The sequence below is a fragment of the Rissa tridactyla genome, chromosome 17 (genome assembly GCF_028500815.1).
Source record: "Rissa tridactyla isolate bRisTri1 chromosome 17, bRisTri1.patW.cur.20221130, whole genome shotgun sequence".
NCBI lineage: Eukaryota > Metazoa > Chordata > Aves > Charadriiformes > Laridae > Rissa > Rissa tridactyla.
Window position 1 is genome coordinate 8,433,234 of NC_071482.1, and position 63,083 is coordinate 8,496,316.

Here is a 63,083-nt window from a genome sequence, read left to right on the forward strand (position 1 = left end):
GAGCTCTCATTGTTGCTGGCCAAGTGTGCCGTGAGGAGCAGAGCTCTGCTTGTGGGCTCCCAAGGAGTCATCCCTGCTCCACAGCAGCGGGGATTTGGGAAAGGGGTTACAGCGTCTGACATTCACTAGTTACCTCATCTGTAATCCACTTGTAACGCAGAGGAGCTGCTCAGCATATTCCTGCAGGAAAACCTCAAGGAAGCTCCTGGTTGTCCTAAAGCTGCAGTGACATGAGCAGAGCCAGCTCACTCCTCAGCCTTGTCGGGGGGGAAAGGCCACGCAGCTCTTCACTCGTACTTCCTCAAACGCCTGCAGTGGGATAGGGAGAAGAGGGAGAAAAAAGAATAAAAATCTCATGGGTTGAGGTACAGACAGTTTGATAGACCAGTAACGGGAAAGAAAATGACAATCATTGTAAAAGAATATAGGAAACCAGGAGTGATGCAGTACAATTGCTTACCACCCGATGCCCATCCCGAGCAGCGAACACGGATTCCTGCCGCCCGGCCAACCCCCATTTCTATACTGAGCATGACGTCTGTGGTATGGAATATTCCTAGGCCCAGCTTGTCCTGCCTGTGCTCCCTCTCACTTTCTACGGGAAACTGAACAAGTCCTTGACTTAACATACACACTACATAGCAACAACTCAACCAAAATGTCTCATCATCCTTAGTCTCATACTAAATCCAAACCACAGCAGCTTCTAGGAAGAAAATGAACTCTCTCCCAGCTGAAACCAGGACAACTCCCAGGTAGAGCTTGTCTTGAGGTGCTTCTGGAAAAGTCCCTGTGAAATGTCCACTGCCTCTGATGGAGCAGCAGAGAATCTCTGATCTTGAGCATGTCCTCCTGCGCTACCCAGGAGAGAGATCCCATAGGTTTTGGGCTATGGGAGCTTTAGGAGATCCCTGCAGGAACTGCAGCGGCATTGCCCTGCACCCAGAGACTTACCGTGTCAAGGGCTGTGAAGGTTTCTCTCTCTGTGAGCTCTCAGAGTCCTCCCACTCCCAGCTGCCTTTAACCTCTCTCTGCCTGCTCGTCTCCTCTCACGCTTGGTAGAGGAGCTCCTTGCCATGACTTTCCTCCATCCCGGAAGCCTGGACCAGTTTAGTGGCAGAGGACCAGCTCAAGGCATTTTATTGACCTCTGTGGTGGTTTTGGTGCTGAGCCCATGAAGCTCAGACACAGGGGAAGCTGATGAAACCTCTCCAGAAGTCAGAGTCAGATGTAATTATGAAAGTTTCCTGGAGTGTTAATGGGTCCCACTGAGGGCCATTACTGCCAAAGGCTCCTGGGTGCTCGTTTGAGGGAAAACTGGAGGCAGTGAGGGCAGGTAGGCAAAGGCAATGGATAGGTGTCTCTGATGCTGGCTAATCCTGAATGTGTGAGAGGAAGGCAAAGGGCCAAGCCCTGGCCTCCAGCCCCTGGGAAGGGAGATCCTGCCCCACAACCACAGCTCAGGGCTCTTCCTGGGGCATTGTGATGGGAGGACATGAAACGCCAAGGGCAGAAACACAGAATGACGGCTCCCAGGTGGGGAAGAGGAGGTGCTAAGGCCCTAGTGCTGTAAGGATAAGGTGTCTTCTGGTAGCCTTGGTGGCACAGACAGCAGCCACAGCCAAGAGGAGAAAGACATAAGCACTGTTGGGGGCTTTCAGCCTTGCCAATATCCCTTGATCGTCTCCACCACAGGCTGTGCTATGGTGTCCCACATCTGCTCCTCTTCCCCTGCAGGCTGCAGACATTCCCCCTGCTTCCCTGTCTTGCTTTCCCGTCAGCATCTCACTGCTTTTACTGACCTCTTTCCATCGTCCTTGGCTGTTCCTGAAACACAACACCTTGGGCTGATCCCGACTCCCTCTGGGTGATCTGTTGCAGCACAGCACTGCCCTTGCAGTGGCATTTCTTTCTCCTGGTGTCCAGTCTCAACTTCCCAAGCTGACCTTTGTTGCATTATTTCTTTCTCCTGCTGTTTCCTTCCAAAGAAAAGCTCCATCGTCTCTGAAACAACCCTTCAACCAGTTTCAGGCTATTCCAATACTGCCCAGAGCCTCCCTGCCACTGGGCCAGAGAAGCCCAGGTCCCTCAGCCTCTCCACAAAGCGCACATGCACTGGGCCCTCAAGCCCAATGTGGCAGACCTCCTCTGGACACTCTCCTGGTCCTCTCCACTTCTCCAAAATGGGGAGCCGCACACTGGGACACAGCTGTGTGTGTTGGGCCACAGCAGTGCTGAGTGAAAGGGGAAGGTGACTCAAGTTGCCTGGGGGGAACACGCTCTTCCTCCTGCAGCCCCATAGACAGCCAGCCTTGTCCACAGTGAGCGTGCACCACTGGCTCATGAGGTGTCCCTCAGGCTGCCCAGCCCCGTCTCCGCAGGGTCCCTGCTCAGCACATCAGGTCCCAGCTTGTCCTGCTGCATTGGGGTTATTCTTCCCCGGGATGCAGGACTGGACACTTCTCCTTGGAATACCTCAAGACATTTCTATTGGCCAATTCCCAGCATTTCTCCAGCTGCCCCTGGCCTCAATCTCCATTTGGTCATCTGTTGGATCGAGTGCACCCTGAGTAAGTTTGCAGATGACACCAAGTCGATTGGGAATGTCAACCTGCTTGAGGATAGGAATGCATTGCAGAGGGATCTGGAGAGTCTGGATCGATGGACCAAGGCCAGTGGTCTGAGGTTCAACAAGGCCAAGTGCCGGGTCCTGCACTTGGGTCACACCAACCCCATGCAGCATTACAAGCCTGGGGAGGAGTGGCTGGAGAGCTGCCCTGCAGGAAAGGACCTGGGGGTGTTGGTCGGCTGCCAGCTGAATATGAGCCAGCAGTGTGCCCAGGTGGCCAAGGCGGCCAACAGCATCCTGGCCTGTATCGGGAACAGTGTGGTGAGCAGGAGTAGGGAAGTGATCGTCCCCCTGTACTCGGCACTGGTGAGGCCCCACCTTGAGTACTGCATCATGTTTTGGGCCCCTCACCACAGAAAATATAATGAGGCGGTGGAGTGGGTCCAGGGAAGGGCAACGGAGCTGGTGAGGGATCTGGAGAATAAACTTTATGTGGAGTGGCTGAGAGAGCTGGGATTGTTAAACCTGGAGAAAAGTAGGCTGAGGGGAGACCTTCTCACTCTCTAAAACTCCCGGAAAGGAGGTTGTAAGGATGTGCGGTCGGTCTCTTCTCCCAAGTAAGAGGCAATAGGACAAAAGGAAACGGCCTCACGTTGTGCCGGGGAGGTTTAGGCAGGATATTAGGAAAAATTTTTACACTGAAGGGGTTACCTAGCATTGGAACAGACTGCCCAGGAAGTGGTTGAGGCACCATCCATGGCGGTATTTAAAAGATGGGAAGATACAGTGCTTCGAGCTATGGTTTAGTGATGGCTTTTCTCAGAGGTAGGTTGATGGTTGGAGTAGGTGATCTGAAAGGTCCCTTCCAACGAAGACAATGCTATGATTCTATTCAACTTCCATTCCCTTTTCCAGTCTTTTTGCACTCTCAAGTTCTTCTCTTGGATCATCCTCATCTCCTCCCATACAAACAGCCAACTCTTTTTCACCGTTTCCTTGTTGGCCCTTCCCTTGGTGTTTCTGAGATGGATACAGTGGCACTTTCCACCTTCCTCATGACGTCCATTATGCTAGTAAACCCTTTTTCTTACCTCTGCTGTCCTACAGCTACTCAAGTTGTCTTGCTAGAGGAACCACGACTCAGCATGAGCCATCTGCACATGCAATTTAAATGCTGGCGTGCTGGAGCTTCAGTGCACAGGGACCTTGAGACACCTGGGGACGTGGCCAACAGAAACCTCCTCAAGTTTTTCAAGGAGAAGGGACAAAGTGGGAGAGGACCAGGTGAGGAGTGAGTCTGAGGAGAGGGGCCTGGGCATTTTGAGGGATGCCATATGAGCCTCTGGTAAAGGCTCAGCACCATTAAGGCCAGCTGCATATGGGGTGGTGTTAGAAGGACCGTGGCCACCCAGACATGGGGATTTATCGTCCCCCTCGACTCGGCACTGGTGTGGCCACATCTGCTCTCCTAGTATCCCAGAATGGTTTGGGTTTGAAGGGACTTTTAAAGATCATCTAGTCCTATGCCTGTTTTTAGGGACATCTGTGACTCGATCAGGATGCTCAAAGCCCTGCCCTACCTGACCCTGAACACTGCCAAGGATGGGGAATCCACAACTTCTCTGGGCAACCTTTTCCAGTGTCTCACCACCCTCACTGTGAAAAATTTCTTCCCTATGTCCAATCTAAATCTACCCTCTTTCAGCGTAAAGCCATTGCCCCTTGTCCTGTCATTACTGGCCCTGGTAAAATCTCTCTCTCTCTCTCTTATAAACCTCCCTCATAGATGAAGAGGCCACAAGAAGGTCTCCTTGCAGCTTTTTTGTTTCCAGGCTCAACAACGTCAACTCTCTCAGCTGTTCTTCCTAGGAGACGTCTTCCAGCCCTCCAATGATTTTTGGTGATCCATGTCTTGACCCGCTCTAACAGCTTTATCCATGAGGCATGTGGTGAGGGTTTCAGCTTTGGCGTTCGTGTTCATGGAAGGATTACAGATGAGAGCTGCAGGTGAGGGATTAGGGTTAGGGTCCAGGCAAAGGCTTAGGGGGAGCTGCGTCCTGCCGAGTCCGAGGGGCAAGAGTGTGGAAGGCACTCAGCGTGTCTGGGCCCTTGTGGTGAGCAGAGGGAAAGCTCATGTGGTGATGACCAAAAGCATCCCCATTTCAATGAGCTGGGGATTAGCACTGGGCCCCTTGGCTTGACCGGGCACATCCAGGGGGCTACAGCACACAGGAGGTCTCTGCCTCTTTTCTTTGTCACCCTGCAATCACTGCCTCTGGCTTTCGGCTCTAATCAGCCCCCAGGGAGGCACGCTTCCATTGCCTGAAGCAGCTTCATCACCCACAGCCCTCAGCAGACCCTGCTGAACCTCCAAGGCTCTTTATTCCTGCCAGGGCCCTCCACACTCCGTGACCTTCCCCTGGGAGCTTGTTAACGTGAAGGAACTGTAATGAGTTTATTCTTGCATCTCAATTGGCCATAGGGTTGCAAGGGGACTTTGAGGGGAGACTGTCTCCAAGGAGGAGTTTTGCTAGAGTTTGCTGGAGAAGAAAAGTTTTGTTTAACAAGCACATAATGTAACATGGGCAGGGACATCGCTAGAGACATGAGTTGGTGACAAGGTTCTGGGATGGAAATTTGTCCAAGAATAAGGCAAAGTTTTCTTAATCTGCCACACCGTCTCTTTAGCCAACTCACTAATTGTACGTATATTTATAATTTCCTATCAGTGTCTCCAACATATATCTTTTATGGTGGTCGTTTGAGGAAGGTGGACCTTATTGGAGGCTTGGACTTGGCATATACTTGAGGAATGCATTGGGTTTCTTTAATTAATTTGTATCATTTTTTTCCTTCTGGTTGTTCAACTTTAATAAGAATCCCTTGTCTATTTACAGCCAAGTCTGCGGGGGAATCAGGCAGGCATTGGTGTAAAGGAGCTGTTAACGTTCAGCTGCAGACTCAGCGCACAAGTCTGATGTAGGCAAAGAATGCAAGTCCCAGGCAGCCCCAAGAGAAACGGTGGGGAGGAGGAGGTGGGGGGGAAAGTTGTCCATATAGTGGGGGACCTCGAGGAGACGGCAGTTGGTTCTTCTCCGGTCTTCCTTAGGAGACCCTCTGGTTCAGTATCAGTTGGAGAAAGCTGCAAGCATTTCCTCTGGAAGAATAAAAAGACTAATAAAAAGCCCTTTCAAAATGAAAAATTTCCTTTTTATTAAGTTCTTCTTGAAACCTTCCACTTTAAGTAGACTCCTGAGACCTCTCCAATGAGCTGTACCAGGCTAGAAGCCCTGAAGAAAATCATGGAAGAGCTGTGGCTCATTAGGGCTTTCTGCACTTTAACGAGCCCCATGGGGCATTTGCTGCTGAGCCCAGGAATGCCAGATACTGAGAGGAGCTGGAACAACCTGTGCAGGAATTCAAGTCAGAAGCAAACGCCAAAGTGTCTTGGAGCATTAATTGTCCCCACTGAGGGCCATTACAGACCAAGCCTCCCCATGGATTTGCTGGAGCAGGAAAGTGGAGGCTGTGATTACAGGGAGGCAAAGGCACTGTGCAGGTGGAGCTGGTGCTGAGTAAAGCCTTGATGTATTTTATCCCGCCAAGCGGCCAGCCCTGGGAAGGGGGATCCTGTCCCTCACACTGGCTCAGGGCTCCTCCTGGGACAGTGAGGTGTGGGGTGTGCAATGCCGAGTGAAGGACAACGGCACCACACCTCCCGGCCTCCCTGGGGGGTGCGAGGAAGCAGTGAGGCCCCGCTTCCATGAGATTAAGGTGTCTCCTTTCAGGCCTTGGTAGCAAAGACAACCGCCACAGCCAAGGGGACAAAGACCTGCAGGCTGTGGACACCCAACCTGTTTCCTCCCCTTGCTCCCACTGGGGCATCTCCTCGCCTTTACTGACAGCTCTTCTTCCTCCCTGCCTGTTCCTTGGAATACCCAGCGTTGCGCTGATCCAGGCTCCCTCTGGGTGACCTCAGCGTAAGAAAGGGACTCTTGACCAAGGCCTGTAGTGACAGGACAAGGGACAACAGTTTTAAATTGGAAAAGAGTAGATTTAGCATAGGCCTGAGGAAGAAATTTTTTATGAAAAGTGTTGTGAGACGATGGAACAGGTTTTCCAGAGATGTTGTGGGTGCCCCAGGACATCGAGGATATCAGGCTATCAAAGCGTGCATGAGGATATGAGGATATGAAGATATCAAAGTGTAGATTTTCCAAGGATATCAAAGTATAGGTTTTGCGAGGATTTCAAAAGTCGATTTCATGAGGCTTTGGAAGATTGGATTTCAGAGTAGATTTCGCAAGGATTTCAGAGCTCATCTGCTGACAAATGCAGACGAAGGAAAAGAGTGAGTCATTCACTACTATTGGATTTCTCGAGGTGACCAAGATCGTTTGGTACCAGGAATTTACTACTTTTTGCAAAAAGAGAAACATCTTCATTATATAGGTTAACCTCTGTATCTCTTTGTGTGTGCGCGATTCGATTTAAAAAGGTCTCTTGTAAGCCTTGTGTTTGTGTGTGTCTGTGTGTGTGATTTGATTCTGGAAGCTCATTAGAATGATGATGCTTTTGATCATCGGCAGCTGAGTTTTCCCCTGGTCATCACGAGGGCAGAAACACGCGAAGTGGCTACGCACCCTTCCCCTCTGACCCACCACTGCCCAGCTCACTGAGATTTTGCTGGACCCTAACCCTAATCCCTCACCTGCAGCTCTCAACTGTAGCCCTTCCCTGAACACTAATGCCAAAGCTGAAACCCGCACCACATGCCTCACGCCTAAACCCAAAGACAGCTCCCTAATCCTGTCCCTCAACCTCCTTTCGTCTTCAACCCCTCCCCTAAGTCTTACTCGTGTTTCCCAGGATGTAGGAGGAGGGCAGGGATTGTGAAGTTCTGGAGGGAAAGGCCAGGGAGATGATGAGATGTTCGGGGCAGGCAAGAGGAGGATGAAGGCAAAGGTGCCCTTGCTGGCGAGTAGATTGTGGTGTCATTAATGCTGGAGGAAGCTGCGTGTGAGGAGCAGCGTGGTGAAGTGCTCGAGATGCCTGAGAGTTTCATCAAAGAGAGAAGGGAGCATGGGATAGGTGAAGGGAGAAGCGTGTGGGAGGGACAGCACTTGGCGAGGTTCCTGCTCTTGAAATGCCTTAACTCTGGCCTAACCCTAAGCCTCTAGCCCTAACCCAACCTCCTAACCCACAAAGCTGAGCAGGACTCAGATCAATTACAAGAAGCCCTAAGAAGAATCATCCTGAGCCTCACCATGACCCCTAGCACTAAAATGGGAGCTCTTACCCCCAGCCCTACCCTGATCATGAAGCAGAAACTCTGACCAGAGTTTTTGGTTCGCATGGAAGAGAACTGGTAACAGAAACCCCTAACCCAAAAGCCCTAGCGGCCTCCCTCGAAAACCCTAACCTTCCCTTGTCCTCCAAGCCTCACTCTAAGCTGTTTTTCGCCCAGAGGCAGAGTGAATGCAGAGGTTGTGAGGTCCTGGAACGGTCGCATGACTTTGGAAGACGAAATGTGAGATGACGTGTATCAGATCAGCTTGTGGGTGACAAGGTGGGGGATGGTGGGGAAGCTACTCTTATGTCAGCTGTGCCTCAGAACCTCACAGGTGAGTAAGAGGCAGGTGTCTGTGAAGGTGCCTGAAGTCAATTCTGTCTGAGAACCTCACAGGCCAGAAACAGGAAAATGGCTTCGCTGCTGATCGTGGTCAGTCAAGTCACAACCTGTCTCTGCCAGTGAAAGGGAAGAAAGGTCCCATGGCTGGGTCAAGCACTGGGATAAGCCTGGTCTCAGCCATGGTCACCAGGCAGGCCAGCCAGGACAGCAGGGCATGGACACAAAAGGACTTTCTTTGGGTATTTTGGCATTCTAACAATGCTGGAAATGTGCATGGAGACCCCTCCAGTGGTAGTGGTGGGAAGGGATTCCCCTGTCATGGGGAATCTTTGGCCAGATTATCTCCAGCACCTCCAGTTTGTCTTCATGGAGTCAGAGCTTGGGCTTTCTCCTCCTCTTGTTCTCTTGGACTTTGCTGGGAAACCCTCTCAGTATTGCTGCAGTCTCCACAGAGTGCCCTTCTTGGAGAGTGAACAGCCGAGCCTGAACTGGGGGCCATCTAGAGCCCTAATGCCCACCTGGGAGAAGGAGTTAACATTAAGGGGGACAAATGATTCACCATGAACCATAATAAGGTCACCTGCCTAGTGGATGAAGGGAAGGTGGTGGATGTAGTTTTGCTGGATTGTAGTAAAGCTTTTGATAGTGTCCCTCAAAGTCTCCTTCTGGACAAGTTGCCCAACTTGGAGATGAGCAGGTAGAGGATTGCGGTGGGTGAAGAACTGGCTGAACGGTTGGGCTCGACCCATGCGTAGAGTTGCAGAGTAAGAAATCAAGGGCTGCGTGAGCCTCACAGGAGGGCAGGAGATGCTCTCATCTGGAAGGGCCATTTGTGCTATTGGCGATAGAGCCACGCAAGGCTGCCTTGGTCAGACACTCTCATCCATTGTTCGTGTCACGTTAAACTGTGCAAACGTAGACATCTGCAGTGCAGTGACAGGACACAGGCGCTCTAACCTTCCCATGAACCTCCAACCTGAGCTTTCTCCCTGCACCCCCTTTGGAGGTGAACCTGAGCACAGAGCATGAGCCATTGGAGTTTGACCACTCAAGACCGTCTCCACCTTGGAGCTAATACGGGGCACAGCCAAGGTGGAGGCCCAGGGAGGAGGTGTTGCGGAGCAGCCTTTTCTGTTGCTGCGAACTAAAGCTAATCACAGACTGAATTTACTTATTTCCTGCTCCCTCCTTGATTTTTTTCTTTTTTTTTTTTTCCCTTTCACAAGCTTAGCAGTTTTCTTTTGAGCTGCCCAGTCTCATTTCACAATTTCTCTATTTTTGAAAGTCATGTTCTGGAAGTTGCTCAGAGCCTGCTGATGACGCAAACGTCCATTATTCTGATAGTCTTTCTAACGTTGTTAGATTAACGTTGTTAATGTTATTGTTAATGTTAGATTAACGTTGTTAATGATGCGGTGGGTGTCTGGGGAGGAGCACAGGTAGCACTAGCATTGCTGTCGTCTCTCCTGGGCTTGTTCACTAACTGACTTATACCCAGGTAGGAACATGAGTCGGGGAGAAGTGTCCAGAGAACCCCACGCAGGTGGTTTCCAGGGAAATGACAGAGAGGAAAAGAGGTAACCGCCGTCTCCTGCGGCACCATGGAGTGAGCAGCGTGTTCCTGCATTGTGGCTTCTGCCAATGGTAAATCCCTTTCGGCATGCTCTGAAGTGCTGAGGCACTGTGGTGGCACAGCCACTGCCAAAAGCGGCTGCAGGCATCGGGGTGGCTTGGCTGGGCTCAGAGGAGCAGGGTTTGTTCGGCTTGGAGAAATGCCGCTGGTGAGACAGTCACTGTGCGAAGAGTCCTCCAGCAGTTTCCCACACCCAAAGTCAGTCCAGCCCATGCACTAGGTGTGATCTCATGAAGCACCGAGTTATCTGGGCGTTAGAAAGAATATGCTGTAGGTTTGGGGCCGGGGGGTGGCGGAGTGTGTTTATACAAGCAGAAAATCCTGCTTATGGGCAACCTGCCTATAAATGGTTTCTTTCACTTAAAAATTTGTGTATGATAAATGCAAGTATCTGATGGTATTTCAGGAAATAAAAATATTTCATTTTTCTACACGTGTTTGCATGCATAAATGGGGAGATTAGGAAAGAAATCATGGTCACTTTTCCCTCACATAAACCCTAATTTTATCTTGGAGATTTTGAATGGCAGCTCTAGGAGAACTCACTAGGCAGGAGCAGTAAGAAAAAAAGAAAAAGTAATAGTGATCATGCTCTTAAGACTGCATGTCTCTGGGAATTCAAGCGTCCTCTTGAACAAGACATTTGTGTTGGTTTTTTTTCACTTGGCTAATGTGAATGCTTTTATGACATGTGTTCTAAACCACTATTCTCGTTATTCATATGTCAGAGTTTAAGATGACAAACAGAGCTGCTTGTTAATGGCTCACGTTCTTCACATGTGATCCGTGAGAAGTCCGTGTGCTCTGGGAAATGCAAAAGGGAAGGCTCAGTCTCCCAGCCGACACGAGCATCGCTCTGCTCTGCAAGGGCTTACAGGGACTGGGGAACGTTTCTGCGCTGGGAACGGAGCCATGGAGCCCTCAGTAAGCTGCCATGAATCCATGTGACAGAGCAGCAGGGTCAGGAATAGGAACCGGAACCAGGCAGAGCTTGTCCAGAAGTTATAAAAGCCTGACCTTTTCAGGAAAACTAGATATCTCGGGAGATCACCCACTGATCTCCACTCCTCTATCTTTCATCACCTTCATTTTTTGAATGCTTTGAAAGCGCTTTGAGGTAGTGTTGTGATTGCTTGCATAACGCCTCCTTTTAGCACCCTGAACGCTCGTGATATATGCACAAATAGCACCTTTTCTGCCTTGTTGAAATGCCCCATGGGTGCATCAATGTACCTGATTCATTGACAGGTAGCAGTTTGTTTTCTTTCTTATAGACTTCACCTGTCAGCCATGTAAAAATGAATAATTTGGATCTAAGGCATGTCCGCCTGGTCTCTGTGTGTGTCGACAGAGCTTCGGAAGGTAGGGTCTTATCTCCGAGAAGAGCTGAGGGAACCCTCTCTCACTAAAATCTAAGAGTGAAAGCTGGTGTTGCCCTTCCCTTCCCTTCCCCTTCCCTTCCCCTTCCCTTCCCTTCCCTTCCCTTCCCTTCCCTTCCCTTCCCTTCCCTTCCCTTCCCTTCCCTTCCCTTCCCTTCCCTTCCATCATCCTAGAAGAAAAAATATTTTTTTCTGGTCCATACATCATTTGGACTGAACAGATCTGTTCTGTTTTCTCCTGAGAAGCCTTTGCTCAACGAGGAACTGGTGTTCCACTCCCATACAGCCATGCAGATCTCGTTTGGGCTTTCCTAATTACTGCAGTCACACTTGTGCTGGTGTCTGTAGTCTTTCACTGTGCTTGAGGGGTGCGTGATGGTGCGTGGGCCGCTGCCGTTGTCCAGTGAGCGTGTTGTTTGGGTTGCTCTGTAGACAGAAAATGTCCCAAAGAAAAGGCTTGGAGAACCACACAGCAGGACCTGGCTTTCTTCTTCTGGGATTCTCTGACCACACCAACCTGCAAGGCTTGCGCTTCACAGTCTTCCTGGTCATCTACCTCATGGTCCTCACAGGGAATGGCCTCATGCCAAAAATGCTGCGGGCTTTCCTGACGGGAGACGGCAGCATCTCCTTCTTTGGCTGTGCTGCCCAGCTGTATTTCCTGGTTTTGCTGGGCAGCACCGAAAGCGTTCTCCTGGCTGCCGTGTCCTACGACCGGTATGTAGCTACCTGTGACCCCCTGCACTATGGCCTCATCCTGAATGGGAGGCTCTGTGTCAGACTGGTGGTGGGCTCATGGGTGGCTGTCATCCCAGTACAAGTAGGGCAGACTTACCAGCTGTTCACTTTGCCCTGCTGTGCATCCCATAGCCTTCATCACTTCTTCTGTGATGTCCCCCCTCTGTTGGAACTGGCCTCTCTCTGCCTGCTCGTCTCCTCTCACGCTTGGTAGAGGAGCTCCTTGCCATGACTTTCCTCCATCCCAGGAGCCTGGACCAGTTTAGTGGCAGAGGACGAGCTCAAGGCATTTTATTGACCTCTCTGGTGGTTTTGGTGCTGAGCACATGAAGCTCAGACACAGGGGAAGCTGATGAAACCTCTCCAGAAGTCAAAGTCAGATGCAAACTGCAAAGTTTCTTGGAGCGTTAATGGGTCCCACTGAGGGCCATTACTGCCAAAGGCTCCTGGGGGCTCATTCGAGGGAAAACTGGAGGCGGTGAGGGGCAGGTAGGCAAAGGCAATGGATAGGTGTCTGATGCTGGCTAATCCTGAATGTGTGAGAGGAAGGCAAAGGGCCAAGCCCTGGCCACCAGGCCCTGGGAAGGGAGATCCTGCCCCACAACCAGAGCTCAGGGCTCTTCCTGGGGCATTGTGATGGGAGGACGTGCAACGCCAAGGGCAGAAACACAGAATGACGGCTCCCGGGTGGGGAAGAGGAGGCGCTAAGGCCCTAGTGCTGTAAGGATAAGGTGTCTTCTGGTTGCCTTGGTGGCACAGACAACAGCCACAGCCAAGAGGAGAAAGACATAAGCACTGTTGGGGGCCTTTCAGCCTTGACAATTCCCTTGATCGCTTCCACCACAGGCTGTGCTATGGTGTCCCACATCTGCTCCTCTTCCCCTGCAGGCTGCAGACATCCCCCCTGCTTCCCCGTCTTGCTCTCCTCTCGGCATCTCACTGCTTTTAATGACCTCTCTCCATCGTCCTTGGCTCTTCTTGAAACACAACGCCTTGGGCTGATCCCGACTCCCTCTGGGTGATCTGTTGCAGCACAGCACTGCCCTTGCAGTGGCATTTCTTTCTCCTGGTGTCCAGTCTCAACCTCCCAAGCTGACCTTTGTTGCATTATTTCTTTCTCCTGCTGTTTCCTTCCAAAGAAAAGCTCCATCGTCTCTGAAATAACCCTTCAACCAGTTTCAGGCTATTCCAATACTGCCCAGAGCCTCCCTGCCACTGGGCCAGAGAAGCCCAGGTCCCTCAGCCTCTCCACAAAGCACACGTGCACTGGGCCCTCAAGCCCAATGTGGCAGACCTCCTCTGGACACTCTCCTGGTCCTCCCCACTTCTCCAAAATGGGGAGCCGCACACTGGGACACAGCTGTGTGTGTTGGGCCACAGCAGTGCTGAGTCAAAGGGGAAGGTGACTCAAGTTGCCTGGGGGGCACACGCTCCTCCTCCTGCAGCCCCGTAGACAGCCGGCCTTGTCCACAGTGAGCGTGCACCACTGGCTCATGAGGTGTCCCTCAGGCTGCCCAGCCCCGTCTCCGTAGGGTCCCTGCTCATCACATCAGGTCCCAGCTTGTCCTGCTGTATTGGGGTTATTCTTCGCTGGGATGCAGGATTGGACACTTCTCCTTGCAAAACTTCAAGACATTTCTGTTGGCCAAATCCCAGCATTTCTCCAGCTGCCCCTGGCCTCAAACTCCATTTGTTGAGCTGTTCATGTTTGTGTGCAGATGGTCACCCTGATGCTTGTTCCTCAGTGCTTGGTATCTGGGGACAGATCACTTTAATATCTTTACAGAATCACACAGAATCACAGGATGGTTCGAGTTGGGAGGGACCTTAAAGATCACCCAGTTCCAACCGCCCGGCCCTGGGCAGGGACACCTCGCACTAGACCGCGTTGCTCAAAGCCTCACCCAGCCTGGCCTTGAACACCTCCAGGGATGGGGCATTGACAATTTCTCTGGGCAACCTGTTCCAGTGCCTCACCACCCTCACAGTAAAGAATTGTTTCCTGATATCCATTCTAAATCTACCCTCTTTCAATTTAAGGCCATTACCCCGTGCCCTGTCATCACGCTCCCTGATAAAGAGTCCCTCCCCATCCTTCCGGTAGGCACCCTTTAGGGACTGGAAGGCCGCTGTAAGGTCTCCGCGGAGCCTTCCCTTCTCCAGGCTGAACAACCCCAACTCTCTCAGCCTGTCCTCAGAGCAGAGGGGCTCCAGCTCTCTGATCATCTTTGTGGCCCTCCGCTGGACCCGTTCCAACAGGTCCGTGTCCTTCTTGTGCTGAGGACTCCAGAGCTCGACACAGTACTGCAGGTGGGGTCTCACCAGTGCAGAGTAGAGGGGCAGAATCACCTCCCTCAATCTGCTGGCCACGCTTCTTTTGATGCAGCCCAGGATGCGGTTGGCTTTCTGGGCTGCAAGTGGACTTTGCCTGCTCATGTTGAGCTTCTCGCCCACCAGCACCACTTTCTCCTCAGGGCAGCTCTCAAGCCATTCTCCGCTCAACCTGGATTTGTGCCTGGGATTGCCATGACCCAGGTGCAGGACCTTGCACGTGGCCTGGCTGAACTTTATGAGGTTCACACAGGCCCACCTCTCAAGCCTGTCAAGGTCCCTCTGGATGGCATCCCTTCCCTCCAGCGTGTTGACTGTGCCACACAGCTTGGTGTCGTCGGCAAACTTGCTGAGGGTACACTCAATCCCACTGTCCATGTCACCAACAAAGATGTTAAACAGCACTGGTCCCGGTACTGACCCCTGAGGAACGCCACTCGTCACTGGTTTCCATGTGCACGTGATGCTCTCGTCTCACTTTGCCACCACTGGAGAGACACAGGGAGAACCCATCTCATTCTAAGGGAGACATTGCAAAAGCTCAGTCAATCAGTCTCAGTCTTGTTTCTCCATCTTATCAGCAAAGTCAGTTTCGAACAAATGCTGTGTAGACTCATAAAACCATTCAGATGGCAACGGATCATGGGAAGTCTCCAGCATAACCTCTTGCTCAAAGCAGGCTGCACGTCGATTTCAGGCTCTGTTACTCACAGCTTTGCCTATTTGTGTCATGAAAATCTCCTAGTGATTTCGGGTTTGGTTTTGCTTTTGATCTATTCATGTTGAGTTTGTCAAGCATTGTACAGCTCAATGCAAAGTATGATAGGAGGGGAAGATGACTTTCAGGTCCTTCAATTCTCCTAAGCTGATGCCATCCATGGACACTCTGGATAGTCAATGGGGTCCAGCAAATGGTTTCCCAGCCTGAGGTTAGTCGTCTTCTTCTCACTGGATGAGTCACCCTCTAATCCCTCTTGACTGATTCGACTGTTTTCCTTTAAAGGTACTGGCAGCTTGGGCAGACACAGCCTGAACAAGCTGTTTGCAGTCAGCTCTCCAGGGGTGCTGAAGCTGCTCTGGAGTATGAAGATACCTAGGTGGAGCTATCAGAGATACCAGGAATGCCCCGGGAGACCTGTCTCCCTCCTGAGGAGGATTATAGCCAGGGAGGAGATGGGTTTTGTCTAAGCTACTATGGGACACCTGTGTTCGCACAACCAAAAACCTTGTTGGGACTTTTGGTACTATTTGGGCTCCTTTCACATACTCTGCTCTATCACTTTCTCCATAGGAGCCTCTTCAGGGCAATTCTCACTTCCTTATTCCTCAGGCTATAGACGACGGGGTTGCGCATGGGGGTCACAATCGTGTAAAACAGGGCAAGGTATTTGTCAGTGTCTGCAGAGTCTCTTGACCGTCGTTTAAAGTACACAACCATGATGGAGCCATAGAAGACAGTCACCACCCCCAGGTGTGAGGAGCAGGTGGAAAAGGCTTTGCGTCTGCCCAGAACTGAAGGCATTTTCAGCATTGCCCTGACAATTTGAGTGTAAGAAACGACCATCAGGGAAAAGGGAAGGACTACAAAGAGCAGGATGATGGTGTGCAGCATCACTTGGTTCCAGAAAGTGTCTGCACAGGCCAGTTCCAACAGAGGGGGGACATCACAGAAGAAGTGATGAAGGCTATGGGATGCACAGCAGGGCAAAGTGAACAGCTGGTAAGTCTGCCCTACTTGTACTGGGATGACAGCCACCCATGAGCCCACCACCAGTCTGACACAGAGCCTCCCATTCAGGATGAGGCCATAGTGCAGGGGGTCACAGGTAGCTACATACCGGTCGTAGGACACGGCAGCCAGGAGAACGCTTTCGGTGCTGCCCAGCAAAACCAGGAAATACAGCTGGGCAGCACAGCCAAAGAAGGAGATGCTGCCGTCTCCTGTCAGGAAAGCCCACAGCATTTTTGGCATGAGGCCATTCCCTGTGATGACCATGAGGTAGATAATCAGGAAGACCGTGAAGTGCAGGCCTTGCAGGTTGGTGTGGTCAGAGAATCCCAGAAGAAGAAAGCCAGGTCCTGCTGTGTGGTTCTACAAGCCTTTTCTTTGGGACATTTTCTGTCTACAGAGCAACCCAAACAACACGCTCACTGGACAACGGCAGTGGCCCACGCACCATCACGCACCCCTCAAGCACAGTGAAAGACTACAGACACCAGCACAGGTGTGACTGCAGTAGTTAGGAAAGCCCAAACGAGATCTGCATGGCTGTATGGGAGTGGAACACCAGTTGCTCGTTAAGCAAAGGCTTCTCAGGAGAAAACAGAACAGATCTGTTCAGTCCAAATGATGTATGGACCAGAAAAAAATATTTTTTCTGCTAGGATGATGGAAGGGAAGGGAAGGGAAGGGCAACACCAGCTTTCACTCTTAGATTTTAGTGAGAGAGGGTTCCCTCAGCTCTGCTCGGAGATAAGACCCCACCTCCCGAAGCTCTGTTGACACACACAGAGACCAGGGGGACATGCCTTAGATCCAAATTATTCATTTTTACTTGGCTGACAGGTGAAGTCTATAAGAAAGAAAACAAACTGCTACCTGTCAATGAATCAGGTACATTGATGCACCCATGGGGCATTTCAACAAGGCAGAAAAGGTGCTATTTGTGCATATATCACGAGCTTTCAGGGTGCTAAAAGGAGGCGTTATGCAAGCAATCACAACACTACCTCAAAGCGCTTTCAAAGCATTCAAAAAATGAAGGTGATGAAAGGTAGAGGAGTGGAGATCAGTGGGTGATCTCCCGAGATATCTAGTTTTCCTGAAAAGGTCGGGCTTTTATAACTTCTGGACAAGCTCTGCCTGGTTCCGGTTCCTGTTCCTGACCCTGCTGCTCTGTCGCATGGATTCATGGCAGCTTACTGAGGGCTCCATGGCTCTGTTCCCAGCGCAGAAACGTTCCCCAGTCCCTGTAAGCCCTTGCAGAGCAGAGCGATGCTCGTGTCGGCTGGGAGACTGAGCCTTCCCTTTTGCATTTCCCAGAGCACACGGACTTCTCACGGATCACACGTGAAGAACGTGAGCCATTAACAAGCAGCTCTGTTTGACATCTTAAACTCTGACATATGAATAACGAGAATAGCGGTTTAGAACACATGTCATAAAAGCATTCACATTAGCCAAGTGAAAAAAAACCAACACAAATGTCTTGTTCAAGAGGACGCTTGAATTCCCAGAGACATGCAGTCTTAAGAGCGTGATCACTATTACTTTTTCTTTTTTTCTTACTGCTCCTGCCTAGTGAGTTCTCCTAGAGCTGCCATTCAAAATCTCCAAGATAAAATTAGGGTTTATGTGAGGGAAAAGTGACCATGATTTCTTTCCTAATCTCCCCATTTCTGCATGCAAAGACGTGTAGGAAAATGAAATATTTTTATTTCCTGAAATACCATCAGATACTTGCATTTATCATACACAATTTTTAAGTGAAAGAAACCATTTATAGGCAGGTTGTCCATGAGCAGCCTTTTCTCCTTGTATGAACACACTCCGCCACCCCCCGGCCCCAAACCTACAGCATATTCTTTCTAACGCCCAGATAACTCGGTGCTTCATGAGATCACACCTAGTGCATGGGCTGGACTGACTTTGGGTGTGGGAAACTGCTGGAGGACTCTTCGCACAGTGACTGTCTCACCAGCGGCATTTCTCCAAGCCGAACAAACCCTGCTCCTCTGAGCCCAGCCAAGCCACCCCGATGCCTGCAGCCGCTTTTGGCAGTGGCTGTGCCGCCACGGTGCCTCAGCACTTCAGAGCATGATGAAAGGGATTTACCATTGGCAGAAGCCACAATGCAGGAACACGCTCCTCACTCCATGGTGCCGCAGGAGACGGCGGTTACCTCTTTTCCTCTCTGTCATTTCCCTGGAAACCACCTGCGTGGGGTTCTCTGGACACTTCTCCCCGACTCATGTTCCTACCTGGGTATAAGTCAGTTAGTGAACAAGCCCAGGAGAGACGACAGCAATGCTAGTGCTACCTGTGCTCCTCCCCAGACACCCACCGCATCATTAACAACGTTAGAAAGACTATCAGAATAATGGACGTTTGCGTCATCAACAGGCTCTGAGCAACATCCAGAACATGACTTTCAAAAATAGAGAAATTGAGAAATGAGACTGGGCAGCTCAAAAGAAAACTGCTAAGCTTGTGAGAGGGGAAAAAAAAAAAAGAAAAAAATCAAGGAGGGAGGAGGAAATAAGTAAATTCAGTCTGTGATTAGCTTTAGTTCGCAGCAACAGAAAAGGCTGCTCCGCAACACCTCCTCCCTGGGCCTCCACCTTGGCTGTGCCCCGTATTAGCTCCAAGGTGGAGACGGTCTTGAGTGGTCAAACTCCAATGGCTCATGCTCTGTGCTCAGGTTCACCTCCAAAGGGGGTGCAGGGAGAAAGCTCAGGTTGGAGGTTCATGGGAAGGTTAGAGAGCCTGTGTCCTGTCACTGCACTGCAGATGTCTACGTTTGCACTGTTTAACGTGACACGAACAATGGATGAGTGTGTCTGACCAAGGCAGCCTTACGTGGCTCTATCGCCAATAGCACAAATGGCCCTTCCAGATGAGAGCATCTCCTGCCCTCCTGTGAGGCTCACGCAGCCCTTGATTTCTTACTCTGCAACTCTACGCACGGGTCGAGCCCAACCGTTCAGCCAGTTCTTCACCCACCGCACCCTCTACCTGCTCATCTCCAAGTTGGGCAACTTGTCCAGAAGGAGACTTTGAGGGACACTATCAAAAGCTTTACTACAATCCAGCAAAACTACATCCACCACCTTCCCTTCATCCACTAGGCAGGTGACCTTATTGTGGTTCGTGGTGAATCATTTGTCCCCCTTAATGTTAACTCCTTCTCCCAGGTGGGCATTAGGGCTCTAGATGGCCCCCAGTTCAGGCTCAGCTGTTCACTCTCCAAGAAGGGCACTCTGTGGAGACTGCAGCAATACTGAGAGGGTTTCCCAGCAAAGTCCAAGAGAACAAGAGGAGGAGAAAGCCCAAGCTCTGACTCCATGAAGAGAAACTGGAGGTGCTGGAGATAATCTGGCCAAAGATTCCCCATGACAGGGGAATCCCTTCCCACCACTACCACTGGAGGGATCTCCATGCACATTTCCAGCATTGTTAGAATGCCAAAATACCCAAAGAAAGTCCTTTTGTGTCCATGCCCTGCTGTCCTGGCTGGCCTGCCTGGTGACCATGGCTGAGACCAGGCTTATCCCAGTGCTTGACCCAGGCATGGGACCTTTCTTCCCTTTCACTGGCAGAGACAGGTTGTGACTTCACGATCAGCAGCCAAGCCATTTTCCTATTTCTGGCCTGTGAGGTTCTCAGACAGAATTGACTTCAGGCACCTTCACAGACACCTGCCTCTTACTCACCTGTGAGGTTCTGAGGCACAGCTGACATAAGAGTAGCTTCCCCACCATCACCCACCTTGTCACCCACAAGCTGATCTGATACACGTCATCTCACATTTCGTCTTCCAAAGTCATGCGACCGTTCCAGGACCTCACAACCTCTGCATTCACTCTGCCTCTGGGGGAAAAACAGCTTAGAGTGAGGTTTGGAGGACAAGGGAAGGTTAGGGTTTCCGAGGGAGGCCGCTAGGGCTTTTGGGTTAGGGGTTTCTGTTACCAGTTCTCTTCCATGCGAACCAAAAACTCTGGTCAGAGCTGGTAAGAGCTCCCCTTTTAGGGCTAGGGGTCATGGTGAGGCTCAGGATGATTCTTCTTAGGGCTTCTTGTAATTGATCTGAGTCCTGCTCAGCTTTGTGGGTTAGGGGGTTGGGTTAGGGCTAGAGGCTTAGGGTTAGGCCAGAGTTAAGGCATTTCAAGAGCAGGAACCTCGCCAAGTGCTGTCCCTCCCACACGCTTCTCCCTTCACCTATCCCATGCTCCCTTCTCTCTTTGATGAAACTCTCAGGCATCTTGAGCACTTCACCACGCTGCTCCTCACACGCAGCTTCCTCCAGCATTAATGACACCACAATCTACTCGCCAGCAAGGGCACCTTTGCCTTCATCCTCCTCTTGCCTGCCCCGAACATCTCATCATCTCCCTGGCCTTTCCCTCCAGAACTTCACAATCCCTGCCCTCCTCCTACATCCTGAGAAACACGAGTAAGACTTAGGGGAGGGGTTGAAGATGAAAGGAGGTTGAGGGACAGGATTAGGGAGTTGGCTTTGGGTTTAGGCGTGAGGCATGTGGTGAGGGTTTCAGCTTTGGCATTGGTGTTCAGGGAAGGGCTTCAGATGAGAGCTGCAGGTGAGGGATTAGGGTTAGGGTCCACGCAAAGTCTCAGTGTGAGCTGGGCAGTGGTGGGTCAGAGGGGAAGGGTGCGTAGCCACTTTGCGTGTTTCTGCCCTCGTGATGACCAGGGGAAAACTCAGCTGCCGATGAACAAAAGCATCATCATTCTAATGAGCTTCCAGAATCAAATCACACACACAGACACACACAAACACAAGGCTTACAAGAGACCTTTTTAAATCGGATCGTGCACACACAAACAGATACAGAGGTTAACCTATAGAATTAAGATGTTTCTCTTTTTGCAAAAAGTAGTAAATTCCTGGTACCAAACGATCTTGGTCACCTCGAGAAATCCAATAGTAGTGAATGACTCACTCTTTTCCTTCATCTGCATTTGTCAGCAGATGAGCTCTGAAATCCTTGCGAAATCTACTCTGAAATCCAATCTTCCAAAGCCTCATGAAATCGACTTTTGAAATCCTCGCAAAACCTATACTTTGATATCCTTGGAAAATCTACACTTTGATATCTTCATATCCTCATATCCTCATGCACGCTTTGATAGCCTGATATCCTCGATGTCCTAGGGCACCCACAACATCTCTGAAAAACCTGTTCCATCGTCTCACAACCCTTTTCATAAAAAAATTCTTCCTCAGGCCTATGCTAAATCTACTCTTTTCCAATTTAGAACTGTTGTCTCTTGTCCTGTCACTACAGGCCTTGGTCAAGAGTCCCTTTCTTACGCATAACTCCCCTTTAAACTATATAAACTCTCGTATGTCTCAGGCGAACCTTGCCATGTTTGAATCTGTCAATAAGACGCTGTGTTGATTATAGCAAATTTTGTTAAATCATTTTGATAATTGCCAGGTGATTAATGTTGTTAACATCATACAACTAAACCCTGTGATAATAAATCTTAAATTGCTGCTACATCAAAGTTGGGCAGGATCCCAAATCAACATTCACAAGAAGAGTGGACATGAGGAGAAAGAAATGTCCCATGAAGGACAGTGCTGTGAGTGCTGAGGTCACCCAGAGGGAGCCTGGATCAGCGCAACGCTGGGTGTTCCAAGGAACAGGCAGGGAGGAAGAAGAGGTGTGAGTAAAGGCGAGGAGATGCCCCAGTGGGAGCAAGGGGAGGAAACAGGTTGGGTGTCCACAGCCTGCAGGTCCTTGTCCCCTTGGCTGTGGCGGTTGTCTTTGCTACCAACGCCTGAAAGGAGACACCTTAATCTCATGGAAGCGGGGCCTCACTGCTTCCTCGCACCCCCCAGGGGGGCCGGGAGGTGTGGTGCCATTGTCCTTCACTCGGCATTGCACACCCCACACCTCACTGTCCCAGGAGGAGCCCTGAGCCAGTGTGAGGGACAGGGCTGGCCGCTTGGTGGGATAAAATACATCAAGGCTTTACTCAGCACCAGCTCCACCTGCACAGTGCCTTTGCCTCCCTGTAATCACAGCCTCCACTTTCCTGCTCCAACAAATCCATGGGGAGGCTTGGTCTGTAATGGCCCTCAGTGGGGACAATTAATGCTCCAAGACACTTTGGCGTTTGCTTCTGACTTGAATTCCTGCACAGGTTGTTCCAGCTCCTCTCAGTATCTGGCATTCCTGGGCTCAGCAGCAAATGCCCCATGGGGCTCGTTAAAGTGCAGAAAGCCCTAATGAGCCACAGCTCTTCCATGATTTTCTTCAGGGCTTCTAGCCTGGTACAGCTCATTGGAGAGGTCTCAGGAGTCTACTTAAAGTGGAAGGTTTCAAGAAGAACTTAATAAAAAGGTAATTTTTCATTTTGAAAGGGCTTTTTATTAGTCTTTTTATTCTTCCAGAGGAAATGCTTGCAGCTTTCTCCAACTGATACTGAACCAGAGGGTCTCCTAAGGAAGACCGGAGAAGAACCAACTGCCATCTCCTCGAGGTCCCCCACTATATGGACAACTTTCCCCCCCACCTCCTCCTCCCCACCGTTTCTCTTGGGGCTGCCTGGGACTTGCATTCTTTTCCTACATCAGACTTGTGCGCTGAGTCTGCAGCTGAATGTTAACAGCTCCTTTGCACCAATTCCTGCCTGTTTCCCCCACAGACTTGGCTGTAAATAGACAAGGGATTCTTATTAAATTTGAACAACCAGAAGGAAAAAAATGAGACAAATTAATTAAAGAAACCCAATGCATTCCTCCACTATATGCCAAGTCCAAGCCTCCAATAAGGTCCACCTTCCTCAAACGACCACCATAAAAGATATATGTTGGAGACACTGATAGGAAATTATAAATATACGTACAATTAGTGAGTTGGCTAAAGAGACGGTGTGGCAGATTAAGAAAACTTTGCCTTATTCTTGGACAAATTTCCATCCCAGAACCTTGTCACCAACTCATGTCTCTAGCGATGTCCCTGCCCATGTTACATTATGTGCTTGTTAAACAAAACTTTTCTTCTCCAGCAAACTCTAGCAAAACTCCTCCTTGGAGACAGTCTCCCCTCAAAGTCCCCTTGCAACCCTATGGCCAATTGAGATGCAAGAATAAACTCATTACAGTTCCTTCACGTTAACAAGCTCCCAGGGGAAGGTCACGGAGTGTGGAGGGCTCTCGCAGGAATAAAGAGCCTTGGCGGTTCAGCAGGGTCTGCTGAGGGCTGTGGGTGATGAAGCTGCTTCAGGCAATGGAAGCGTGCCTCCCTGGGGGCTGATTAGAGCCGAAAGCCAGAGGCAGTGATTGCAGGGTGACAAAGAAAAGAGGCAGAGACCTCCTGTGTGCTGTAGCCCCCTGGATGTGCCCGGTCAAGCCAAGGGGCCCAGTGCTAATCCCCAGCTCATTGAAATGGGGATGCTTTTGGTCATCACCACATGAGCTTTCCCTCTGCTCACCACAAGGGCCCAGACACGCTGAGTGCCTTCCACACTCTTGCCCCTCAGACTCGGCAGGACGCAGCTCCCCCAAGCCTTTGCCTGGACCCTAACCCTAATCCCTCACCTGCAGCTCTCATCTGTAATCCTTCCATGAACACAAACGCCAAAGCTGAAACCCTCACCACATGCCTCATGGATAAAGCTGTTAGAGCGGGTCAAGACATGGATCACCAAAAATCATTGGAGGGCTGGAAGACGTCTCCTAGGAAGAACAGCTGAGAGAGTTGACGTTGTTGAGCCTGGAAACAAAAAAGCTGCAAGGAGACCTTCTTGTGGCCTCTTAATCTATGAGGGAGGTTTATAAGAGAGAGAGAGAGAGATTTTACCAGGGCCAGTAATGACAGGACAAGGGGCAATGGCTTTACGCTGAAAGAGGGTAGATTTAGATTGGACATAGGGAAGAAATTTTTCACAGTGAGGGTGGTGAGACACTGGAAAAGGTTGCCCAGAGAAGTTGTGGATTCCCCATCCTTGGCAGTGTTCAGGGTCAGGTAGGGCAGGGCTTTGAGCATCCTGATCGAGTCACAGATGTCCCTAAAAACAGGCATAGGACTAGATGATCTTTAAAAGTCCCTTCAAACCCAAACCATTCTGGGATACTAGGAGAGCAGATGTGGCCACACCAGTGCCGAGTCGAGGGGGACGATAAATCCCCATGTCTGGGTGGCCACGGTCCTTCTAACACCACCCCATATGCAGCTGGCCTTAATGGTGCTGAGCCTTTACCAGAGGCTCATATGGCATCCCTCAAAATGCCCAGGCCCCTCTCCTCAGACTCACTCCTCACCTGGTCCTCTCCCACTTTGCCCCTTCTCCTTGAAAAACTTGAGGAGGTTTCTGTTGGCCACGTCCCCAGGTGTCTCAAGGTCCCTGTGCACTGAATGGTCACTGGACCATGGAGGAGATGAGGGTGATCCAAGAGAAGAACTTGAGAGTGCAAAAAGACTGGAAAAGGGAATGAAAGTTGAATAGAATCATAGAATTGTCTTGGTTGGAAGGGACCTTTCAGATCACCTAGTCCAACCATCAACGTACCTCTGACAAAAGCCATCACTACACCATAGCTCTAAGCACTATGTCTGCTTGTCTTTTAAATACCTCCACGGATGGTGCCTCAACCACTTCCTGGGCAGTCTGTTCCAATGCTTAATAACCCCTTCAGTGTAAAAATTTTTCCTAATATCCTGCCTAAACCTCCCCGGCACAACTTGAGGCCGTTCCCTTTTGTCCCATTGCCTCTTACTTGGGAGAAGAGACCGACCCCACATCCTTACAACCTCTTTTCCAGGAGTTTTAGAGAGTGAGAAGGTCTCCCCTCAGCCTACTTTTCTCCAGGCTTAACAATCCCAGCTCTCTCAGCCACTCCACATAAAGTTTATTCTCCAGATCCCTCACCAGCTCCGTTGCCCTTCCCTGGACCCGCTGCAGCGCCTCAATACCTCGCCTCATTACCTTTTTCGTGGTGAGGGGCCCAAAACAGGACGCAGTACTCGAGGTGGGGCCTCACCAGTGCCAAGTACAGGGGGACGATCACTTCCCTACTCCTGCTCACCACACTGTTCCTGATACAGGCCAGGATGCTGTTGGCCTTCTTGGCCACCTGGGCACACTGTTGGCTCATATTCAGCCGGCAGTCGACCAACACCCCCAGGTCCTTTCCTGCAGGGCAGCTCTCCAGCCACTCCTCCCCAGGCTTGTAATGCTGCATGGGGTTGGTGTGACCCAAGTGCAGGACCCGGCACTTGGCCTTGTTGAACCTCAGACCACTGGCCTTGGTCCATCGATCCAGACTCTCCAGATCCCTCTGCAATGCATTCCTACCCTCAAGCAGGTTGACACTCCCAATCGACTTGGTGTCATCTGCAAACTTACTCAGGGTGCACTCGATCCAATGGATGACCAAATGGAGCTTGAGTCCAGGGGCAGCTGGAGAGATGCTGGGATTTAGCCAACAGAAATGTCTTGAAACTTTTCAAGGAGAAGTGTCCAGTCCTGCACCCCGGGGAAGAATAACCCCAATGCATCAGGACAGGCTGGGACCTGATGTGCTGAGCAGTGACCCTGCGGAGACGGGGGGGGCTGGGCACCCTGAGGGACGTCTCATGAGCCAGTGGTGCACGCTCACTGTGGACAAGGCTGGCTGTCTATGGGGCTGCAGGAGGAGGAGCGTGTGCCCCCCAGGCAACTTGAGTCACCTTCCCCTTTGACTCAGCACTGCTGTGGCCCAACACACACAGCTGTGTCCCAGTGTGCGGCTCCCCATTTTGGAGAAGTGGAGAGGACCTGGAGAGTGTCCAGAGGAGGTCTGCCACATTGGGCTTGAGGGCCCAGTGCACGTGTGCTTTGTGGAGGAGCTGAGGGACCTGGGCTTCTCTGGCCCAGTGGCAGGGAGGCTCTGGGCAGTATTGGAATAGCCTGAAACTGGTTGAAGGGTTGTTTCAGAGACGATGGAGCTTTTCTTTGGAAGGAAACAGCAGGAGAAAGAAATAATGCAACAAAGGTCAGCTTGGGAAGTTGAGACTGGACACCAGGAGAAAGAAATGCCACTGCAAGGGCAGTGCTGTGCTGCAACAGATCACCCAGAGGGAGTCGGGATCAGCCCAAGGCGTTGTGTTTCAAGAACAGCCAAGGACGATGGAGAGAGATCAGTAAAGGCAGTGAGATGCTGACGGGAGAGCAAGACGGGGAAGCAGGGGGGATGTCTGCAGCCTGCAGGGGAAGAGGAGCAGATGTGGGACACCATAGCACAGTCAGTGTTGAAGACGATCAAGGGAATTGTCAAGGCTGAAAGCCCCCAACAGTGCTTATGTCTTTCTCCTCTTGGCTGTGGCTGTTGTCTGTGCCACCAAGGCTACCAGAAGACACCTTATCCTTACAGCACTAGGGCCTTAGTGCCTCCTCTTCCCCACCCAGGAGCCGTCATTCTGTGTTTCTGCCCTTGGCGTTTCATGTCCTCCCATCACAATGCCCCAGGAAGACCCTGAGCTCTGGTTGTGGGGCAGGATCTCCCTTCCCAGGGGCTGGAGGCCAGGGCTTTGCCTTCCTCTCACACATTCAGGATTAGCCAGCATCAGAGACACCTTTCCATTGCCTTTGCCTACCTGCCCCTCACCGCCTCCAGTTTTCCCTCAAACGAGCCCCCAGGAGCCTTTGGCAGTAATGGCCCTCAGTGGGACCCATTAACGCTCCAAGAAACTTTGGAGTTTGCATCTGACGTTGACTTCTGGAGAGGTTTCATCAGCTTCCCCTGTGTCTGAGCTTCATGGGCTCAGCACCAAAACCACCACAGAGGTCAATAAAATGCCTTGAGCTGGTGCTCTGCCACTAAACTGGTCCAGGCTTCCGGGATGGAGGAAAGTCATGGCAAGGAGCTCCTCTGCCAAGCGTGAGAGGAGACGAGCAGGCAGAGAGAGGTTAAAGGCAGCTGGGAGTGGGAGGACTCTGAGAGCTCACAGAGAGAGAAACCTTTACTGCCCTTGACACGGTAAGTCTCTGGGTGCAGGGCAATGCCGCTGCAGTTCCTGCAGGGATCTCCTAAAGCTCTCATAGCCCAAAACCTATGGGATCTCTCTCCTGGGTAGAGCAGGAGGACATGCTCAAGATCAGAGATTCTCTGCTGCACCATCAGAGGCAGTGGACATTTCACAGGGACTTTTCCAGAAGCACCTCAAGACAAGCGCTACCTGGGAGTTGTCCTGGTTTCAGCTGGGAGAGAGTTCATTTTCTTCCTAGAAGCTGCTGTGGTTTGGATTTAGTATGAGACTAAGGATGATGAGACATTTTGGTTGAGTTGTTGCTATGTAGTGTGTATGTTAAGTCAAGGACTTGTTCAGTTTCCCGTAGAAAGTGAGAGGGAGCACAGGCAGGACAAGCTGGGCCTAGGAATATTCCATACCACAGACGTCATGCTCAGTATAGAAATGGGGGTTGGCCGGGCGGCAGGAATCCGTGTTCGCTGCTCGGGATGGGCATCGGGTGGTAAGCAATTGTACTGCATCACTCCTGGTTTCCTATATTCTTTTACAATGATTGTCATTTTCTTTCCTGTTACTGGTCTATCAAACTGTCTGTACCTCAACCCATGAGATTTTTATTCTTTTTTCTCCCTCTTCTCCCTATCCCACTGCAGGCGTTTCAGGAAGAGCGAGTGTGTGGTCGTTCCCCACCAACAAGGCTGAGGAGTGAGCTGGCTCTGCTCATGTCACTGCGGCTTTAGGACAACCAGGAGCTTCCTTGAGGTTTTCCTGCAGGAATATGCTGAGCAGCTCCTCTGCGTTACAAGTGGATTACAGATGAGGTAACTAGTGAATGTCAGACGCTGTAACCCCTTTCCCAAATCCCCGCTGCTGTGGAGCAGGGATGACTCCTTGGGAGCCCACAAGCAGAGCTCTGCTCCTCACGGCACACTTGGCCAGCAACAATGAGAGCTCCAACAAGGGCAAAGCAGAAAGCTCCCGGAAGGAAGGACAAAGGCAAAGAGTGTTTTCGGGGCTTGGGTTTGGAAGGGCAGGCAATGGGAAGAGATTTGCTCAGAGCTGTCCTGACTTGTGAGTGTGCTTTCCTCCTTTGGCAGTACCTCGGGAACAAAGGGATCCGATGTCCAACGGCAGCTCCATCACCCACTTCCTCCTGCTGGCATTCGCAGACGCGCGGGAGCTGCAGCTCTTGCACTTCTGGCTCTTCCTGGCCATCTACCTGGCTGCCCTCCTGGGCAATGGCCTCATCATCACTCAACATCACGCAGCTTTTGCTTTATCTGGGCTGAGCTGGGAAGCGCTCGGGAGAGGAAAACACCAGTGCAGAGCTCAGCTGTGTGAGTGTGAAGGCTGGGTGCACACAGCAGTGTTCTCACACAGCCAGGCCTTCTGGAGAGACAGGAAGGACCAGCAGAGCAGGACCTGCTCTGTGCCATGGACCATGGACACCCCAGGGAACCTGCCCCAGGGTAATCGTCACCAACCAGCCCCTCACAGCTGCAGCAACAGCCACTCACCTCAGCTCAGAGAGCTGCTCTGTCCCTCCATGGAGGGACACAAAATGACTGCATCAGAAGTTTGTTCGTGCTTTACAGACTCTTGAATGCACATGTCATGTGGGTGATGAGATGAATTTGAGGGAGCACAAGTGCCAGCAGCTACTGCTAGGAGTGTCCTGTTGTGGGAAACTCAGTCTCTTGAGATCACTTCAGGTTTTGAGTAACACCCCCTGGGTAACCACCACTGCCATGTGCTTCCTTGTATGTGGGTCATAGAGACATCGAATCACAGAATCACAGCATGGTTCGGGTTGCAAAGAACCTTTAAAGGTCATCTAGTCCAATCCCCTCTCCACACACAGGGACATCTTTCACTAGATCAGGCTTCTCAAAGCATTGTCCAACCCGACTTTAAACACTTCCAATGATGGGCCATCGTCAGCTTTTCTGGGCAACCTGTTCCCTTCTCTCACCACCATTATCGCAATATATTTCTCCCTTATCTCCAATCTAAACCCGCCCTCTCTCCCTTTAAAACCCTTGGCCCTCGTCCTGTCACTGCAGGCCTTGGTACAAAGTCTCTCCTCGACTGTCCTACAAGCCTCCTTTTTATATTGGATTCCTGCAATAAGGTCTCCCTGGAGCCTTCTCTTCTCTGTGCTAAACAACCCCAACTCTCTCAGCTTTTCTCCATGAGAGGTGTTCCAGCTTTCAGAGCATTTTTGTGGCCCTACTCTACACGCACGCTAACAGGTCTATATTGGTCTTGTGCTTGGCACCCCGGAGCTGGACACTGTTCTCCAGCTGGGGTCTCACCACAGCAGCGTAGAGGAGGACAATCCCCTCCCTCCACCTGTTGGCCACGCTTCTTTTCATGCAGCCCAGGATGCGCTTGGCTTTCTGGTCCTGCACTTGGACCACAACAACCCCATGCATCGCTACAGTCTTGGGGAAGTGTGGCTGGAGAGCTGCCTGGCAGAAAAGGACCTGGGGGTTGTAATTGACAAGCGGCTGAACATGAGCCAGCAGTGTGCCCAGGTGGCCAAGAGGGCCAATGGCATCCTGGCTTGTATTAGAAATAGTGTGACTAGCAGAAGGAGGGAGGTGATTGTGCCCCTGTACTCAGCACTGGGGAGGCCACCCCTTGAGTATTGTGTCCAGTTCTGGACACCTCAATACGAGAGAGATCTCGAGGTGCTGGAGCGAGTGCAGAGGAGGGCAACGAAGCTGGTGAAGGGCCTGGAGAATAAATCTGATGAGGAGCGAGTGAAGGAGCTGGGACTGTTTAGTTTGAGGAAGAGGAGGCTGAGGGGAGACCTCATCACTCTCTACAACTACTTGAAAGGCCATTGTACAGAGGTTGGTGCTGGTCTCTTCTCACAGGTCATTAGAGATAGAACAAGAGGGAATGGGTTCAAGCTGCAGCAGGGGAGGGTTAGGCTGGACATTAGGAAAAAATTCTTCCCAGAAAGAGTGGTCAGACAATGGAATGGGCTGCCCAGGGAGGTGGTGGAGTCACCATCCCTGAATGTGTTTAAGACTCGTTTAGATATGGTGTTAAGGGATATGTTGTGAGGGAGAACTTCGTAGAGTGGAGTTGATGCTCGGACTCAATGATCCCAAGGGTCTTTTCCAACCTAAATGATTCTATGGTTCTATGATTGCCAGCTCATGTTCAGTTACTCAAACCCCAGTATCCTCAAGCCCTTCTCTGCAGGGCTGCTCTCAAGCCCTTCATCAAAACACTCCATGAGTCTCCCGCACTGCTTACAGCTTGCTGGGATGCTCTTCCAGCAGCTGTCAGGGTGACTGGAGTCCCCCAGGAGGATCAGAGTGTCTGTGGTGGTTCCTGTAGGAGAAGTAAGAACGCTTCGTCAAAAGGCTCCTCTTGGTCGGGTGGCCTGGAGCAAATCCCAGCCATGAGGATTCCAGCTGCACAAGGGTGCTCAGCTCCTCCTCTTTGTTCCCCAGGCTGCGTGCATTGGTACAGAGGCACTTCAGCTGGGCCATTGACCAGGACAACTTCTTTAGAGGAACACACCCGAAATCACAGAATCATAGAATTGTTAGGGTTGGAAGGGACCTTAAAGATCATCTAGTTCCAACCCCCCTGCCATGGGCAGGGACATCTCCCACTAGATCAGGGTTGGTTCTGAATATACCAGCAGCCCCTGGCCCTTCTCTCTTCCTAAAACTCCATCCCCTTCCCCTGGTCAATCCAGTCGGACATGCAACTGGCCTCTTTTATACCGTCTTCTGACTCCTCCCTCTTGGTTCCTCCCTGCTCCCCCTTCCGCTGCATGTCCCTCAGGGCTTTGCACAGCTCTATTCATTCCCGCATCCCTCCCAGACCAGGCTCCCTCTGAGTCACAACATTCTCATTTCAAACGGCCACTTGATCTTCCTGGAGGTGCCACCTGGACTTTCTTGATGGCCCACCAATTCCTGGGACTGGCAAAAGTTCTTTCTTGTCATGGACTCCATGGTTCTTTGCTCAAGTTTGTGGCTCAGTGCATTCTGCTTCTGGTTTTTCTCCCTTTTTTCTCCCCGTTTCCCCATTAACAAGGTCCCCGCTCAGATGACCTTGCTGGAATAAACACTCCACCTCTCACACGCCTCCATCCCTCAGCGTGACTGACCACCTTTGGCTCCCATCGCTGCCTCCCTGAGCCTTTGCCCTCAGGTTTGGGGCCCTGCACCTTCTTCTTTATGGCCACTCGGCCTGACACCTGCCCCGCCCACCAGCTTCCGGCAGAAGTCCCGCCCCCTCTCCTCTACCGGGCCTCTGCTCTCTTCTGATTGGCTGCCAGCACCGGCCACCCTGGCTGGATAGACCCGGAAGTGCATGGGACCCGGAAGGCTTCTGGTTTGTGTAGGAGCTTGTGAGGAGTCGTATCTCAGAGGTGAGCAGACAGCAAGCACGGGGAGACGGGGTGGTCAGGTCTCTTGTGCCTGAGTAGCGGATTGACCAGGAGCAAGGCCAGGGCTCCTGTAGGGGCTGGTGAGGTCACTGGTGCTGGTGTAGCTGATAGGAGACACGTGGCTCAGGTTTGTACTTGTGATGTCGCTCTTGGCTGAGTAGCTGATAAGGCAGGACCAGGTGCACAGCTCATGTAGGTGCTTGTGAGGTCACTGGTCCCTGCGCAGATGACAGGCCAGGAGCTGTCGCCTGGCTTGTGGATGTCTTTGCGATGTCACTGGTGCCTGAGGAGCCCAGGAGAAACATGTCTTGTGTTGGGTATTTTGAGGTCCCAGGTGCCTGAGAATCTGGGAGGCCAGGACTAGGCACCCATCTTGTGTAGGTGTTTGCAAGGTCACCTGTGACCGTTCAGCTGATAGGCCAGCAAGAGGCCCATGGGTTGTGTAGGTGCTGGTGAAGTCACTGCTGCCCGCGTACCTGGTAGGGCAGGAGCAGGAACATGGCCTGTGATTTCCCCACTGCCTGTGTAACTTTTAGGCAAGGAGCCGGTGTATGGTTTGTGTGGGTGCTTCTGATGTCATTAAAATGGACCTTTCCTTGATAGAAGACATCAGAGGTTGACTCAGCATCAGAGCCATCTGACTTTAACTTCTGACTTTAACTTCTCAAGTGGTTTGATCACTCTCCTCACGGTAACTGAGGTCCATGGGAGTCAGCACCAAATACATCACAGGGTCGTTAAAATGCAAAAAGCTCTGATGAGCCATGCCTTTCCCCATAAGATTCTTCAAGTCTTCAAGTCTTGTACAGCCGGTTGGAGAGGTTTCAGGACTTTAAAGAGGGAGATTTCAATGAATATCAATAGGGAATGGACTTTTTGAGATTTTTGGTTTCTTTTGTCAGTTTTTTTTCCCAGCTGACAGAATAAGTGTTGCCAACATTCTTCAGCTGATATTCATCCAGGGTGCCTCCTAAGGAGCTCTGGACATGTAGGAAAAGCAGTCTCCTCGATGGCAAACATTGTATAGAGAGTTCCTCCTCACCGCCCCAACCCCGCCATTTCTCTCTGTGGCCACCTGGCCATGATTTTAACATCTCAATGTTAAAATCTAACCTTTTCCCACTGAAGTCTGTAGTTGAACGTTACAGCTCCTGGGCTCCAGTTCCCACCTGCTTTTCTTAGAGAACTGGCCGCAGACAGGCACAGAAGGGTTTTTCTTAATTATGCACAAACAAAAGTACAAAGCAATGCAGCCTGATAGAAAATATAACACATTGCTCCAGAGAATGCTAATTTCTTGTCCCGAGGTTAATACACTTCCTGAAAATGCCGTTTTTGGCATCAGGGGAAAACATCTTCATTTTATGAAATGTATTCATTCATCTCTGCTGGTGAAAACGTGCTCGTATTTTTTTAAATGTGGAAAACAATTCCTCAGCTTCTCAGGCAGACCTCAGTTGCTCGACACCCCAGTTACCTGATGCCTTTGCCTGGGACTGGCAGCCAGCACATGAGAGCTGAGGGACACCAGAGCCCCCAGCAGCTGCACAGGGAGGCTGGGCAGAGGGTCTCAGGGCATCTGCACTGGCAAGAGGAACCTGGGTCCCTACAGCTGAGGACATTTGTGTCCTGTTAAATGCATCGCATCTGAAAATCTGAAAATCACTTTCCCTTCCAAATGGAGACAACACACCAAATCGCCCCTCTATGTCTGCAACATTAAAACACAACTAAACCAAACAAGGAGGATGAGAACCGCATGAAGGGCTGAGTCACCATCCCTGAATGTGTTTAAGACTCGTTTAGATGTGGTGTTAAGGGAGTAAGGGAGAACTTCGTAGAGTGGAGTTGATGCTCGGACTCAATGATCCCAAGGGTCTTTTCCAACCTAAATGATTCTATGATTCTATGGCCCAGGTGCTGTGTAGCTAGGGATTGTTTACTTATCCCACGCTTTGCCGCCAGGGAGAGCGATGAGAACTCCAGGGCTCCTTCCAGGTGCTGCGTCCGCACGTCCTTCGGCATCCACAATTCCCCCTTCTTCATTTACTACAAAAACAGTGGCTAAGGTTTTATCTGTAAGACGCTGCGCACACCGTAGCACACAGGGAATACAAAGCATAATGCACAAGAATATGCTTATACAAAAAAGCAAGAATTTTAGAGCTGATTGCAACCATCCAGTTAAGCCCCAACTGTTAAAAAGGTTATCCAGCCATCCCCAACTCCCCCCATTCGTAATTTCTGCACATTTTGCTCTAACCGTTGTATACTTTTATGGATTGATTCAGAGTGGTCTGATAAATTCATACAGCACGTGCCATCAAAATCTTCACATCCATGGCCATGCGCTAATAACAGAAAATTGACGGCTGCTCTATTTTACAGAGTTGCATGGCGTACTGAATCTACATCTAATAAAAGGCCAGGAAGAGCTACTGAAGTAGCCTTACTTTGTTCCACAAGCCAACAACCTAGCTTTTTTTAAGAGCGTTAGCGCTTTTGCAGAAGCCACACCGGGAGCAGAGAAAGAAGAAATGGCAACCACAGGTGGCTGCCAAAAGTGTACCCGATAATCAAGAGGGGTGACCTTTTGGAGATATGTTGCGTTTTGAGAGCATTTGGCAAAGTTAAAACACTTACGAGCATCCATCTGAATTTAGCCTAGAATACCAACCTCCTGTGGCTCTAAAGGCAGGGGAGAGAATAATTTATTTGCCCAATATAATCTAATGAGGCAATCTGTAGGTTAAGACTTTGTGATTACCAAGGGTCAAGGTCGTCCTTTTTGACAGGGACATGTATGTGGCTTGGATCCATTCCTATCAGGGCGTAAGGTTGAAATTCTTGTAGGAAGGTGTTCAACGTGTCTTGCAGCAGTAGTAGACTATATCTTACCTGCAACGTGCTGTAATGCCTTCTGAGCTGTTGGGGTTAATGAACATAGAACTTATGGGAGGGGGGGCGGGGACAGAGACAGCGCTCCAGGGCGTCCCCTGTATCTTCAAAGTGCGCTCATGTCTCTCTCCCTTTCTCCGGCCCGAGACAGACCCCTTATATCCTGCACCGGATTGAGTGGAGAAGTACAGGCTAGAGTCGCTGCACGTGTGGCCAGCGCATGCAGCGAGTCCCACCAGACTCGTGATCCGACTTTGCTAACAGCGGCTGTCTGATACGTGACCACATTGTTGTAATCCCTTCTTGTTATCTTCTTCTGTGAAGGTCAGGTTCTCATGGATACACACACAGTTTTTACAGCAACATATTCTACAACTCGTACCAGGGTACGATGCAAAGCGGCATCTACAACTGATCGTATAATGCTTATTAAACACTGCAAACAGCGTACTAAACATAACAGACAAATTCCTTCCACACAGGCAAACGAGTATAATTTGCTTCAACCAACCCCACCCCCAAGTCCATCCAAAAACGATTGCACCCAGTGGTCTCCACAAGTTGCTGGTTGGGTCGGTGCCGTTCTTGCAACTGGGCATGGATGGATTTGGAGTGGTCACTTAGATTCATACAACACAGTCCTTTAAAATCTTGACAACCATGTCTGTGAGCTGAAAGCAAAAAGTCAATAGCAGCTCTGTTTTGCAGCGTCGCATGTCGACTACTATCTCCATCAGCAGTAACTCAGAAATAGCTGTACCAGTAGCATTGCTAAACTTATCCTTGGCAGCAAGAGAGTCCTTGTTCTCAAGAGCACATGCGGACTCCCTGTTCTTCCTGGTACAGTTTTCTCACTGTGCTTTGATCTTCTTCCACAACTGCGTCCATGCCTGCTCGTTGGGACTCCGTAGGCCGAACCAGGATAGCAGACTCATTCAATCCTTTTGGCTTTGCTGTTGCCTGTAAGGGCGCACACACCGGGCTGGAACCCACCGAGGTCCCGTTCCTGTGGAGACACAAGCATAGCCTCTCCCCCACGTTATCAACTGCTATGGACCCTCCATAATTCCTCATTCTAAATTATGTACTAGCACTTGAGCTTTACCCTCGCTATTGTGTTTGTCCACTCGCAAAGATGAATAATGTCGGCTAATGGTTGACTCGGCACTGTCAGATAAATTCAAAAAATTGAGTACATACAATGCCTTAGCCAAGCCTTCCTGTGGTGAGAGAGACTCAACTTCCCCTTTTTGGCACAACAACATGCCTTTTAACGAACTATGCAATCGTTCTACAATGCCTTGGCCGGTAGGGGAGTGTGGAATACCCGTAAGGTGCTTGACCCCCCAATCTTGAAAGAATTTTTGAAGGCGGAGGGAGATGTAAGCTGGGCCGTTAGCCGTCTTAACCGTAGGGGTGACACCTAGAGCTGCAAAAGCTAGAGTAAAACGTTTGATAACATCGCGAGCTTTTTCACCAGTAGGACAAGTGGCATGTATGGCTCCGGAGAAGGTATCTATAGAAACATGGATGTATTTAAGGCGTCCAAATTCGGAAAAGTGAGTTACATCAGTTTGCCACAGCTCAAGAGCAGTAAGGCCTCGCGGGTTAACGCCAAAGGGTGATGAACTTGTGTATAACCGCTGGCAATCTGGACAGGCAGCAACGACATTTCTTGCCTGCCAGGGCATCAAGGAAAAGGTTTTTTGCAACGCTTTTGCATTCTGATGGAAAAATGCATGAGAGATTTGGGCTTGCTCTATTACCTGGGGCACTACTTGAGCTGTGAGAGTTAATGCATCAGCTCGTCCATTGCCTTCCACTAGGGGCCCTGGAAGGGCGGTGTGAGCTCTGATGTGCATGAGCAAATAAGGATGCTGTCTGTTGTTCAGCAAATGCAAATGTGTTGACAGTAGAGTAAAAAGTAAGGGGTTGGAGACTTCCCTTAAACAAGCATTTTCTATGCGGGGTACAAGTCCCACAACAGAGGCAGAATCAGTTATTATAGTGACAGGAGCGTCCCATTTCTGGAACACTCGTACAGCAGCGGCGAGCTCTACGATTTGTGGGGACCCGCTAGTTCGGCGTACATCAGAATCCCACAATTTACTCTGCGGGTCTTGACTTACTATGACTGAGCAGCCAGTTCGTCCAGAACCATCAGTAAAGACAGTCAAAGCTTGTAAAGGTACGTGACTCACTTTCGGGGCTACATACAAAATAAAATCTCTTTGTAAGAGTCTATGGCTAGGGCTATGAATATCTGTTTGTCCCGGCTGGTGAATAGTCGCTGTTTGAAACATCACTGAGGTTTGTAGAAGCCATTGCAGCACTTGCGTGGCTATTGGTAAGATAATACAGGAAAACTCCTGCCTAGCTAATAGCATAAGCCGTTGTCTTCCTTTTGTGATCAACATAGCAAAGCATTCTGGGCGAGTTACCACTGTCTTATACAGCTGGTGAGAAAGGAAGACCCATTCAATAATGATCAAAGGGTCAGAACGAGTCTCATCCCACTGATATGTTAATGCATACGGTTGCACAGCGGGATTTAATATCACCATTTGGAAAGGTAGGCTCGGACACACGCGATCCGCTTGACGTGAGGCTAATGCTTTAGAAACCGTTGCCAAGGCCGACTGCGCTTCTGGGGTTAGACTCCTAGGTGACAAAAGATCTGAGGTCCCTGTTAACAAAGAAAATAATGGACTTAACTCGTGACTTGGTATCCCCAATAGTGGACGAACCCAATTAATGGCCCCTAAGAGCTTCTGTACATCATTAAGGGTTTTAATATCTGCTTGAATTTTCACTTGTTGCGGGATAATTTTTTGTCCTGTGATCCTCCATCCCAAGTACTGCCACGGCTCCTTCTGGTGTACTTTTTCAGGTGCAATTTGTAACCCGGCAAGTTTTACTTGACGATATGTAAACTGCAGAGCTGCTTGCACAGTCTCTCGTGACTCTGCTGACACAAGGATATCGTCCATATAACGGTATCTTATAGCATCAGCAAACCTTTGCCGAACGGGAGATAGGGCCTTTGCTGCAAACCATTGGCACGTTGTGGGGATATTTTTCATCCCCTGTGGGAGAACTGTCCAATGACAGCGTTCACAAGGTTCACTTACCTTGATAGATGGCACAGAAAATGCAAATTTGGGGGCATCCTCAGGATGCAACGGGATTGTGAAAAAACAATCTTCCAAATCAATGATAGCGAGGCACCAATTTTGGGGGACCATAGTGGGTGAAGGCATACCGGGTTGTAGAGTACCCATATCTTCCATTGCAGCATTAATTTTTCTTAGATCATGTAAAAGTCACCATTTGCCCCTTTTTTTCTGGATTACAAACACAGGCGAATTCCACGGACTGGTCGTTGGGACTATATGGTCTTCTTGGAGCTGTTCTTCAACTGGCTGATGAAGGCGGCGCAACTTTTCGCGTGACAAGGGCCACTGTTCCACCCAAACGGGGTTATTAGATTTCCAGGTTAACTTTAAGGTGGCTTGCGCCACAGTGGCCCCTAAGACAAATTTGACCCAATCTGTATTCCCCAGTGGCTCATACAGTCGCCGCCCCGTAAAGCAATTGGCGTAGTTAACACAAAAGGACGGAATGAGGCAGCACAATTCTCGGGCCCCTGGGTCTGAATTAGGTGTTTGCTCTGTAAAGGCAAAGCATTCCCGCCAATGCCCATTAATGCCTCCCCCACTTGTACTAACGGCCAGTGCACAGGCCATCTGTCTTCAGAGATGACTCTGACATCCACTCCGGTGTCCAGAATACCGCTCACGCAAACAGGACCTTTTCCTCGCATTGTCTATGTGCACTGCATCAATGGTCGGCCAGCACTGACGGATTGCATCCCTAGTATCTGTGGGCTCCCGGCTGAGCCAAAGCCTCCGTTCCCCCTTTGTGTTTGAACAACTTTCGGGGCACAGGCATCAAAATACACCAATTGGGCTATCCTGGAGCCGCAAGGTAGTGTGCAGGGGGGTGCTGGGGTCCATTTAGTCTCGCAGGATATAACACAGAGTAATTCACCAAGGCATGCAATAACATATACACATATAGGAAAAACCCAAAAACATCTCTCTATGGTAATGCTTTGAATCTGGTGTCCTATTTCTCTTTCTCTGCTGTTTTCTTGTAGCGCGCATGGCATACGTTTGTGGTAACGTGGCACATTTCCTGTCTAATTGTTCCTGTTTGGTTTTTCTTTTCTCTTTTCTCTTTTCTTTTTCTTTTTTATATTTTTTCTTTCCTTTTTCCTTTCCTTTTTCCTTTCCTTTTTCTTTTCCTTTTTCCTCTTTTCTTTCCTCTTTTCTTTCCTCTTTTTCTTGTTTACCTTTTTTCTTTTTTTCCTTTTCTTCTTTCCTTTTTCTTTTTCTTTTTTGTGTTTTTTCTGTTTTTCCTTTTCTTTTTTCTTTTTTCTTTTCTTTTTCTTTTTTATCTTTTTTCTTTTTTTCCTTTTTTCTTTTTTTCTTTTTTTTCTGTTTTTCTCTTTTTTTTTTTTCATCACTTACAACTGACATAAAAGTCTGCCTTTGCAACAAGGGCTCACCCTTAAGTTCCTCATTTTCCTACAGAGCATCCTAGAGATTTTGGCTCAACTCCCTTTCCCGATCGACCATGAGCTTATAGGCAAACAACAAACAACCAGCCATACGCCCTGAACGGGCGAGCCGTTCCCACGAGCGTAAGCGTGTCAGCTGGTGAAAACTCCCCCAGTATTTCAGGACTTCCATCAGTTCTACGGCCCCTCCTGGTCTATCTACCTGGGGCATGCTCACCTTACGTCTAAACATTGTGTATATACAAACTTCTTCACTTGACAGAGTGTCAGCCCTAGTCGCGTACGAGAACAGGACCACACCGGGCAGAACACCTGCTCCAGGGGAGTCACCTAATGACACTGCACACAACAAAAAACAAACAGTAGCACAGATGATGATCAGCAGGTAGAAGCTGGCGCCCACACACACTCACACAGCAGACATACAAAAACAACACTTCTATCTCAGGGAGACGGCTGGGGAGGGGAGGGGGCCAGGCGGGCGGTGGCAGGAGCGAAACGGCTCCGGCTCCGGCCTTCTCTGCTGACATTCTGACAATACACCGCAATACCCCGATTCCGGCTGCGCACGTATAAGCGGTTGATAAGGGGGAACAGATGCAGTACCTGGCGCAAATGGAGAAGGGTTAAGAACGGAGGAGCGCGATAGCGACTTTCGTCGCTGTTGCTGTAAAATGTCCTTCGCAATTGGAGCAGATGCAGGAATAGCTTTAATTGGGGTTAAAGGTGGATAGAAATCAGGTTCAGTCTCTGGATTTATTGGACCAGGATCAAAGGGGTCCCCAGGATCATCCTCAGGGCTATTACAGAATAGGGTAGAGTGAACTTGAGTGCCTCCTTTCCCTTCGCCTTGTTCTGATCTCGGCAAGACCAGGGGACAATCGTCTGCTTGAAAATTAGGAGTTGCGGCGGTTGCCCGAAACGGAGCGGCATCATTATTGCTTGCAGCTTATCTGATATCCTCCCGTTTCCGTAACATCTCTAGAATTTGCCGCCAAGGGGTTAATAATTCAGCGGCAACCTTGTCCGCCTTAGTGGCTCTGGCCCAAAGTTTAACCCCTCTGGCGTCCCACGTTTTTATACTAAAAATAGTGATTGCATCGACACCATCGCAATTAACGGACACCCATTTCAGTATCTTTTTTAAGGTCTGGAGGCTCGTATATACATGATGTTTCCACAAGAGTCCCTCCATTAGTCCTAGTACTGACTTTTCTTCCCAAGATATGTTACTCCCCATAGCTCCCCACAGCTCACCTCTCTTGAAGAGATGCTTGAAGCCGGCTCCTGCTTCCTTTCAGCAGCACTTAAGTTCTGTGGGGCTTGACACCCGTCAAACCTCGTTAATCGCTCCGTCTCACACGGGGCACCATTGGTGGCAATTAGGCACGGACTCCGTTTGGTGCACAAACGAAAACGCTTTATTTTAGGCAGCAGCCTCTTTAAATACCCTCTGCTACAGAGCTAGCAATTTCCCACTGCTACCTCCTTATCATGAGATTACACAGCACATACCACACATATCACAGCCCATACATGCTGTAACCAAGACAAGCTATTCATCTTTAGCAACCCGGCCGGCCTTCAGCGCTCTCTCCTTTTCTCCTTCGTATCATGGCCCAGGTGCTGTGTAGCTAGGGCTTGTTTACTTATCCCAGGGTTTGCCGCCAGGGAGAGCGAGGAGAACTCCAGGGCTCCTTCCGGGTGCTGCGTCCGCAGCTCCTTCGGCATCCACAGAACGGGGCTGGCTGCAGTGCTGCGCATGCCAAGGGAGCGCCTCCGATGCACAGGAACTCCAGGAGCGACACAACACACTGCCTTTTACGTGGCACGGTGATTTATGATCAAAGCGCAACAAATTGCTGCTCCTGAGCAGTGCAGCACAGTTCGTACGTGCAAACCTAGAGGTGCCCACGCAGTTCATCGTGCTGGCCCTGTTCTTCTTCCATATGCACCAGGAAGGGACGCCTCAGCCCCAACAAGAGGCAGCAGCCACCAGCTGTGCATTAACTGTGGGCAACGTTGAGAGAGCCACCCCCACTCTTGTAGAAGCCGACACACGCACCGTGGGGATCTTACGGACACGCATTTAGTCCAGAGTGCTTCCAGGGTGTCCGGGGATAGCAGTTCAGTGTTCAGCTACAGCAGAGCAGAGCGGGAAGAAAAGCAGAGCCAAGTATCAGCTGCTCATTCCCACGAAGGCCTGCGTCACTACACACTCCTTGGTAAATTCCTGTGCGAGACACTGAAGCTCGTACAGAAGCTCTGCAGTCACAGCAGTGACAAAATTGTCACTTTTCTGAAAAGCCCTTACCTCCTGTTTGTGTGACTTAAAGATCCATTTCTTTCTAGACTATATAGCCAGAAAGCAGGGGAAAGAGGAGGTGAGGTATTGATTTCAAAGGTGTGCAAAAGCATTTCTTTGTCAGCGATGGAATAAAAGGACACGGTCTTCTTTTGGAGCTCCAGCAAAACTCCAACCTTCAACGGTTTATCCTTGCATAATAATGTTTCTCGGTCTCTGTGCCACGCTGACAGCTGCTCTTTGGGACCTAGCCATTCTGCACACCAGGAATGCTCCCTTCTTCCTAATTTGTCCCTTTTTCCAAGAAGTTCATGAGCAACTCCAACCGCCCACCCATCGCTGGCCTTGGTAATTACCTCCCAGTAGTGGCACCCCACAGAGAAGCTCTGGGAACACGTCACTTGGCTGATGCAGAATCTGTTGGCCGATGGCTTTAATAACAGTGGATGTGCATCCCTACTCAAAACAGAAAGAAAACCAACAGCCACACAATAAACTTTCACCAAAGTTCAATCCTGCACATCAGCAGAAATCCTCAACCAAGCACCAATGACTGAATCCTGAGCACACGGAAACATTTAACAGGCACAACTGAGGAAACAGCCATGACAGACTGACATAGTCATCCGTTCACCGGGACACGTTCTTGCACGTTTGATCAGCAAAAACATTTCTTCTATGTTTTCAGCTACAGCTGTAGTACTCTGTGTTGACTCTAAAAATAGTTCTGTGAAAATGATACCGAATTCAGACAATACACGGAGTCATTACGGCTTCACACAGCAAAGATCAGCGAGGTGCGGTAACTGCCCGTACACCAAGGCAGACGCTGCAGCCAGCTCAAGCCACAGCGCGGCTCCTATCCCTCCATCCAACAGGTTTCTGATCCTTTTTCTCTCGCATGTGCAGTCAGGTATAGTACTGCGTTATGCTGCACTACCTGATGAATTCAAGGTGACTTCACTGTGTTTCTCCACTTCGGGTAAACAGCCGGATCTCCTGCTGACGTTTGTAAGTAGAGTTTTCTTCAGCAAATCCCGTGTCTCGTAGTCCCTTGAATATTGTGACTGAAGAGTCCCGCTGGCTTGCATACTTACACTGGGAAAGCTGGCTTGAAATTATGGCTTCTGGATTTTTAGCTGCAGATGCTGGAGGTCATGAGCAGACACTTAATGAGCAGACACTTGTCTCCTGGGGCAAGTCTGGAGGTTGCACTGGAGGTGAAAAAATTAAAGCCTTAAGGCACTTCTTCAAAGCGTAAATAGGAAGTCATAGTTATTAGTGTCAAATTCTGCAACTTTCTATATTCTGCCAGTCCTAACACCAGATCCTGCAGAAACAGGGTATCTGTTCCAAAATGTAGATTCGACATCTAGCACCTCGTTTATTGCAAAATCTCTGGTATTCACCTTTCCACTTTTGTAATAGACACGGGGAGGGGGGCGGGGAGGAATCGGGGGGCTCTGGGCCAGGGCCTTGGGAGTGGGGACTTCCCTAGAAATGCACTGCAGCCATTTTCTACGTCTTATTCCTATTTTTAGGGGGGGACACACACGCTGCTGGGGGGGGCATCAGCCCACGAGAGCTTCTAGCCAGCCTTTTCTCCCCCCTTTTTATTTTTTTTTAATATGTAGCTATCATATATAAATGCATCTAACGTACATAAACGCGGAGAGGAGGAAGGAGCAGCACGGAGGCACTGCCGGGCGACGGGGCCCCCCAGCATCCCTGCAGCCGGGCAGGGGAGGGACCGGCGGCAGAAATAACGACAAACAAACGGACGGCGGCGGCTGTGGGCACCCCGGATTGGGGCCGCGGGGGCACGGACCCACTGCGGAGCCCCCTGGCTCTGGGTTTCTTCCCGCACAGCCCGCCAGGGCCGCCCCTCACCCCGCTCTCTCCCTCCACGCCCCGGCGGCAGCCACCTACCAACGGGGATGCTGCATTGTCCATTGTCACCCATCCCACCGCAGAGTGGATGCCCTAATGGCGAAGGTGGAAGCAGACAAGAACAACCTGATGCTGGGACTCGATGTGGTGGGACCGGCCCCATGGGGGCGATGGGGCGAGCAGGGCCACGTAGCCACTTCTACCTCTCCTCCCAACGCGAGAATGTTTCTTCATCTCTGTGCCATGCTGACAGCTGCTCTTTGGGACCTAGCCATTCTGCACACCAGGAATGCTCCCTTCTTCCTAATTTGTCCCTTTTTCCAGTAAGTTCATGAGGAAATAATTTCATGTGTCCTGGGGAGAATTAACCCTGTCCCCGCCAGAACCAGGACATTATCCACATAAATAAGGACATTCCATACCATCTATGCCATGCCCAGATCTTACAGATTCCAAAGAATTGCCACCACTTTCCCCTGTCATGTATATATCTACATATATATTCATGCAGATATAATGCCCTTAGTTTATGGGCCATCCCTCCAAAGTGTTCGTTGAGTTCATTTCATCCATGGCTCTGGGCTCCATTAGAACAGTCTCTTGGCTTGTTTGATTGCAGCGCATGTCTCACATTCATGGATGACCTGTGCAATAGTGTCCATGGTCAAGTCCACTCCTCGGTCACGAGACCATCTACATGTCGCGTCTCTCCCGTGATGGCCTGAGGTGTCATGGGCCCACCGAGCTATGAAGAGTTCACCCCTATGTTGCCAGTCCAGATCCAGCTGAGCCACTTCAATCCTAGCAGCCCGATCCACCTGCTGCTTGTTCTGATGTTCCTCCGTGGCCCGATTCTTCGGTACATGGGCATCTACGTGGCGTACTTTCACAATCAGATTCTCTATCCAGGCAGCAATATCTTGCCATAGTTCAGCAGCCCAGATGGGTTTGCCCCTGCGCTGCCAGTTGCCCTGCTTCCACTACTGTAGCCACCCCCACAGAGCATTTGAGTCAGTGTAGAGATAAAGTACCGGCCATTTTTCTCGCTCGGCAATGTCCAAAGCCAGCTGAATGGCTTTCACCTCTGCAAACTGGCTCGATTCACCCTGTCCTTCACTGGCCTCTGCAACTTGTCGTGTAGGACTCCACACAGCAGCCTTCCACTTTCCATGCCTTCCCACCATCTGGCAGGACCCATCAGTGAACAGGGCATATTTCTTCTCATTTTCTGACAGTTTATTATATGGTGGGGCCTCTTCCACACGCATCACCTCCTCCCCTGGTGACATTCCAAAATCCTTCCCTTGCAGCTGGTCCATGATCACTCCCAGAATTCCTGGGTGACTGGCGTTTCCCATTCGAGTTCGCTGTGTGACTGGCGCAATCCACTTACTCCCTGTGGCACCAGTTGCATGATGTGTGGTGGGAACCCTTTCTTTGAACATCCAGCCCAGCACCGGCAGTCGAGGTGCTGAGAGGAGCTGTGCTTCTGTACCAACCACTTCCGAAGCAGCTCGACCCCCTTCATATGCTGCCAAGATCTCTTTTTCTGTTGGAGTGTAGCAGGCTTCAGATCCTCTGGATCCCCGACTCCAAAACCCCAGGGGTCGACCTCGGGTCTCCCCTGGTGCTTTCTGCCAGAGGCTCCAGGTAGGGCTGTTCTCCCTGGCTGCGCTGTAGAGCACATTTTTAACATCTTGTCCTGCCCGGACTGTCCCCAGGGCCACTGCATGGACTATTTCCTGTCTGATTTGTTCGAAAGCTTGTCGTTGCTCAGGACCCCATTTGAAATCGTTCTTCTTCCGGGTTACTTGATACAGAGGGCTTACAATTAGACTGTGCTGTGGGATATGCATTCTCCAAAACCCCACAATGCCTAAGAAAGCTTGTGTTTCCTTTTTACTAGTTGGTGGAGACATAGCTGCTATGTTGTTGATCACATCCGTTAAATACCCACATAAAAATACCCTCTCGGGAGGTAATCTATACCAAGGATGCATGGAGCCTCTGGGCCAGTCACAATGGGATGCTTTTGCCACTCATTCCCAGTTAGGCTCACTTCAGCCTCCAGTACAGCCAGCTCTTGGGATCCCCCTGTCACCCCAGAAATACAGATGGGTTCTGCCCCTCTGTAGCTTGATGGTATTAGGGTGCACTGTGCACCCGTGTCCACTAGAGCCTTATACTCCTGTGGGTCTGATGTGCCAGGCCATCGGATCCACGCTGTCCAATAAACCCCGCTGTCCCTTTCCTCCACCTGGCCGGAGGCAGGGCCCCTCTAATCCTGGTCATACTATCTGGTACTCACTTCTTGCATAAATGACTTGGAAGTTCCTTCAAGAGGATCAGAAGCAAGATCAGGCCTTCTGCTCTGTCTGGGCAACTGCCCCCTGGAGACCGGGGCGGCACTTTTCCTGGAGGGATCCCCTTTTATGGTTGTCCTTCCTTGCAACTCCTGTACCCGTGTCCGCAGGATTGAAGTAGGTTGTCCATCCCACTTCCTCATGTCCTCCCCGTGGTCACGCAGGTAGAACCACAGGGTGCCTCGTGGTGTGTACCCTCTGTACTCTCCCTCTTGAGTGGGGAAACGCCTGCTCCTAATAGCTGAGACGCTGGCCCCTACAGGTGGGGAGTAGGACATATTCTCTTCAAGTTGCTGGACCTTCCGCGACAGTTTCTCCACAGCTGAGACAAGGGGGGAAGAGACACTTTCTTCATATGGCCGGAGCCGGCCAGCCACCTCATCCACCCTTGGTCCCTCTTCGCCTTTCCATTCCGCTACTGCCAGTGAGTTGGCATATGACAATGTGCGCTCCATACAAACTTCTGCCACGTGGGCCTTGTGCGTTGCACCTCATCAGGGTCTGTGGGTAAGCCTGCATCATCCGAGTCATAATAAACCATCTCCCGCACGGCTAATTCTCTCAGGCACTGGATACCTCTTTCCATGGTAGTCCACTTGCTTGGGTGACATACAACATCTTCACTGAAGGGGGACCTCTCCCTCACGCCTCCAGGCTACTGGCCCCATTATCCCAGCACCGGAGCAGCCAGGTGACAATGTGCTCGCCTGAAAGTCAGCTGAAATCTTTTCGCATATCCCGCAGCTCGCTCAAGGATAGGGATCGGGTGATTATCTCTGGTTCTGCCTCTTCCTCCTGTTCTCGTGATGGCCCTGGTTCATTGTCATCCCTTACTAAGTGAACTGATTTCTTCGTGTACTTCTTCTTCTGTATGGGGGCAACTGATACTGGCACGGGTTGGTTCCCTGGTTCAGCGGCAGTGGCTGCCACAGAGGGGGTTGGAGTAGCCGTAGCGTCTGTCGCAGGGGTTGCAGTAGCCACACTGTCTGTCGGCCTGGTCTCCATCTCTTTCCCCCAAGGGTGCTGCGTACCACTGAGCAGTGCCTGGCAGATACTGGCCAGGGCCCAGCACAGTGCGGTGAGTTGTGCCTCTCCAGAATAGCCACAGCATTTTCCCTTCAGATATTCTACCACTCTGTCAGGGTCCTGTAATTGTTCAGGGGTGAAGTCCCAGACCATTGGAGGTGAGAAGTTCTCTAGGTACCTGCCCATGTTCTCCCACATGCCATGCCACCCCTGACTGTCCAGCCTCGGAGCAGATCTCCAGGTGGTAGTCTTAAATAGTCGTTTAACCCTAACCAAGACCTGGAACAAGTTCAGGAGACATAACAATAGGACCAGAACAATTGTTTGAGCATCCCAAGGATATTCAAAATTCTGAAAAGCTGTCATACCTGACCCGAGGGAGAAAAGGGAGGCAAAAGAGCTGGGGAAAGTGTCCCCCCCTGTTTCCCCCACAGACGGGGTGTAATTATTAATAAATTGGGAGAGATGTTGCCCAATGTACAGGCAGGATAGCAATAGCACATAAACACCCCAAAATATTTGTTGGAACAGTGATGTTATCATATCATAAGCCGATATTGCACAGGACAACAAAATGATAATCCTCATCCCTGTCCCAGAGGTGATAAACATCATCGCAGGGAGTACATGAGCCATATAGGAATTTACATAACACAGCCACGAGAACAAACCAAGCAACATGGTGACCAGCGACTATTTACCTGATACAATAAATGCATACAACAAATTCGTTTTTACAAGCTCTAGTTGGATTCTGTTGTTATTTCAACCCTTCGAGCCCCACATTGGGTGCCAAAAAGGACTGTCGTCGTTTGGCCTCAGACGGCAACAAAGAACCCCGTGCCGCTCGCTCGGGCCTTCCCAGTATTGGAAGAATCATAAGAAAAAGGCAAAACTCTTGGGTTGAGACAAAGGCAGTTTAACAGAACAGCAAAGGGAACAAGAAAACAAACAACAACAATCACACGGACAGAGTAATATACAAACACAATTATGGAGCCGCCGCTCCCTGCCGCTCACTGACTGGACCCTGGACGCCCCAGCCCCCTCCAAGCGGAGAAGTCCTGCCCCCTCCCCCGGCAGCTCAGGGTGGGCATGGCTCACATGGCATGGAAGAGCAGGGAGAATTAACCCTATCCCCACCGGAACCAGGACAGCTAGAGATAAGGAAAACCTTCTTCCTCATCAGGACAGACAAACATGGGAGCAGGTTGCCCAGAGGGGCTGCACTGTCTTCATCCTTTAGTATTTTTAATTCCTTACTGCATAAATTCCTTAGCAACCTGGTCTGATCCCATAGCTCATCCTGTTGGGAGCAGCAGCTACAAGCAGAGACCTCCTGAGGTGCCTAAATGCTGACTAATGCTGATTTCTTCCCCTCTCTCTCTCCCCTTGATGATGGTGGGGGAAGCGCTTGGGTTCCCTGTGACCATGGAAGTGAATGAGATGCCAGTACAGTCAGATCAACGGCCGGTTCCTTCTCCTGCTGCAGGCAGTGTTGCTCACATGCAGGGCTGCCCCACAGGTACCCCCTAACAGCCCTCATCGTATCCATTGCTTCACCTTTCATTCCCTTTTCCACTCTTTTCCCCCTCTCAAGTTCTTCACTTGGGCCATCCTCATCCCCTCCAATACAAACAGACAAGTCCTTTTCACTGCTTCCTTTCTTTGTCCTTCCCTTGGTGTTTCTGAGATGGCGACAGTGGCACTTTCCACCTTTGACATGACTTGATTACACTAGGAACCCCTTTTCTTACCTCTGCTGTCCTACAGCTACTCAAGTTGGGAGAGGAACCAGGACTCAGCATGAGCCATAAATAATGAACCTTAAATACTGACGTGCTGGAGCTTCAGTGCACAGGGACCTTGAGACACCTGGGGACGTGGCCAACAGAAACCTCCTCGAGGTTTTCAAGGAGAAGGGGCAAAGTGGGAGAGGACCAGGTGAGGAGTGAGTCTGAAGACAGGGGCCTGGGCATTTTGAGGGATGCCATATGAGCCTCTGGTAAAGGCTCAGCACCACTGGTGTGGCCACATCTGCTCTCCTAGTATCCCAGAATGGTTTGGGTTTGAAGGGACCTTTAAAGATCATCTAGTTTATTCCCTTCTTTTCAGAGAAATCTACTGCGAGATCAGGTTGCTCAAAGCTCCGTCCAACCTGTCCTTTGTCATTTCCAGTGATGGGTCATCCACAGATTCACGGAGCAACCTTTTCCAGTGCCTCACCTCCCTCACTGTGAAACATTTCTTCCTTATATCCAATACAAATCTTCCCTCATTCAGTTTAAAACCATTGTCCCTTGTCCTGGCATTACTGTCCCTGGTAAAATGTCTCTCTTTCTTCCTTTTAAGCCTTCTTTAGGTATTGAAAGGCCACAGGAAGATTTCCTCTGAGCTTTTTGTTCTCCAGGCTGAATAACCCCAGCTGTCAGCCTTTCTTCATAGGAGAGTTATTCCAGCCCTCAAGTTGGTTTTCTGATCCTTCTCTTGACCCTCTTTTACAGGTCCACGTCCTTTTTCTGCTGCGGAAGAACTGGACGTCGTCTTCCAGGTGAACTAGCATGGGATCACTGTAGAGAGGGAGAATCCCCTTCCTCTACGCTTCTTTTGATGCAGCCCAGGGTATGATTGGCTTTTCAAGCACACATTGCCAGCTCATGTCCATTTTCTCACCCACCAGTATCCCCAAATCCTTCTTCACAGGGCTGCTCTCAATCCATTCATCCCTCAGTCTGTCTTGATACTGGGGATTGGCCTGACCCAGCTGCAGAACATTGCACTTGGCCTTGATGAAATTCCAGAGGTTCACATGTGTCCCGTTTACCAGTTACTAAAAATCCTGAAGGTTTCCTCCCCAAGGTTTAGATTCTTGACTCTACTTTTCACCTGGCATATATCCTTTCAGGTCATGAATTCCACCAGGCCACGAACACTGCAGCCCAGGCTGCCACCAGTTTTGGTCTCTTCAATACATTTCTCAGTTTTTGAGCAACAGGACTAGTAATGCTTCTCCTCTGGTATTTCTATCACATAGATTAGGAAGATATCCTAATCCTGCTTGCAGGTTCCTGTGGGGCTTTTCCAGCACATGTCAGGGGGATTGAAATCCCCCAGCCAGATCCAGGCCTCAGGGAGTGATGCTTCCTGCAGCTGAAGTTAAAACCCTTCATCAACAGGCTCCTCTTGACCAGGCAGCCTGTTGTAGACACCAGCCACGAGGATTCCTTTGTTGGCTTGGTCTCTGCTTTTCACTTGGGAACTCTTGATTTGCGCATTGCTGTTTTTCAGGGAGAGATGTGTGTGATTTATCCATTGCGTTTAGCTGGAGGGCCATCCCTCCCACATTTCTTTTCTTTTGGGTGCCTCCTGAACAGTTTATAGCCATCAGTTGTAGTGCTCCAGTCATGTGATTCATCCCACCTTGTTTCAGTGACAGTGATTAGCCTGGAGCTTTCCAGCTGCCCAGCGGCTTTCAGCTCCTGCTGTTTGTTCCCCGTGCTGTGTGCATTGGGACACAGACACTTCAGTTGAACCGTCGACTGTCTCACCATTTGGGCAGAATCTTTTTGAAGGGTTGGGGGACATTCCTCACTCACGCGCTGGGTTTGCTCATCCACCCTGTTGCGTTTCACGGCTTTGACCCTCCCCGCCAAGTTTGTATGGACCAAGCACGTTTCACTAAGTCAGCCAATCTGCCAGCAAAGCTTCCCCTTCCTCTTCTAGATAGGTGGATCCCATCTCTCCCCAATAATCTGTGTGCATCAAGAAGGACCGGTGATCATAATGTGTTCCCATGTGGGGTTTCCTCTTCTGGAGGACTGGGGAGGACATGGAGAGTGTCCAGAGGATGTCTGCAAAGCACGTGACCTGTGTGGAGAGGCCGAGGGACGTGGACCTCTCTAGTTCACGCCAGTAAGAGAGTAGCCTGAAAGTAGCAGTTTCAGGTGGTTTCAAGGTGGTTTCAGAGATGACAGAGCTTTCCTTGGTATTGGGAAACCACCTGAGAAAGGAAAACCATCACAAAGTGCAGCTTGGGAAGTCGAGATTGACAATAAGGAGAAGGAAATATCCCTTGAAGGGCAGTGCTGTGGTAGAACAGGTCACCCTGAGGAGCCTGGATCAGCGCAATGCCGGGTGTTTCAAGGCAACAGCAGGGAGGAAGAAGAGCTACCAGTAAAGGCAGAGAGATGTCACGGTGGGAGCAAGGTGGAGAAGTAGGTCGTGTGTCCCCAGCCTGCAGGGAAACAGTGGCAGGTGTAGGACAGCGTAGGGCAGCCTGCGATGGACACAGGCAAGGGCAGTGGCAGGGCAGGAAGGCCCCAGCAGAAGTGAGGTCTTGGTCCCCTTAGCCGTACCAGTTGTCACTGCCACCAAAGCCTGAAAGGAGACACATCAATCTCATGGAACTGGGCCATTGGTGCTTCCTTGCACCCCCGCAGGGCGGCTGGGAGGTGTGGTACTACATTCTGCATCGCACACCCCACATGAGACTGCCCCAGGAAGAGCCCCAGGTCATTTGCCTCTGAGAGAGAAGATCCTTGGGAAGGATTCAACTCTCCCAGCTCTACCGTTACTCGGTCTGCCCCACAGAAACCTCCCCATGGAAGGGCACTGTGCATGTGCCTCTCCGTGGTTTTGGTGCTAAACCCCAATGATCCGACAAAGGTGGCATTGGTGCTGTTTGTAGACGGAGCGGTGGCTGAAGGCACTTTATGAGGTTCCTCACAGACCTACGGAATTCTTGATGTAACACTCTAGGGAAGTCAGGCTCCTGTCCAAGACATCTGCCTTAACATTTCTCTCCCTGCCTACAGCGGGAAACTAAAAACAAAAACTGAAGTAAGATCTTTCTCTTTAAGGTAAATCCCTGCCTGTGTTTGCAGGGACTGTGAACACCAGGCTGCTGCTGTCTGTCTGTTGAGGGCGTGATCCATTTGGTCTTCCTGGTCTAAGAACACTACGAAGTTCTCCCTTACACCATACCCCTTAACACCACATCTAAACGACTCCTAAACACATTCAGGGATGGTGACTCCACCACCTCCCTGGGCAGCCTATTCCAGTGTCTGACCACTCTTTCTGGGAAGAATTTTTTCCTAATGTCCAGCCTAACCCTCCCCTGCTGCAGCTTGAACCCATTCCCTCTTGTTCTAATGACCTGTGAGAAAAGACCAGCACCAACCTCTCTACAATGGCCTTTCAAGTAGTTGTAGAGAGTGATGAGGTCTCCCCTCAGCCTCCTCTTCCTCAAACTAAACAGTCCCAGCTCCTTCACTCGCTCCTCATCAGATTTATTCTCCAGGCCCTTCACCAGCTTCGTTGCCCTCCTCTGCACTCGCTCCAGCACCTCGATCTCTCTCGTATTGAGGTGCCCAGAACTGGACACAATACTCAAGGGGTGGCCTCCCCAGTGCTGAGTACAGGGGGACAATCACCTCCCTCTTTCTGCTGGTCACACTATTTCTAATACAAGCCAGGATGCCGTTGGCTTTCTTGGCCACCTGGGCACACTGCCGGCTCATGTTCAGCCGCTTGTCAATTAGAACCACCAGGTCCTTTTCTGCCAGGCAGCTCTCCAGCCACACTTCCCCAAGCCTGTAGCGATGCGTGGGGTTATTGTGGCCCAAGTGCAGGACCCGGCACTTGGCCTTGTTGAAGCACATTCCATTAGCATTGGCCCATCGGTCCAATCTATCCCAGTCTCTCTGTAGAGCCTCCCTATCCTCATGCAGATCAACACTCCCACTTAGCTTCGTGTCATCTGCAAACTTGCCGATGATACACTCTATGTCCTTATCAAAGTTATCAATAAAGATGTTAAACAGAAATGGTCCCAACACTGAGCCCTGAGGGACACCACTTGTGACCACCCACCAGCTGGATTTAACTCCATTGACCACCACTCTTTGGGACCGCCCATCCAGCCAGTGCTTGATCCAGCAGATCGTATGCTCATCCAGGACATGAGCCGCCAGTTTTTCCATGAGAATTCTATGGGGGACAGTGTCAAATTCTTTTCGACAGTCCAGGTAGACAATGTCCACAGCCTTTGCCTCATCCAATAATTGGGTCATCTTGTCATAGAAGGAGGTCATGCACCAACTTCTGGGAAAATTGAGTGATACAATACACTGTTAAAAACTAGCCTGAAAGCAAAGAGTGGTGCAACCTTTAAAAATGGGGACAAGCATTTAGCACAAGCTACCTGGTTAGTTAACACCAGGGGATCCATCAATTGAGCTGGTCCTGCTCAGTCAGACCCTTTACATGCTATAGAAGGGGATAAAGTCCCTGTGGTGCATGAAAGGAATATGTCAGGGAAAACTGCATTTTTCCTGCTTCAGGCGAAGGCAAACCAATTCATGAGACTGTTTTTGCTGAAGGATCTTTACGTTCTTGGTGGATGATGCTGAAGAATGGAAAATTTCAACGTGTGCCTCAAGGAAATTTAACCCTTGGTGAGAGTACTTAATCCTGACATGTAGGATGTTAATGGTTCTATAATACTAACAATGTACAATAAGTATTTTTCACGATAGCACAGCAGTGATGAAACCTGAGCTAACTTCATCAAGTGGTGTTGAGCAAAGTCTTTGAGATGGACATGCTACCCATGGGCATGAACTACAATGAATTTCACACCTTTTTTCCTACCCTGAGAATCTGCTATGATAGATGAAATCCTGTAGTTATGGTCTAAATAGACTTAGTGAACTTTTGTATATAAAGATAAATCATAAATGAGTGACCTGCATGTATCTATCTATATATATGTGTGTACAGATTTGATAGATAAAAGCAATAGTGATCTGAGCAAGGCACAAATGGTATGGAATAAAGGTGGAATATCCTGGTTTGAGGTAAAACAGAACCAACTTTCTGTTCAGTAATTTTACTTTCATCTAAGCCTCTTCTAACTCACTCTGAAATTAACAGCATATTATGCAGAAACTGGTCCTTCCCAGAGTGATAAGACCTGTGTTTATAGTTTCTGCCAAGGAATGGTACGCAGAGAGGCTCTTGCTTATACTTATTGCTATAACAACCAAGGCCAGTTCACTTTGTCATTTGCCCCGTTGGAGGGTTGGAAGCAGAAAAGCGTAGAGGGGTCACACTTGCAGGTAGGAGCAGACAGGACAGGTGACACAAAACTGACCAATAGGATATTCCATCCCATCTGCATCACGGTCAGTATAAAAGCTGAGGGATCAAAGGATCAGTCCTCGTTTTTCAATGGCCAAGGTCCAAGGAAGACTCCATCAGTTCGTCTGCTGTTGATCCCGAACCCAGCATTCCTGACTCCAGATCTGGAATCCAGCTCCTGCCCTTCGCTGAGTCCAGCCTGCGACTTACCCTGTGCCTGCTGGTGACACAATAATTATCCTGGGAGCTTGATATGATTTTGTATATATTGCATCAATGTCATTATTTTCTTGTATTTATTATTTTATTATTTTATTAATATTTTCAGTTAAGTAGCTTAGTTTTTTCTAAACTCATAAATGTCTTTATCTCTCTTCCTCCTCTCTTTGGAGAAAGAGGTGGAGGGGGAGCATCTGTCATTCTGAACGGCCAATCTGACGCAAACCACAACAAAACCCCACATCATGATTGTGTGGTGAAAACCCATGATGCCAAAAACACTCAAACCTATTTAATATGTGTTTATATATTATATATATATAATATTATATATTAATTAAGACGTGACATTGCGAGATCCTAATCTTAAACTATGTGTAGGTAGGTCCTAATATTATTTGAATCGTAATAGGGTTACAGGTTATTCAGTATTTACTGAAAATAAAGTAGTGGAGGCTTTATAGCTGAGTCCAAAGCTGAGTGCGGAAGCAGCAGAAACGATTGTATTAACCAAGACTTTCTTATATCCCAGTAAATGACACCCGCTCCTCTCCCTTCACCCACAGTTGTGGTCCTGTCAACATAGGAAGCAATGAGGATGGTCAGGCATGACCAGCCCTGGGTTCCTTCAGTCCCCTTCTCTTTCAGACAGCCAGAAAGGCAATCCAAGGGGATTGCATTAACCAAGACTTTCCACCTGTCCAAAGAAAAGACTAACTATTTATACTGAGTCTCAGTATTCTTTTGGAGTATGCCATGTCCCTGGACAGTTATGGAAGCAGCGTAGGTTCATAACTTCTAGTGAGAGCAAGTACTGAACTGTAGAAAAATCTAAAATTGCCAAAGAAATTAGCTATCATTCACCAGCATGGTCAGTTGACCTTGGGTGTCTGCCAATTGCCCACCAAGCTGCTCTACCATTCCCCCTCCTAAGCAGGATGGGGGAGAATTAAGATGGAGAACTTGTGGGTCAAGATAAAGGCAGTCTAATAAAGAAAAGCAAAGGCCACAAGCGGAAGCAAAGGAAACACAAAAATTATTCTCTACTTCCCAGCAGCAGGGGATGTCCAGCCACTTCCCGGGAAGAAAGGCCTCAGTAAACATAGTGGTTATTTCAGTAGACAAATGCCTAAATAATTAATGCCCCACCCTGTCCTTTCTCTTAGCTTTGAATGCTGACCATGACATCATATGGTATGGAATATCCCTTTGGTCAGTTTGGGTCAGCTGTCATGACTATGTCTCCTCCCAGCCTCTTGCCCACCTACAGCGTACTGGTCTTTGAGTGGGGTGGTCAGAAAGAACCTCCAGTATGGCTGCTGTGCAAACACTGCTCAGCAGTAGCCAAAACATTGGTGTGTTATCAACACCGTTCTAAATACAAAAACAAAGCACAGCACCACGAGGGCCATGCTGTGGGGAGAGTTAATTCCATCCCAGCCACACCCTGTGTCTGTACATGGGCTTGCAATGGTTTCTGTATGCGTATGTTTATTTGGAATTTCTATGTGCAGAAGTAATTCTCTCGCTACCTGAAATAGTATCAGCAACAGTATCTCTAATGGAATCTGTACCACTGATGGTTTCGGTATCGTTGTGGTATGTGTAATGTTATGGACACCAGCAATGGGATCAGTATCGGCAATGGTGCATGCATCTGCAATGTCATTTGCAATAGTCTCTGCATCTTCAGTGATATCTGCAATGGCATCTGCTTCTCCTATTGTACCTGCATCTGACTTTGCATCAGCAAGGCTATCTGCAGCGGTTGCTACAATGGTATCAGCATCTGAAATGGTATCTGTATCTGCAGTTGTATATGCTCTGGTATCTGCAACAGCAACATTATGAGGAATGGCATGGGCATCTGAAAAGTTTTCTGCAGAGGTTTCTGCAATGGTATTTGAGTCTGCAATCCCCTTTGCAATGGTATCTGCATCTGAAATGGTACCGGCATCTGCAATGGTGCCAGCACCTGCTATGGCATCAGCAGTGCTAACTGCATTCTCAATAGCATCTGTAGAGAGTGTTCTAGTCAAAGGCACAATATCCAAGTGGAAACCAGTAAGGAATGGTGTCCATCAGGGGTCTGTGCTGGGACCAATACTATTTAATATCTTCTACAGGGACACAGACAGTGGGATTGAGTGCACCCTCAGCAAGTTTGCAGATGACACCAAGCTGAGTAGTGCAGTTGATTTGCTGAAGGGAAGGGATGCCCTCGAGAGGGACCTTGGCAGCCTTGGGGAGGTGGCCCATGCAAACCTCATGAAGTTCAACAAGGCCAAGTGCAATCCCCACTATCAGTACAGGCTGGGGAATGAAGGGAATAATGAGAACAGCCCTGCAGAGAAGGACTTACAGATATCGATGGCTGATAAATTGGGCACGAGTCGGCAATGTGCACTTGCAGCCCAGAAAGTCAATCATATCCTGGGCTGCATCAGAAGAAGCGTGGCCAGCAGGTTGAGGGAGGTGATTCTTCTCCTCTACTCAGTTCTTGTGAGACTCCGCTTGGAGCACTGCAGCCAACAACCGTCTGAATTTGACCCTCGTAATATCATAAGATCATTTAGTTTGAAAAAGACCCTTAAGGTCATCACAGGCAGCGGGGTGAGGGAAAAATTCCAAATGTAAAAGTCAGTGGTAATTCAGTGTGTGCCTGGAGAGACAAAACCAAAGCATGTGGCTCTGAAAGTCCCTGTGAATCCGGGAGGTCTGACTCCACAGGGCAGGGAACCACCACTCCTCCAAGAGCGAGGCAGAGGACCCAGGGCTCCAGGCTGCCTGTCCGTGCTCCTCTCCTGCCCCAACACCAAATGGTGCTGTTTGAGGATGGAGCTCACTAGAACCCAAGTAAGAACCTGTTTCCTGCCATGCCTCCAAAGTACAGTCTAGCCCTTCGCATGTTGCAGCCTCATGGCGGGGACACTCCAGTTTGCCCTAATCTGCCCTTATCTGGGGGCACACGGTGGGTGGGAAGGGAATCTCCTTTACAGAGACACCCCAGGTGTCCAGGCTCCCTCAGTCACTCTGTTCGTTGCTGTGGTACAGGCAGAGAGGACTCAGGTGCCTGGCCCTGGCAGATGACAGGGGACATGGACATGGAAACATAGACATGGAAACATGGACACACATGCAGAGCATAGCTTTGCTGATGGACTTTATTGGTCTTTAGAGGGAAATGGCCCAGCATTCCCAGGGGAAGAAGTGGCATCATCCAGAGATGAACATTTCATGTGCTGGTGCGGAAAAGGACAAGGATGTCACCACCAGTTCCAGTCCTGAAAGATGGAGCTCAAAATAATAGCCCAGTGTAAGTGTGAAAAAGAGAGTGGCCTAAAACACCATGTCCCTCTGCAGACACCTGGCGAGGGAGAAGGGAACTGGAGCACTCAATACACCTAGAAGAGGACTTGGCTCTCCTGAGATCCATATAACACCCAGAGGGCCTTGCCCAGTGTACCATATCCCTGAGAAGCCCCTAAATCTCCCAGATCCCTGCCCAGCCCTCAGTCTGGTCCTTGGGGTCTGTATGGCACCAGAGCCCCCTGCCTGGCCTGCATGGTGACCCTCTGGGTCCGTAGAGCCCCCCCGGGTGCAGGGAAAGGCACGGGGGGAGCTGTGTCCAGCTCCCCCTGGGCCATGGATCATGCACAGTCCCCTCTCTTTCCCTCTCCCACACCCAAATTCTGGCCATCCCAGTGGGCTCAGGGATCCCCCAGGGCCCAGCATCCTTTGTGGGGCTGGAGACTCCCTGATGCCGCTCACCTAGGCATGAAGGGATGCGGCCACACGTCTCTGGCGCAAAAGGTCTGCATCCACGTCAGCCAGAGGGGGCTGGGGAGAAATCAAGGGTTAGAGAAAGGTGTGGCTGCAGTGGGCTGTACTGGGAAGCAGTAGAGGGGAAAGCAAGGGGGTCCTTGGGGAAGGTGCCTGCAGGGAGAAATGCGGTACATGAGCTTGTGTGGTGGTGCACAGGAAGCCGCGGGGGTCCTGGGGAAGGGGCCCAGGTGGGTGCATGGCTGTGTAGTGGGGCATCGTGGGGTGTACTGTACAATACTGAACTGTACTATATTGAACTGTACTATATTGAACTGTACTATACAAGCACAGTTTCTGGGGTTTCGTCGGGATGTATCTCAAAGTGACAAACATTCTGGTTGGTATCAAGACAAATGTCTTGCACGTTGAGGGTATTACTCTCACAAATGAATCCTTGTTGGTCTCGTGAAACGCATGCGTCAACATCAACAGTTTGCCATTTAGTCTCATTTTGTTGTGCCCACACTCTGTGCTCTATTGGATAGAATATGGCTCCATGGTGATTCAAGCCCAGCGCCGTGATTGGGTATATGGTGTATACCAAAGCATTGCGTATTGTTAAGACAAAAGCAGTGGCTTTGCTCTCAATGGGATCATAGGTGAAATTAACCAGATACCACCTGGACTGAAATTTTTTCTCAAACTCAATTGCGTTATCCCATATTACTTTTCAAATTTCGGTGGGCAAGTTGCCTTCTTCACCTTCCCTTATGATCGTGGCTGTCATAGATTGCATCCACAATTGGGCTTGGATACAACTAAGAGCCAAAGAAACATTGTTTTGGGTTGTACCAAGTGCATTTGTGATCAGCTGATGGTCCTTTTCACCCGTTTCTTCCCACTGAGGCAATATATTCGATAAAAGCCATTGGTGGTTTCCCAATGCTGATAGAGAGGACTGTAGAGGATGTTTTAATTTGTCCAGATCAGTAGTGGTTGTGACTAGTTTGTTGGCAAGTATCTCAGCATCTATACTATTTAAGACTCCCAGGCCTGTTCCTAAGATACCAGCCACATCTCTCTTTGGTCGTGAGGTGGCAAAAGTTCGTCTGCGTAACCATGCTGACTGTCCTGCATAAGATGTACACAGGAATGGTGAGCAGGTGGGCTTGATTGCAGAGATATTAATCTGCATTGACAATTCTACTCATTTGAGGGAATATGTTGGGTTAAACAGTATCTGTTGTTGACCTGTGTGTTTAATAACATAAGGGCCAATGTTGAAGGTGTTTCTTGTTCCTGCCATCGCATTGTGTTTAACAAAAGCTTGAGACCATGGCCACTCTGGGTCTCTTTGACTACAAACAACAGGGAATAAAAAGGTAAAACTGAATAGCATCAATTCCATCTGCCAGTTCGTCATTTCAGAATTTAGGCCTCCAGATAGCCATACATAATAAGGGTAATATTATTGTCAGGATCAATGTCAGGTTTCCCTGGAGACACTCAGGGTTAGCGTAGGCCAATCCATCTGTACAGTTCATCCAAGGTTCCTGTAAGACACAAAGGAAAAGAAAATCTGCTTGGTCATATTTGACCGACAGGGTTAGAAAGAGGGCGAGATCCACCGGGTACTGATCCGGTGTATCTTCCCTGAACAACCTTTGGCTTCCCATGCATAGGGATTTTTGGGAGTAACTAGTGCCATTGGTACCGTCCCAATCTGAGGCATTTTCACCAGCACAGGTAGTCCAGGGTAAAATCTTCTTAGGTATTTTCCCGGTTCATTGGGATCTTTTGGAGTGATGATATTGGCAGATACACAGAAAGCTTTCATTTTAGGACAGCCGTCTCCACTCCATCTGTTATTTAGTTGATAGATGGCATCATCCAATCGCAAATGCCAACCAGGTTCATGAGTTTTTGCAAAACGCTTAACCAATCCATTGGTGCATTCTACAATGCCATTAGCCTGGGAATAATAGGGAGTATGAAATACCCATCGAATCCCTTCCTCCTTGGCCCAATCTTGTACCACTGTAGCAGTAAAGTGTGAACCGTTATCACTCTGGATTTCCTCGGGAAGGGGAAGTGTGCTGAGCCACCCTTTTAGGCCTTTCACTGTGTTGTCCCCCATAGCTGATTTGAAGCTGGTGGCCATAGTGAGACTGGAGTTAATGTCCACTCTTACTAGGACGTCTCTTTTCTCACCTGATGATCTCAAGGGCCCAATATAATCAATTTGCCATGAATGCCACAACGCTTTCTTGTCCCGAATGTGTAAGGGAAGCGCCTTACTCGGATGATCTTTGCTGAGTCATAGGCGACATTGTGAACAGGCAGTTACTATTTGTTCGCACAGCTTAACCGACACAGGCCACCCCCAGGCTAGTCCTTCCTGATATAGGTCAGCACGGCCTGTGTGGCCACGCTTGACATGTAACCATTCAAGTAAGCGTTCCCATTCCCGACCATCATCTACAATATCAATTTGCTGCAGCCACGTGAGGTATCTACCTGTTGGTTGAACTGAGCAGTGATCGAGTTCGAACAATCATGGCTTTTTACCCAACCAATGTGCGATGTTCTCTGTTCTGCTATTTCTAACAGTTGCTTCCAACTATCTGTCTCCCAGATTGGGACTCTGTTCACCTGCCAATCATTGGCTGCCCAGTGTCCTATCCATTCAGTGGCTCCTTTAAAAACAGCATATGAGTCAGTGTAAATGTGAGTAGCCCCATGTTGTGCAGCTAGTAGGACAACTCTGAGTTCCCCTACTTGTGCCCTACCTTCTCCCATTTCAATTGCTCTTTCTCCCATTGCTACTTCCAGTGCTACAGCCCTGTATTTCCACTTATTGTTTTCATGGTGAGATGACGCATCAGTAAACCACACTCCTGTAAGATCACTGCCTTCCTTCAGAGGAGGTGCTTCTTGGATCGGAGATGGTCTGTTTGGTGGGGATTGAAACAATAGAGCACCATCTATATCCTTCTGGAGCTTGGGTACTTTAACACTACCTTCAGAGATTGGCACGATTTCATTAATGCCTTCAAAATAAGCATACCACTTTCGAACTGTAGGTTTCTGGGCAATGCCGGCTGGTGGTGCTGTCCCTTTACGGACCACATCTAGGAGGCGGAAAGGTCCCCGAATGATCACGCTCTGTTCTCTCCTTATCTGCTCTGCTCGTTGCAACGCTCGCACTAGGGACAGTAAACCCTTCTCAAGGTCTGAATATCTGCTCTCAGTATCATTAAAGGAGTGAGAGCTAAATTCTAATGGTCTCTCCAGTCCTGCTGGTCTCTTCTGACATAAGTTACAATGAGAACCATGTTCACTGAACGCCCATTCTACATGGACAGGGTCAGTTGGATGTATAGGACCAAGCTGTTGGAATAACCTTAGCTCCTTTATTAGCAATTCCAGAGCATTAGTGTGTTGTTCAGTCCACTCCCAGGATTTACCCTTTTTGAGCAAACAATAAAGGGGGTGAGCAATGATGGAAAAGACAGGGATGTGTTTACACCAATAACTTAAAGTTCCCAGAACTTGCTGTAACTCCTTCACGCTGGAAGGATTCTGTCCATGTTCTATTTTTTTCAAGGTAACCTGAGGGACAGAAGCAGCTCCCTTAATCCACCAGACCCCCAGGAATTTAAGTTCCTGTGCAGGTCCCTGACACTTTGAGTCTGGAATTTCCAATCCCAAATCCAGTAATGTTTTTTGGATGTTTTCCATCATGTCTTTAACGCTTTCTTGGTTCTCTCACATCCCTGTGAAACAGGAATCTCGGATAGGACTTTAGCTAAAGCATTATGAGCAATGGTGGGGGAATGCTCGTATGCTTGTGGAAGTCGGTTAAAAGTATATTGGACTCCTTTCCACGTGAATGCAAACGGCGCTTTGTCCTGCTCAAGGAGGGGAATCCTAAAAAAACATGTCTTTAACAACTAAGGCAGCCATCCAAGGATGGGCAGCTCCTTGTATCATTGTCACAATTTCAGCGATATTCAGAACCGCGGCAGTCAGGAGTGCAGTGTTGGCGTTTAAGTTCAGGAGCACGACTAGACTGAAGGTGCAGTCCACAATTAGTGTATCCAAATCATAATTCTGTTATGATTTGCCCTTTTTCTGTTATGATTTCTGTTACAATTGCCCCTTTTCACGCAACAGAATTCGGCGTAGTTGGCAGGATTGCCATGGATAAACTGCTGCAAAAATATGATTGTGCCCCTTCCCAGGCTGGGAAGGAGTGGGCCCAAAAATGTTGGAAGGATGAAGAAAAAGTGGTGGAACGTATTGAAGAGTGTCGGGCTTCACAGAAGCTCAGAGCGGGGAAAGGCAAGGGTGTGATTTGTGCTGTGTTAAGCGCCTGTTTATCTTGTGCACAACAAGAAGCTAGGGAAAACCCTGCTCCTAATCTGATTTCTGCTGTAGAGTATGCAACCCTGAAATCAGAGAACGAGGTGCTAAAGTCACCATTAGCTTTTCAAAAGGAGACAGGAGAAAAATTAAGAACTCAAGTTGATAAGCTTGGGAGTGAAAATCTCCAACTTAAAGGTGAAGATCTCCAAGTTAAAATGTTATTGGAAAGGGTGACTGGGCTCTTAGATAAAACGCAGCCCTCGACCCAGGTCCAACAAATACTTAAGTTAATGTGTTGTCCAAATTCCGGAACCCAGACTGGGGATTTTTGGTCTAATATTGAGGATGAGGAAGAAGATGAGGACTGTTAGAACGCAAGGAGGTTTATCTTCTGCCAAAATGACTTTGCCCCTTTTCACGCAACATCCCTCAACTGGTCCGTCAGGTATCGAGTTTCTTCTCTCGCAGTTTAACAGCCATTTTTTCTGTCTTTTTATCCCAAAAATTACAAGGTCTCCCTCCCCTAGGTGACATGTAGTAAGATTTGGGTGGAGAGAACAGTGCTGTATTCCTATAGGTTTAGCATGATCTCTAAAATCTTCGTTAGCATATACAAGGGTGGCAACTTTAATATGCATTTCACAGGTAATGAGGCAAAGCTCAATTATCGGGCATGGTAGCCTCTCGAGGGAAGGAAGAACTACACAGAGTCTCTGTTACCTTGAATTCACTGCCTTTGCCGAAGAAAAGCAGGGCTGTCCTGTCTCCACAAGACAGCTCCGTTATCTTGTGATAGCCAGACAAGTCTTCAACCCCCTGGCTGGCCCAAGAGAGAGCAAAGCCAGCCTTAATTTCTCTTTGAGCACAGAGACTTCACCTCCTTATCCAAATGGCACCCCTTATCTGGGAGCACATGGTGGGTGGGAAGGGGATCCCCTTTACAGAGACACCCCAGGTGTCTCACCCTCTGCTCATACCCGAGCTACAGCCAGAGAGGACCCAGGTGCCTGGGCGCTGGCAGACCAGAGGGGACACGGACACAGACACAGACACAGAGCGTAGCTTTGCTGATGAAGTTTATTGATGATTAGAGGGAAATGGGCCAGGGCTACCAGGGGAT

At 49.7% G+C, this 63,083-nt stretch overlaps 1 protein-coding gene and 1 pseudogene across 1 annotated transcript; both read right to left on the minus strand.

Moving 5' to 3' along the window:
- Positions 1 to 15,558: 15,558 nt before the first annotated feature.
- Positions 15,559 to 33,429, minus strand: LOC128918733 (olfactory receptor 10AG1-like). The gene is made up of 2 exons (XM_054223287.1): positions 33,348 to 33,429; positions 15,559 to 16,361 (listed from the first exon to the last, which is right to left on the minus strand). Exons 1-2 carry the CDS (start codon positions 33,427 to 33,429, stop codon positions 15,559 to 15,561), a joined length of 885 nt encoding a protein of 294 aa, XP_054079262.1.
- A 7,765-nt stretch (positions 33,430 to 41,194) lies between these two features.
- LOC128918734 (E3 ubiquitin-protein ligase RNF135-like) lies at positions 41,195 to 43,142 on the minus strand (annotated as a pseudogene).
- Between the last annotated feature and the right edge of the window lie 19,941 nt (positions 43,143 to 63,083).

Bases quoted from the DNA above. Each gene is read 5' to 3' on its own strand.
- LOC128918733 (XM_054223287.1), bottom strand. From the start codon at position 33,429: ATGCCGAAGGACGTGCGGACGCAGCACCTGGAAGGAGCCCTGGAGTTC. The intron at 16,362-33,347 runs GTAAACAATCCC...ACCACACAGCAG, and splicing joins GGCGGCAAAGCGTGGGATAA to GACCTGGCTTTCTTCTTCTG.